The sequence below is a fragment of the Quercus suber genome, unplaced genomic scaffold (assembly GCF_002906115.3).
Source record: "Quercus suber isolate HL8 unplaced genomic scaffold, Cork oak 2.0 scaffold_340, whole genome shotgun sequence".
Classification (NCBI taxonomy): domain Eukaryota; kingdom Viridiplantae; phylum Streptophyta; class Magnoliopsida; order Fagales; family Fagaceae; genus Quercus; species Quercus suber.
The window spans coordinates 186,826-247,773 of NW_027069792.1; the positions used below are offsets into that span (position 1 = coordinate 186,826).

At 33.4% G+C, this 60,948-nt stretch overlaps 2 protein-coding genes and 2 long non-coding RNA genes across 6 annotated transcripts; 2 read left to right on the forward strand and 2 right to left on the reverse strand.

Annotated features, from left to right (window-relative positions):
• Positions 1-22,406: 22,406 nt before the first annotated feature.
• On the reverse strand, positions 22,407-35,987 carry LOC111986900 (probable arabinosyltransferase ARAD1). Of its 3 annotated transcripts, none has more exons than XM_065759744.1 (2): positions 35,042-35,987; positions 22,407-23,089 (listed from the first exon to the last, which is right to left on the reverse strand). In XM_065759744.1, exons 1-2 carry the CDS (start codon positions 35,870-35,872, stop codon positions 22,898-22,900), a joined length of 1,023 nt encoding a protein of 340 aa, XP_065615816.1. In that variant the 5' UTR covers positions 35,873-35,987; the 3' UTR covers positions 22,407-22,897. The 3 variants fall into 3 exon arrangements, with proteins under 3 accessions (XP_065615816.1, XP_065615817.1, XP_023874361.2); XM_065759745.1 differs by having other exon boundaries at positions 23,012-23,103; XM_024018593.2 differs by lacking the exon at positions 22,407-23,089 and adding an exon at positions 32,440-34,289.
• A 4,525-nt stretch (positions 35,988-40,512) lies between these two features.
• LOC136061668 (uncharacterized) lies at positions 40,513-46,161 on the forward strand. The gene is made up of 4 exons (XR_010623509.1): positions 40,513-40,848; positions 41,604-41,680; positions 45,192-45,372; positions 45,543-46,161. It is a non-coding gene; the product is annotated as an uncharacterized LOC136061668 (long non-coding RNA).
• LOC136061669 (uncharacterized) lies at positions 44,850-45,635 on the reverse strand. The gene is made up of 2 exons (XR_010623510.1): positions 45,477-45,635; positions 44,850-45,383 (listed from the first exon to the last, which is right to left on the reverse strand). It is a non-coding gene; the product is annotated as an uncharacterized LOC136061669 (long non-coding RNA).
• Positions 46,162-53,707: 7,546 nt separating the features above from the next.
• On the forward strand, positions 53,708-60,173 carry LOC111986899 (probable arabinosyltransferase ARAD1). The gene is made up of 3 exons (XM_024018591.2): positions 53,708-54,915; positions 56,171-56,536; positions 59,626-60,173. Exons 1-3 carry the CDS (start codon positions 53,947-53,949, stop codon positions 59,812-59,814), a joined length of 1,524 nt encoding a protein of 507 aa, XP_023874359.2. The 5' UTR covers positions 53,708-53,946; the 3' UTR covers positions 59,815-60,173.
• Positions 60,174-60,948: the final 775 nt, after the last annotated feature.

Consider the following 60,948-nt stretch of genomic DNA (forward strand, 5'->3'; position numbering starts at 1 on the left):
GCAATTGTGTAAAAGTGTGTTACTAACATTATTAATCTCCTTCCACGGCTAAAACAAAGTTAGAATTTAAATCCAACCCCTCTCTCCCTCTCTCTCGTACGCTTTTCTTTCATAGCCAAGCCTTGTGAGATTTGATTTTTGTATAACCGTTGTGGGTCCAATGTGGGATAGGGATTCATGGATTTATCGAGGTGTCTATTCAGTTTTTGTAATATTTAATAAAGAAATGATATTTTACTTAAAAAATTGACATATTACTGTTCCATTTGCCACTTAAGTATCGATAATAAGGATTGGGATCTAGTGCAATTGCACCATGCAATTCACCCCAATCCCTCACAAAATTTTTTTACTTCTTTTACTCTTTTAATTTTACTTTGTTTAAATTATTCATATTTTATATTTAATTATCGAGATTTAAAGTTGCTTTTTGTAACTTTAAATCTCAACCACAAAGATGGAACCACCCTTGGACTAGGGGAGACAATGGGCCCCTCCTAATTTTTTTTTTTTTGAAAAAAATATTATTATATATGTGTACTAATTTTAATAATTTTGTTCTTTAAAATTACATTTTGTTTCCCTTTAATAATATCATTAATTCTTTTAAGAATAATGTTATACTGACAAACTTTTTTATAATATTTTTACAAATTGTTTAGGAAGCAAATTCTTATTAGTTTGCATATAGGCACACCACTCACATCATTTGTTTTACTTACCAATAACCACTTATCACATCAGTAATTTATAATAAATAAAAAATTGCAACTCTAGCATTTTCCTCATTTTAGTGACCATAAAAAAATTTATAAATCTAAAACAAAATATACAAGTAAAAAAAAAAATGGCTCAACAACAAAAATTATCAGTAAAACTAAAAACAAAATTAAGCTCAATTAATTAATTTTATCCAAAATAAATAACCTTGTCTTTTAAAAAATTCTAAACAAAAATAATTTTGTTTTTACCCACACACACATAACAAAAATAATAAAAAAATAAATAAAAATCTCAGCAGCTAAGTAGCAGAATCAGATGTTGAACCGCCGCACACAGCTAAGAGTAAAACCTCTCCCTAACTCAAAGTTTTAATTCCGTCCCTACATCCATACCAATTACATCAGTATTACACCTTATCTCAATCCGACTACAAAAGTTTGTAATTTTGTGAACGGCCCCACATAACTTACAACAATGTCAACATGTTATCTTCTTTTTACACCGACTTTGTTAGCAAAAATCAAGCACCGCCTTTCCCCCTCTCTCTCCCCCCACCCAAAAAAATAAAAAAAAATCTCTTTCTCTCTCACCGAAATTCTCTTGGAAATATTTCCTATTTTCCTCTAGACAGTTTCCTGCACAAGTAAAATTTCGGCCACAATTTCACTAATGGTCTAGAAGATGTCTTGGGCAAGAACGGTGAAGAAATATAAAAGTCGGTGGGTTGGTATAAATAGGTAGAAGGTAGGTGCCCATTTGTTTGGTGCGAAGCAATAGTGTAAATTCCTATGTGTCTAGAGAGTAAGGACTTAGGTGTGCGGTGTTGTTTGTGTCTATTAGGCTTTCCATAAGACAAAAGTGTTGTACTTTCAAATTGTCTTGTGTAATAATAAAAGCATTTTTGTACTCTTATCATGTTTTCTGTTCAACAATTTTGTATTAGAGGTTTCCTTTTGTAGTTGTACTCTGGTTATATAATCTATATCCATCCATATCCATATATTACTAAAAACTGAAGCATAACATTTAATATTACTATGCTCAGGTTGAGCCACATTAGCAACCATATCATTACCATTTTTTTTCCTGAATTTGTCCTACAATTTAAAAATGGTTTTTCTAAATTTAAAATCCTAATAGAAAGAAAATAATTCCCAACCCTATCTCTTTCATAGTTACAATTTCAGACGGCAATCCTTCGTGTTCCACGGCTATAATTTCAAACAGCAACCCTTTGTGTTCCACGGTTAGAATCTCAAACTACAACCCCTCAATTTCCTAATGCTAGACTTTGGCTTTCTAACTGCTTCATCTTTTCCTCTCCTCACACTATATTAATACTGAAAATCTCTATCTATATATAATATAAAACACCACTCCTTATTGTTTGCAATTCAGTATTGTTGCTAATAGTCCAGTATCACTTTTCTTCTAATGCATGCATAAGTTTAGTTTCCATGTAAACATATTTTAGATTGTGTTTGGTGGGGAATGATGAAAAATTAGTTGTTTGCAAGGATCGTGGAGCTAATGTTTGCATCAATTACTACATGGAGGATTTTGTTAAAAGGCCGAAGGAAGAAACTGGTGGAAAAGGTATTTTATCTAATACTAAAACCTCACTTTTCTTCAACTACAGATTAGTGAAACTAAAAAATATGATTATTATTTTGTTGAGTGGACATTTTCATAACGAGGTCTTTGTTATTGTCAAGGAAGTTAATAAATTATTTCCTTTTTCAAGGCATATAAGCTGCACTTTTGGGAGTATCTAGGGCACCATGGAAAAGAAAGAACACTGCTGAGGGCCTAAAAACAACTTTTTGTTACTCTTTGGGACCATGTTTAACTTTGCCTTGAGGTGAAAAATAAGACTACATCATACAAAAATACAATCCCTCTGTAGAATGTACAGCAATATAGAGATACAACCGTATACAGTAATGAAGATTTCCATCCATGAGAAGTGGAAGCATACAAGCATAAACAAATTATTTTTGTATTTATTTGTATGTGAGTTTTTGTTGTTGTATTATTGCAATTTTAATGTGGAAATTGTTATATTAACCTATGAAATAACCATCAAGTTGCTATTAACCTTGATTTATTTGTTCATATATACTCTAGAGATAACATATATAATATTATATCATGTTAATATGAAATTAATTGACATTTTTTTGATTTATTAGTACATAATAAAGAAAACAAATATGTATAATATATTAAAATAAAATTGCCAAACTTTCCCGTGCATAGCACGTATCCATGACTTGATCTATGGGTTGATAATGAATTTGACTGAGACTGTGTGGGTGGAAAGAATGATGATATAGAAGGAGAAGAGAAGCGTTTGCTTAGAGCAGATAGGGAGCTTGACAGAGAGTTGCCTGGTGGAAAGAATGATGGTATGGAATAAAGAGACAAGTGTGGAACTGGAAGTGTTTCATTAATTAATGAAGTACTAAGCGTTTCATTAGAATTGTCTGGTGGAAAGATTGAAAAGATAGAATTTGGATTAGAAGAACGTGAAATTTGTACTAAATCTGTGTCTGGTGTAATGAATTCCATCTAATACACCAAAAGGCAAGAGGGAAGATTAATGTGACTCAAAAACTGGGAGAGAGAGAACTACGGATGGATTGTACAAGGATAGCATCATTTAAACAAAAAGAGAAGCAGTAGAATTCATTGGATTCGGAACCTTCCTCGCATCTACTACTCGAATGATGCTGCCAATTGAGGCATCCTTTGCAATATAGCCTCACAATAATACTAATACCACTCACTTTTATACACAGTTTACCACGAATATTATTTAACGTAGTAAACTATATATGATTGATTGTCTATTACTATCATATAGAGATTTTGTTTTTTATCAACCACTCACAATCTATCACATAGGACAGTTGTGTAAAAGTGTACTACTAACATTATTAATCTCCTTCCACCACTAAAACAAAGTTAGAATTTAAATCCAACCCCTCTCTCCCTCTCTCTCGTATGCTTTTCTTTCATAGCCAGGCCTTGTGGGATTTGATTTTTGTATAACTGTTGTGGGTCCAATGTGGGATAGGGATTCATGGATTTATCGAGGTGTCTATTCAGTTTTTGTAATATTTAATAAAGAAATGATATTTTACTTAAAAAATTGACATATTATTGTTCCATTTGCCACTTAAGTATCGATAATAAGAATTGGGATCTAGTGCAATTGCACCATGCAATTCACCCCAATCCCTCACTAAATTTTTTTACTTCTTTTACTTTTTTAACTTTACTTTGTTTAAATTATTCATATTTTATATTTAATTATCAAGATTTAAAGTTGCTTTTTGTAACTTTAAATCTCAACCACAAAGATGGAACCACCCTTGGACTAGGGGAGACAATGGGCCCCTCCTAAATTTTTTTTTTTTTTTGAAAAAAATATTATTATATATGTGTACTAATTTTAACAATTTTGTTCTTTAAAATTACATTTTGTTTCCCTTTAATAATATCATTAATTCTTTTAAGAGTAATGTTATACTCACAAGCTTTTTTATAACATTTTTACAAAATGTTTAGGAAACAAATTCTTATTAGTTTGCATATGGGCACACCACTCACATCATTTTTTTACTTACCAATAACCACTTATCACATCAGTAATTTATAATAAATAAAAAATTGCAACTCTAGCATTTTCCTCATTTTAGTGACCATAAAAAAATTTATAAATCAAAAACAAAATATACAAGTAAAAAAAAAAATGGCTCAACAACAAAAATTATCAGTAAAACTAAAAAAAAATTAAGCTCAATTAATTAATTTTATCCAAAATAAATAACCCTATCCTTTAAAAAATTCTAAACAAAAATAATTTTGTTTTTACCCACACACACATAAAAAAAATAATAATAAAAAATAAAAAATGAATAAAAATCTCAGCAGCTAAGTAGTAGAATCAAATGTGAATCGCCGCACACAGCCAAGAGTAAAACCTCCCTTTAACTCAAAGTTTTAATTCTGTCCCTACATCCATACTAATTACATCAGTATTACACCTTATCTCAATCCGACTACAAAAGTTTGTAATTTTGTGAACGGCCCCACATAACTTACAACAATGTCAACATGTTATCTTCTTTTTACACCGACTTTGTTAGCAAAAATCAAGCACCGCCTTTCCCCCTCTCTCTCCCCCCACCCAAAAAAATAAAAAATCTCTTTCTCTCTCACCGAAATTCTCTTGGAAATATTTCCTATTTTCCTCTAGACAGTTTCCTGCACAAGTAAAATTTCGGCCACAATTTCACTAATGGTCTAGAAGATGTCTTGGGCAAGAACGGTGAAGAAATATAAAAGTCGGTGGGTTGCTATAAATAGGTAGAAGGTAGGTGCCCATTTGTTTGATGCGAAGCAACAGTGTAAGGACTTAGGTGTGCGGTGTTGTTTGTGTCTATTAGGCTTTCCATAAGACAAAAGTGTTGTACTTTCAAATTGTCTTGTGTAATAATAAAAGCATTTTTGTACTCTTATCATGTTTTCTGTTCAACAATTTTGTATTAAAGGTTTTCTTTTGTAGTTGTATTCTGGTTATATAATTTATATCCATCCATATCCATATCCATATATTACTAAAAACTGAAGCATAACATTTAATATTGCTATGCTCAGGTTGAGCCACATCAGCAGCCATATTATTACCATTTTTTTTCCTGAATTTGTCCTACAATTTAAAAATGGTTTTTCTAAATTTAAAATCCTAATAGAAAGAAAATAATTCCCAACCCTATCTCTTTCACAATTACAATTTCAGACGGCAATCCTTCGTGTTCCACGGCTATAATTTCAAACAGCAACCCTTTGTGTTCTACGGTTACAATCTCAAACTGCAACCCCTCAGTTTCCTAATGCCAGAATTTGGCTTTCTAACTGCTTTATCTTTTCCTCTCCTCACACTATATTAATACTGAAAATCTCTATCTATATATAATATAAAACACCACTCCTTATTGTTTGCAATTAAGTATTGTTGCTAATAGTCCAGTATCACTTTTCTTCTAATGCATGCATAAGTTTAGTTTCCATGTAAACATATTTTAGATTGTGTTTGGTGGGGAATGATGAAAAATTAGTTGTTTGCAAGGATTGTGGAGCTAATGTTTGCATCAATTACTAGATGGAGGATTTTGTTAAAAGGCTGAAGGAAGAAACTAGAGGAAAAGGTATTTTATCTAATACTAAAACCTCACTTTCCTTCAACTACGGATTAGTGAAACTAAAGAATATGATTATTATTTTGTTAAGTGGACATTTTCATAAGGAGGTCTTTGTTATTGTCAAGGAAGTTAATAAATTATTTCCTTTTTCAAGGCATATAAGCTACACTTTTGGGAGTATCTAGGGCACCATGGAAAAGAAAGAACACTGTTAAGGGCTTAAAAACAACTTTTTGTTACTCTTTGGGGCCATGTTTAACTTTGCATTGAGGTGAAAAATGAGACTACATCATACAAAAATACAATCCCTCTGTAGAATGTACAGCAATATAGAGATACAACTGCATACAGTAATGAAGATTTCCATCCATGAGAAGTGGAAGCATACAAGCATAAACAAATTATTTTTTTATTTATTTGTATGTGAGTTTTTGTTGTTATATTATTGCAATTTTAATGTGGAAATTGTTATATGAACCTATGAAATAACCATCAAGTTGCTATTAACCTTGATTTATTTGTTCATATATACTCTAGAGATAACATATATAATATTATATCATGTTAATATGAAATTAATTGACATTTTTTTGATTTATTAGTACATAATAAAGAAAACAAATATGTATAATATATTAAAATAAAATTGCCAAACTTTCCCGTGCATAGCACGGGTTAATGACCAATATATTATAAATTCGGTTTAAAACACTAATATTATTATTTTCATGTGTCTTATAATAAGTATTACCATTTACTCAAAAAAAATATAGGGATGTTTATCCCACATTGGTTATGTGTGCCTAGTGTCCACTATTTACAACCTCAGTTTACAACTATAACTACAAATGTTAGGCCCTTTTATAGTTGTAACCTTTATAGTTGTAACAATTGTAGTTGTACTCTGGTTATGTAATGTATTATAAATCCTATTTAAAATACTAATAATATTATTTTCATGTGTGTTCTAATAAGTATTACTGTTTCCTCAAAAAAGAGTGGAGTTAATTATATATTTAGGGCTTTTCTTAGTTTTAGCGAAGCTAGCCATTTAAAGAAAGCTTCTTCTTTTTTCTTTTTCTTTTTTGAGAAGAAATGAAAGCTCAACTTGGTCACATTAATTCTTGCTAAGAGGTGAGAGCATCATATATTATCTATATAGAAATATTAGAATTGGTTCTCTCTTTCTTTTATTTTTTTATGAGAATTGGTTCTCTCGCACTATGAGATGCCACAACTATTAATAAGTTTTGGGTTTCTACAAAAGAAAAAAGAATAAGCTTTGGTCAATCACCATATATTATCTATAAAGAACTTATTGTATATCATTTATATACACATCACCAATTTTTTATTTTAAATATGTATATCAATAATATATATATGGACATAAGATTATAAATGCTATGTTGTCTATGAGATGTACATTAATAAGTGTAAGAGAGCAATAAATTATATGTATCATCTCTTTGCTACACTTTTCAAGGAATGCAAAATTAAACTCTCATAAGGATTGAGCCTTAACAAGCAAGTAGACAAGTCACTCGGGCAGCTGGGGTAGATGTGTGTTAAGGCTCATTTTGGAGAAGCCTAATAGTAAGGAGAAGCCTAATAATAGAGGCAGAAAGGAGTTAGTGGATTGAGAGAAAAAACCATTAAGCCCAAATGGCAGGAAAATAGATCATAGGCCCATAAGTAAATAAATGGACCTTGAGGAAAGAAAATGGGTTTAAAGGAGCCCAGAGAAAGAAGTAATTAATCCATAGGCATTATGTGATGTAGAAAAATAAGAGTGGGCAACAGCAAGTCCGAAGTAATGAAGTAAGAAAGTAAAGGATTAATGGAAAGCTCATGAGCCCCAAAGATGAAGGATACATTAATTGGGCCGAGAAAGCCCAAAAGAGTTAGTAAAAGTCCACAGGAATGCGGAATTAGAAAATGGGCCGAGGATGCCTAAAGAAAGCAAATGAGCCGAGGATGCCCAAGGAGAAAGAAATGGGTCAAAGAAGCCCACAAGCAATGTAATGGGTCAAGAAAGCCCAAAATAACATGAGTATAAATCCAATGACCTACTGGGTCATTGTAACCTATTGAAAGAAGAATATGCAGCAGGCCTAAAAGAGACCCAGCAAGCACGAATCAAATAACACCACAGCAAAAATAGCAGAATAGCATGGCAGGAATGGTAGCATGATTACAGAAAGAGAAAATAGTGGGCTAAAGAGAGGAAAACTCACAATCAAGCAACAGTCCACGCCATAAAAGGTCAAGGATGAGCAGCAGAATGCACAGATGGATCTCCAAGCCATGGTAAATGCATAAGCAGCGGACAAGTTTTGGATATACACGGAAGTGGAGCATGCGCAAGGCCCAGGCACCATTAACCTGTACCTAGCCAATACAAGAGTGGTAAGTCATGGGTCAGATGTAAGAGAGGGTATGGTTTGGTAGTGGGGAGAAGGGAAAGTCTATTCTAGGGTTCCCACTCAGATTCTTTTGGGGGAGATGTCCTGTTGGGATGACACACTACCCAAAAGAAGGAAGGATAAGTTGGAACTATTAGGTGCATATCATGAGGGATAGCAAGAGAAAATACTAACACTATAGTGGATAAGAATGCCACAGTGAACAAGCAAACAAAATAGCCTTCTTTGTCTGGTAATGGGGAATGACACAGCCAACACAAGTAAGTGGTAGTGGCTGGACAGTTGACAAACTAGTGGGTGGTCAGGAAGGACACCCAAATCCAGACAAAAGTAGTTAAAGGCTAAAATGGGAAAAACCATTCATGGCAAGCAGTATATAAAGGGCCCCTGCCATGCACAGTATCATCATCGCAATAATAGCAATCACTGGGAGAGAATCACAACACCACCTTCACCATAACACTACACGAGTAAGAGCTAAGAAAGAAAGAATAAGAGTGGGGAAAGAATCAAAATAACAAAACGGAGAGAAAAGAGAAAGAAGAGAAATAAAGAGTGTAGAATGACAGGCATGCACCAATAGGCTAATCCTTTTTCTCCCTCTAAAAGCCTACCCTCTGTTGAGGATAAAGAATTTATTTGGACATAAGTCATTCAAGACTATTCCCTCAAAGTGGATAATTTCTATAGTAAGATTCTCCTACGAGGTTATCCACATTAAGGAAGTGGTTTTCTCCTTGGTATTAGTCCTATAGAACAGTTGAAGTAAACTAACATTTTCCTTTTGATTTCACTATTTATCGAAATTATTTCCTTTCTTGCCTTTGCAATTTCACTTAAAACGTGTTTCTTATATCATTCTTTTCCTACTTTACTTAAGGATTCCGTATTTATTTTGTCTAAGGGAAAGCGTATTGCCTTTATTGTCATACTGTATATGTCTGCCATAACTCTTGTATAATAGTTTCGCCTACTATGGGCATGTGACCAAAGTTTCGGCAAACGAGACATAGTTTGTGCACAAGCCGAACCAAGGTGAGTTGCAATTGGACCGGTCCCAACTCTCTTATCCACAACACTTGGGCCTCAGTACAGCAGGAGGCAGTCCAGCCCAAAATCACAAAAGGCCCACCACAATATGCATGCATTATGGTTTTCTCAACAAAATAAATAAATATATATATATTGCACTCACTTTTTTTTTTTACATTTCACCTCAATTCGGTTTCTACATGTACGTGCAAGTTAAGATTTTTGGAGATTATCTTGTAAAGATCTCTAAAACCTTAACAACGCATTTAGTCATCATCTTTGTCACAAATGGTTTCTTTTGTGTTTGAAAGAAAATGAAGAACATGAGAGTAAAGTTGTGAGAGAAATATACACAAGTTTTTTAACGTGGAAACCCTCTATGTTGGGAAAGGGAGAAAACTACAGGCACAAGCCAATCAAATATTACACTATTTTCTGAAAATCATTGCAATGGAGGTATAGTGTTACAATGGAGAAAAGGAGAAGTAAAACAATGAAGATAGGAGAGAAAGAAGAGGTGGCAAAAGAGCTTCCACCATAGTGTCATAAAATATCTCTTGTGTCTATCTTGTCTTGTGTCTATCTTCTTCTGTATTGAGTTCCTTTTCCTTCTTTAATAATGATGGATATGGATATGTGTCACTTTCCTAATGGGTAAGGTGTCACCTTCCCATTGGAGAAGAACAAAGTAGAGTCTTGACAAAATTGGACCACATGTATTTGGTGCTTCTTTGACAAGTGCTCTTGTGCTTGTACTACACGTAATAATGCTTCCTCAACAAGCTGGCATTCTACTATAATATTCCCAAAACCTGTAGCATGCAACTGTAATAGTCCATAATTAATCTTACTATCATTATAAAGCAAATCCAATATGCTCAACTTTTGGGGTTGGTGACAATACACTACCATTCTCCAAAATAATAATAATAATAATAATAAATTTGCATAGACCAAATAGATAGAAGTGGACTAAAATAGACCAAATTAATCGAATTGGATCAAGTGGACTAAATAGACCAAGTGGACCAAAATGAACCAAAGTGGATTAACACTTTCATTCACTGTAGAGAGGATTTCTTATTTGTGTGAGGGGAAAAATTAACATGAATGAAAATGTCAAGGGGCAAATTGCTTTGTAGGCATTATTATATGGGGTATTTTGGGGAGAAGGGGGGGTTTTGACCTGTGGGTTCAAGTGGAATGATTCATTTAATAGAGTGTTATCCAATTGACACATCTCTTGGGAAATTTTTTCGAAGGGTTAATTAAACTTGTTGCGCATAAACTATTTTACAAAGTTTTTACACACACTCTAATAAGCAACTAAAATCGTAACCTCAAGTTGCTCTAGTCAATAAGATTTGAATAAGTGAGCGTTTGGATCACTGGGCGTTTTGCGTTTCCTGCTTTTTTTTTAACCAGCACCTATTGCACTGTTCATGAACAGTGCAAATAGGCAAATGAATAGTGTTTTGGTGTGAACAGTAATCTGAAAATTATTTTTTTATTGTTTTCTGTTTTCAATTTTCAGCAAAATAAGCGGTATCCAAACGTATCCTAAGTGTACAATCAATAAGATTTGAATAAAGTGTATAGGAAAGCAAATCAAGGTGAGTCATAGTATGTGCAAATCTTAAATATGATTGGTAATTTTAAGTTAGTTATCGCATATAAAAGCAAGCTAAACCATTCAAGTTAGTTGCTTGGAATTTACTAAACCTTCATGTTCTTTAAGTCATAATTAATTTACTGATCAAGTGATAAAATTTGTATAAGCTAGAATATTTATTTCCCCAGAAATTACATTCTACTATGCTATGACTTCTTACGGAAAAATAGAGATGCTAAACTATTTAAGTACATAAAAGCATATCGAGGTGAGTCAAATATTAGATAACAGTGGTAATTTCAAGTTATTCCCCGCATATAGATGCATGTTAAATTAAACCATTCAAATTAGTTGCTTGGTAAATCTTGAGAACAGTTTTAAAGTCAACATTCGGTTTAGTAAATTCCAACCTTCTTCTTCTTAAGTCTACAGGTAAAATACTAATTTACAGACCAAACGATAAAATCTGTATAAACTATATTTTATATTTCCCCAGAAATTGCATTCTACTCTGCTATGACTTTTAATGGAGGAATAGAGATGCTAAAAACTAATTAAGTACCCTTTGTCCTAAAGAAAACTTTGGAAAATTATGCAAATAGAACTTAGCAGCTTCAACTCTCTCTGGTATTCCAGAATCCTTTCTGTGGTGACATTTTTCAGCATTTAAATATGATTGGTAATTTTAAGTTAGTTATCGCATATAAAAGCATGCTAAACCATTCAAGTTAGTTGCTTGCAAGTTAGTTGCTTGGAATTTACTAAACCTTCATGTTCTTTAAGTCATAATTAATTTACTGATCAAGTGATAAAATTTGTATAAGCTAGAATATTTATTTCCCCAGAAATTACATTCTACTATGCTATGACTTCTTACGGAAAAATAGAGATGCTAAACTATTTAAGTACAGAAAAGCATATCGAGGTGAGTCAAATATTAGATAACAGTGGCAATTTCAAGTTATTCCCCGCATATAGAAGCATGTTAAATTAAACTATTCAAATTAGTTGCTTGGTAAATCTTGAGAACAGTTTTAAAGTCAACATTCGGTTTAGTAAATTCCAACCTTCTTCTTCTTAAGTCTACAGGTAAAATACTAATTTACAGACCAAACGATAAAATCTGTATAAACTATATTTTATATTTCCCCAGAAATTGCATCCTACTCTGCTATGACTTTTAATGGAGGAATAGAGATGCTAAAAACTAATTAAGTACCCTTTGTCCCAAAGAAAACTTTGGAAAATTATGCAAATAGAACTTAGCAGCTTCAACTCTCTCTGGTATTCCAGAATCCTTTCTGTGGTGACATTTTTCAGCATCGTAAGTTGTAACTAAAAATCCCTGCTTTTACAGCAGAGGTGGAATCTTCAAATACCAATCTTTCTATAGTCAATGACATTTTCAAAAGCTAATCAAAAAGTCAGCGTGAATCTGGTGTGGAACCAACAGGATCTGGTAGAAAGTCAGTCATTGACAGCCAACAAACTGAAGAAAGAATACCTGGAAATAGCATTAATTTTGGAAACTACCTGGACCTCAGGTCTTTCGGTTTTGATGTTGTTCCACCCATGGACCTTAGGTAGCTAGGCTGTTGCTATTTTGTGGGCCTTAATGGGCCAATATCCACAATTTGGTTTATAGATTTTTCTATCCATGTTGACAGGCCTTGAGATTATCTCCTTCTTTCAGTCATCCCCTTGGGCTGGTTCAGCCCAAACATGTGGAATGCGCTTGTTAGCTTTGTGTACCTAATTTAAATTTGCTCCGAGTGCTTACTTTTAAATCTTGTTTCAAAAACTATTTTTATCAAAATATTCCGTAGCCTAGTTGGTAAAAAACTAGGTCAACAAGTTTCAGGACTTAGGTTTAAGCTTCAAATAACTAGCTGTGGATTGGTGCTCATTAAATCCCATCTCCATCCCAAACTGTCAACCTAACTTAACTAACCAAGAAAATGAGGTCCTGCCCAGGAGCGATTAGAGTACTACTATTGTTAAACTCAAGTAAAAAAGCTACACTAGTCGCCCCTATCCATTTTTCTATTACCAAAAAAAAAGGTATTTTCACATTTTAGTGTGAAATAGGTATCTAGAAACCGCTAAGGACTCATTTTCAGAATAAAGAAAACTAAACTCACTGGCGTTATTGTAAACAACTCCAAAATAGTGGGCTCACACAAACTGAACTGTCTCAATCAAGGCAGCAAACAATCATAACTGTACAACTTATGTAAATGTCATATTTAATGGGCCTTTATATAAGCTTCCTATTAATGTTACAGAAATCTACGATGTGAATTGAGGATGTTCCACCACAATTCCATAATCTCAATTTAGTACAAATATATATTTCATATCATTAAAGTAAATGAAAACAAAAATAATCAATTTATAATTAAATAACAACCTAATTAAGAGATTATTATAAATGCATAAAGTTAAAATAAGTAATTTGATTTTTTATAATAATTAATGTGAAGTGTTAAGAATATAACAATGTGCCTACAAAGTTGTATCCACACCACCTTGAATGCTCTTTAAAAACATATATATATATATATATATAATTCAACATTTTTTTTATTATTCTTTTAAGCGATTAAAATTTCGATCTATATCCAAAACACTAAGTTTAATGCTGAAAAAAATATATATAAAAACCAAGAGATAGAAGAAGAAGAAGAAGAAGAAAGAAATAATAATAATAATTAATTAAAAAAAAAGTGGAGGCTAGGGTTATAGTGGCATATAAAAGGATATAAGAGGATTTTTTTTAAAGTATGATTATGTACCCACTAAGTAGGGGGAGTTAGTATATTCACAAGCTAATTTAGATTTTAAATAATAATATTATCTATACAACTTTTTTACAACAAATTTCACAATTGTTAAAGTGATTGATTGTGAGTGGTGGACGCAAGTGAAACATATGAATCCATCATTTTTTTTCTCTACCACTTAAAATAGTTCACTTTAACAACAATAAGTCTAAAATTTAAAATATTTTGCACAAAATTTTTCATAATCAATAAGTTGGCAAGTTGTAAAATGATAAACAATTGAGCAATGTGATTGGTTGACCCAAATAAGAATTAATAGCAACTTAATACTCAATAGTTATAAAATATTGTGTATGTAGCATTGTTCCTTTAACAAAGTAAAGAAATTAAAAAAAAAAAAAAAAAGTTGTATTGGTAGCATTATTTATCTTTGAATTGGTTGAGAAATGTCAAACTTTTGAAAGTCATGGAAACCTACAAAATTCAAAAACTTTGAGTCTAGTGCGACCCATTGAACTTATTTTAATTGTAAAATGACATATAAAAGTAATTAATATGCAGTTATATGGATATATGGGCTTTTAATTGACAGAAGAGAGATTTTCTTATTTGTGTGAGGGGCAAATTGCTTTGTAGGAATTAGTGTATGTCGGGTTTTTGGGGAGGTCAAGATTCCCTTTGACCTGTGGGTTTAGGTGGAATGATTCGTTCAAAAGAGTTGGGTAGGATTTGAGTTTTTCTTGCGTTGTTCAATTGACACGTCTCTTAGAAAATACTTTTGAAAGATTAAATTTGTTGCATACAAACTATTTCTCACAGTTTGTACATGCACAAAAAAACAATTAAAATCAAGAATTCAATTGCTTTGGTCAAGAAGATTGAGTCATAGCATGTGCAAATCTTAAATATGATTGGTAATTTTAAGTTAGTTGTTGCATATAAAAGCGTGCTAAACCATTCAAGTTAGTTTCTTAGTAAATCTTGAGAACATTTTTAAATGTGAAAGTCATTATAGTCAATTTCAACCTTCATGTTCTTTACGTTATAATTAATTTACTGATCAAGTGATAAAATTTGTATAAGCTAGAATATTTATCTCCCCAGAAATTGCATTATTTTTTTTTCTTTTTTTCTTTTTTTTTTTTTATACAAGATAGAATTTCTACTCTAATCTAATCTAAGTGTATATATATGTGAACTTCCCTCCTGAAGACTTGAACTACAGACTTTATCCCAACACCCCACAAAAACTTATACTTATGGAGTGATCACCGTATCAAGAGTGTGCAATAGTCCAGAAATTACATTCTACTATGCTATGACTTCTTATGAAGAAATAAAGATCCCAAGGGTCTGTTTGGTTAGCTGGAAAAAAAAAACAAAAAAAAATAGTTTTTTGTTTTTATTTATCAATTTTAAGTGAGTTTCACCACTAAAAAACTGGTTTGGTTTTAGCATTTGTATTCAGTTTTCATTTCCACTATACTAAGAGTTAGATTTTAATACAAAAAATGAATACAACTTTTCAGTGTTTTTGTTTTCTATGAATACGAATATAGTGGCATATTCGTAAATATTATGAAAACACAAAGTTACTTTTTTTTAGTGATGTGATGTGTGTAAGTGAGAAAAGTTACTTTTTTTTTTTTAATAGAAAACATGACCAAACTCGAGTATATTCTATATCCAAATTATGTATTCAAAACAACTTACCAAATATTACCAAATGTGAAAATTAGTGTTTTTTCTATATTCAAATTCAAGATTTGAATATAGAATAAAGAAAATGAAAAGAAGATACACCACTTTTTGAAACCAAACAGGCCCTAAACTATTTAAGTACCCTCATCTTAAAGAAATTTTGTAAAATTTATGCAAATAGAACTTACCAGCTTCAACTCTCATTGGTATTCCAGAATTTTTCTGTGGTGACATTTCTCAACATCAATATATATATATATATAAAAGCAAAGATCTCATGTGAGAGTGCATGAGATTCTGCCACGTAGCACTCTAATATTGCATTAAACTTTTTTACTTTTTTTCATTAAGTTTTTTTACTGTGATCCAATAAATCATAGTAACTTATTTTTAATTTTATATAAATTTAGCATTTTTTTACCTCTTTTTATTAAGTTTTTTTTTTTTTTTTTACTGTTACCCAATAGATCATAGTAACTTATTGCATTTAACATTTTTTTTTACCTTTTTTCATTAAGTTTTTTTTACTATTACCCAATAAATCATAGTAACTTATTTTTACTATTATATAAATTTAGCATTTTTTACCTCTTTTTATTAAGTTTTTTTTACTGTTACCCAATAGATCATAGTAACTTATTTTTACTATTATATTGATATGAACTGTTCTTGACGGTTAGACCAATTAGACCAAAAGTTATTCACTATAAAATAGATTACCTTTTAAAAGTAGATCAAACCTTATGAAAACTTAGGCCTAGTTGTTACCTTACATATTATGACCCAAGTTTGACCATTCCCACGAGTAAATCAAAGCAAAAACCCTTGCCCTCTTACAAACTCTCTTCTTCCTCCCCTATGTATAGATGATATTTCTAGAAAATCTCATTCTCATGAAATATCTCTTCTAGAAATATCTCTTCATTTTTCCCTAATTTCAATTGAATAAGCTTTTGTCTATTAATAATATTCTATGCAATTTATGCAGACAAATTCTTTGTCATCGACCAGTGCAACAAAAATGTATATAAATTTTGAGATCCCTCAAGTTGTTGAAATAATTGACAAGTGCATATTTCTAAAATTTATAATAACAAAAAAGTCTAATAAATAGCATATACTATCTCACAAAATGCTATTAACTTAATATTTTCTTTAAAAAAATTCAATGATAGGAATGGTCAAAAACATGATCCTATATAAGAAATACCAAAAATACATGCAAAACAATTTTCATAGGAGGATTCATCTTTAAATAATATGAAGACAATAGTAAAGATAAAATGCATTGAATGAGATCTTATGAAACAGGTTTGTTAATTATTTCAAATTATACTCATCATTTATGTAAACAAATAATACTACATCATATTATTTACATTAAATAAATAATACATATTAATTATGAAGTTCATTGCAAGATGTGAACTGCTAGGGTATTGCAATAATAAGTAACATTGATACAACAATGGGTTGGTATTATATTTTGTGCGTACTTTGTAAAAGGAATGTCAAATTACAAGCAGGATCATTTTGGTGTGCAAAATGTAAAACAAAAATAAATCTTTCTATCCCAAAGTTAGAGGCACTCACATTAAGTACATACTCTCCAAATATTTATAATATATTTATCTCACTATAACTACTATATATATACAATTGCAAACTATTTCAGATACAATATTCAAATTGAAGTTTTTAAAGCAACTAACAAAACAAAGTTTGTGATATTTGATCGAGATGCCGAGAAAATTCTAAATAAATCTACAAGATCGAGATCTTGCTGAAAAATAAACTAAGGTACAACTTATTTAAATTATTGTAAAAATATTGATATTGGAGAAGGAATCCCATGTGATTAAAAAAAAAAAAAAAGGAAAAAAATGGATTTCTCTACTTCATTTGAATGAATTCAATCTAAAAGATGGTTTTGAAAATTACATAGTTGCTAAGATTTTTTATGCGCCTTCAACTGATAAAATGGTATAAAAAGGTATGGAAGAAAAAAAAAAAAAAAACATAATTCAACATACTATATTAATTCTTTTTCTTGCACTATTCCAAAATTAACAAAAATAAAAAATTTATAAAAAAACTGTCACATCATTAAAATTTAATATAAATGCAAATACCTATGAAAAATCTTAGCGACAAAGTCCAAACTTTGTAAAACCTAATCAAGAATCTCTCAGTGCCAATTCATTAGGAACTAACACAAATAATGCAACAAAAGGAAAAAATGATGAAAGCTTAAAAATTAAACAAATATGAACGGACAAAATTTCAAATGATGAAGATGGAAAAAATGATGATGACAACAAGCGTCACCATACTGCAATAACAAAGCTTTGAAGAAAAAAAAAATCCGTAATGAAGCTTTTTATTACATCACGTAATAAAAATCAATAATATAGAATGAATTAATATGCTTTTATCAACTTTTATTATACAATATTACTCCAAGTTGTTTTCATTATTGCTCATTACTTGAACAAAATAATTATAATGGATATATGTGTGTAATTTATAATTATTACTTTTTATGAAGAACTCATTACTAACAAAGTTTTATAATAAATATGCTATAATATATGTATAATATTTTCCAAAAACAAATTTACATAAAATATTATAACATTATCCATGCATCACACGGAAAACTTACTAATTGTAACTAAAAGTCCCTGCTTCACAGCAGAGGTGGAATCTACTATTATTACAATCTCTCCATAGTCAATGAGTTCTTCAAATAGACAATTCAGTTCTGTAACTAACTACTATTGTTAGGACACACATGCTAAGTATAGCATCAAAAGGTCGCCCAAAACAGGCGTGGAACAATCAGGATTAAAGCAGAACTTTGATGAGTGCAAACCTTGTGAATCTAAACTCTGATAGTTAATGTTTACTGGTGCTCCATGTTTCATTATGACATTTTCTTAATTTTCAGGTACTTGAAAATACAAATCACGGACTTATCCAACCTACAAATGCAGAATCAGCTAGTGAGACCACCAAAGTGTTAGCTTACTTATCAATGATAGATTTATGAGCCATCAGAGTTGCAGAAGTTTCTTGACAAAAGATGTTTGGATGCAAAGCAATATTGTCTTGACTGAGATTTATACTTTGGTGGTCTCACTAGCTGATTCTGCNTCCACAGCACCGCGTTCTTCTGATCGAATTCCATCTTTTCGCTCTTTCCGCAGCCAAGTCTGAGTCTGGTAGTGATATTTCATCATCTAACTCAAACGCCTTTAGACTTTTCTCCTTCCATACCATTCTTCTTTCCACCATACAACTCTCCTCCAAGCTCTGTATCGTCTCAAACCAAACACTACTCTCCTTATTCCATACCATTATTTTTCCACCCACACAGTCTCAGGCAATTCATTATCTAGTGAAAGACCAATTCACGAATTAGCTCATTCCATACCCTCAATCTTCCGGCCAAACTATTCCTATTCGCCTCCAAATGAATCAACCCGGCATCACCATGATCAGAATACATCAAACAAAAGCAAGTTGAGGCACGATGAGCCTAATATAACTCGCTGGCAACCAATTAAATTTCACATCTCTGACAAAGAGGACGAGAGGATATTCCCACAAGAGGTCGAAGCAGCGTTCAAGAAGGCCTGCCGCGAGAGGTGACCTACGCATCTACTGGGAGTTAGACTGGCCATCCTCTCCTTGGTCGCGACTTTTAGTGCTGCAAAAGGGTCTACAATGTGGACGAGGAGATCACAAGTTTAAAGACAAGGCTGTCTCGTTCTTCCAGCTCAGGAGATCATGGCCAGGCAGCATCATACATAAACTTTTCAGCACTTTGAGTTCGAGGCCCTTTGGCTTGTTGGCGACACCCTGCTAAAGTCGAGGCATTCCGGGCTCAACAGGGCCGGAAGGCCGGACTCCAGACCATGTCTTGGATACGCGTAGCGCACGGTGTCATGGAATTCGGCTCAACAAAGGTAATTCACCAGTTCAACAGGAAAAAAGTTCGTGTGTTCCCACAGCGACACGCACAGCATGTGGACCTCACCAATACCATAAGAGTCATGTCTTGGATGCGTGCGCTGCGCTGCGTCAAGGAAGTAAATCAGGTCTGCACTCAGTCAGATTTAATTCCTATCGAAACCATGTAGATGCAGAGATTGCCGAGCTGGTATTAGAACGACCAGATTGTGTGAGAAATATAAGCTGGAATCCAGACCATGTCTTAGATACGCTTAGCACACAGTGCCATGGAATTCGGCTCAACAGAACTAATTGACTGTCTCAACAAGGCCATGGGAGTCATGTCTTGGATACACTCAAGATTTATTGACTAAAGTATACTTTTGCCTCTTAAAGTTTTGGATATGTATTTTTTACCATTTATGTTCCAAAAATTTCATTGGGCTCTTTATGTTTGACTTTGTTAGTTTTTTCATATTGAGACTGCCCATTTCTATTAGTAATCTAACTGTTTATAATATGTTTTTCTGCCTACAAAATTGAAATTCCTTCATTACACTAAAATATAGAGCAATTTTTAGCTATAGTTAATGGTCTTTTGCAGCCAAGAGAATTTTGAAACTTTGAGTGTTGCTTACTTATCAATGATTAGATTTTATGAGCCATCAGAGTTGCAGAAGTTTCTTGACAAAAGATGTTTGGATGCAAAGCAATATTGCTTGACTGAGATTTATGCCATCAAATAACCCAAAAGGAAATGGAAGATTAATCATCAATCAATGAGACTAAAACTGTGAGGGAGGGACCATTGGAGGGGTTTCACAACGATGAGGGTAACGTCATACAAACAAAGAGAGACGGAATGGACTTCACAGGAAAATTCCTCGCAACTATTGATCCGCGGTTTCTTCAGAAGATGGAAGACCTGTTTTTTTTTTTTTTTTTTTACCATTTAAAAACAATAGACCGTTAAGGCTAACGAAAAAACTCCTGTTTGACTGAGTCACTATTCTAGAATCAAATCCTCAAAGTCGTGTCTCAAAAAACACTTTGTAGATGAGACTTTACCGACTTTTGACATTTTCTATCTCAGTTTCTCTTATGGCATGTTTGGATGTTTAAAAAATGAGGGGAGTAGAGTAGAGGGAGGGAGAGTAATGCAATTACCTTATTTGGAAGTTTTTTAAAAAATGAGGGGGAGGGGTTTGGAGGAGTTTGGAGGGGTTTGGACTCCCTCTAACCCCCCAATTTTAATTCCCCCAAATTGAAGAGATTTGGAGGGGGAGTAGAGTACATAAACTATTGACCAAATAAATTACCTAATTTACGCTTATTATATTAACAAAATTACACAAGGGGAAGGGCTAATTACTCCTTTCCCCCTTACTAATTTTAAAAACATCCAAATAAGGTGGAGGTGAATCATTCTCCTCTACTCTCCTCCCCACTACTCCCCTTCCCTCTACTCCCCTCTACTCTCCTCCTGTGTGACGTGGAAATCTTGTCATTTATTTCACTACAATTCAAAAATTTTATCAATTGGCCCTCTACCAGTTTAGAGCCTAAGACCATTACGTAAATGATAAATCCTAATTTCAGGAGGCAAAGCAGATGTGACACTTAAGGCTGTGTTTGTTTCGTGTAAAACATTTTCCGGAAAATACATATTTTCCGGAAATGTTATTTTCCGGAAAAGGAAAATAATTTTAAGTGTTTGGGTGTATTATGAAAATGGTGTGGAAAATATTTTTATGTGTTTGGTTATATTAGGAAAATGCTATTTTCCGGGCAAATTCCGGCAACAACACAACAACGACGACGACAACAACAACAACAGCAAATTCCAAATTCCAGCAACAACAACACCAACAACAACAATCAGTTCATCCAAAAAAAACAATAACAACAATCAAATTAAAAAAAAAAAAACAACAACAACAACAATCAAATTAAAAAAAAAAAAAAAAAAAATTGCCATCAAATAACCCAAAAGGAAATGGAAGATTAATCATCAATCAATGAGACTAAAACTGTGAGGGAGGGACCATTGGAGGGGTTTCACAACGATGAGGGTAACGTCATACAAACAAAGAGAGACGGAATGGACTTCACAGGAAAATTCCTCGCAACTATTGATCCGCGGTTTCTTCAGAAGATGGAAGACCTGTTTTTTTTTTTTTTTTTTTACCATTTAAAAACAATAGACCGTTAAGGCTAACGAAAAAACTCCTGTTTGACTGAGTCACTATTCTAGAATCAAATCCTCAAAGTCGTGTCTCAAAAAACACTTTGTAGATGAGTCTTTACCGACTTTTGACATTTTCTATCTCAGTTTCTCTTATGGCATGTTTGGATGTTTAAAAAAGGAGGGGGAGTAGAGTAGAGGGAGGGAGAGTAATGCAATTACCTTATTTAGAAGTTTTTTAAAAAATGAGGGGGAGGGGTTTGGAGGAGTTTGGAGGGGTTTGGACTCCCTCTAGCCCCCCAATTTTAATTCCCCCAAATTGAAGATATTTGGAGGGAGAGTAGAGTACATAAACTATTGACCAAATAAATTACCTAATTTACGCTTATTATATTAACAAAATTACACAAGGGGAAGGGCTAATTACTCCCTTCCCCCTTACTAATTTTAAAAACATCCAAATAAGGTGGAGGTGAATCATTCTCCTCTACTCTCCTCCCCACTGCTCCCCTTCCCTCTACTCCCCTCTACTCTCCTCCCTCTCTAAACTTCCAAACAAGCCATTAATCTAAGATGTGACGTGGAAATCTTGTCATTTATTTCACTACAATTCAAAAATTTTATCAATTGGCCCTCTACCAGTTTAGAGCCTAAGACCACTACGTAAATGATAAATCCTAATTTCAGGAGGCAAAGCAGATGTGACACTTTTAGTGGAGAATGCAAATTCATTCAAAATAATAGTAATTAAAAACACACACACAAAGAGGGATATGATAAAGACCTTATAAATCATAGGAAAGACTGAATTTTATTTTATTTTTAAACATTGAACGCTCAAGGATTATGACAGCTCAAATAAAAGAATCAACATAAACGTGATCCTTGTAATCTCTATCATGTACATTTCAAGTACATACAACCAAGTTTCCAGATGCTAAATTTGTTTGTGTCAAGATAGAAAAGAAGATACAAAGTGGGGAAAGGGAAAGAGCGAGTGTGTGTGTGGGGGGGGAGAAGGGGGCAAAATAAGTGAGGTATCCAAAGAAAGAAAAGTGTAAGGAAACCCTAAATTCAAAAATCCCGTAAATGGAAGGGATTCCATATTCACATCTACCTTCAGTTCTGGTGAAAAAAGTTATTTTATACAGCTAAAATTCCTTGATCTTCTCCTTGCTGAAGAAAAGCCATGCACTGACTCTAAATATGCAAAAGACTTTGATTCTTTAGGCAGGCCTAAAGTTCCAAAATCATTGTCGAAGGCAGCATCATCGGGTGGTAGCAATGCCACTTTGATTTGAACAGAGACATGCAGAGCAATCTGTCTCAGTCACATGCATTGTGGCAAGCCTTCTGTCACAACTGATCATCAGTTTAATCAAGGGGAGCTTCTGTGATACTTGGCGCCAGACTTTATTCACTGTCCCATTTGGATCTTTGTATTCAAAATATCGCTTCACCTGAATTACAAGAACTAAATTGAGAATAATTAACCTTAGGAAGCTGGTGTTACTAGCACACTTTGATCTCTAACATATTAGGTTCTATGTCATGACACATTATTAAAAGAAGATTTATGGAAAATTTCAATGCATAAAGAATATGCAGCTGCCATGTCACCATCACTATTGTGAATTGTGAACATTATCATCATAATCCTCCTCGACAGTAATTCCATCAATTCTAAAAGGAGATGTTAATAGACATATAGGATACTATGACAGATATATCAACAAAATACCAAGACCTATTAAAATTAGGTGCCCCATTACTTATAATTACGCGCTGAATGTAAGAGCAAGCAAGTTACTATGGTCCAGAAGATTTTAATGTGTACAGAAAAGCATATCAAGGTGAGGTGGAATCTACAAATATTTGTAGAATATTGACTATAGCAAGCAAGTTACTATAGTCAATATTCTACCCAAAAAAAAAAAGACATTTTCAAAAGGCAAATCTATTCTGTCTCTAACTATTACTGGGACACATGCTAACTATAGCATCAAAAAGTCAGCATGATGCTGGCGCGGAACCAACAGGATCTAAGCAGAACTTTGATGAGTGCATCCCTTGTGAAGGTAAACGCTGATTAGTTTGTGATGGTGCTCCATGTTTTATTATGACATCTTCTTCATTTTCAAGTACTTGAAAAAGCAACTCACACACTTCTCCTACCTACAAATGCAGAATCCATGGCTTATATAACTTTGTTTAACCTTTTCTCTGCTACCCCCTCCCCCCTCTTTTGTTCATTTCATTAATTGAATTTAATCTGTTAATTTTATTTTATTTTTGTAAGTAGAATTGCTTTATTGAAATAAAAACACTTTATATTCACAATGATGAACACAGGATCAAAAAAAATTACACAACAAAACTAAGAGAATTGTGAAACTCTAAAATAGAGGTACAAGTAAAACCCCAAAGCCGAGACCACTCAAATAGGTTGCGAATCAAATTTGTTGATTAAAGCAAAGTTCAATAAAAACTCCTGCCTTCTTTGAAATATGAGACTGTCAAAGTATAAATCTCAGTCAAGAAAATATTGCTTTTACATCTGTGGTCAAGAAATTGCTTCAATAAAAACTAACCAAAAAGTATGTATATATTGAACTGTGTAAAATTGACTTTATATGGACAGGTATAGGAGTGAAGTACAAATACAGTTGCTTGGCCCTCTGGGCTTGTAATTTAACATTAACCATTGATAACTAAGCTAACACTCAAGTTTCAAAATTAATGCTCTGGACTGCAGGAACCGTTAACTATGGCTAAAAATGGTAAAGCACTATAGAGCTAGCATGCATGAGAGAGAGTCAAAGAGAGATTGTAAGGATAAGTATGGGAGGATCCACAATATTCAGTAGGGGCTGTGGAGATAGGGGTGGCAGAAATAGGTGGCATTGGATTTTTTTTATTTTTTTAATGAGTGAGCAGAATATTATTAAGCAAGAAAACAGCCATGCAACAAGAAAACAAAATACCAGAGCTGCAACCCAATCAAACAGTAGAACAAACCACCAGCAGCATAGCTACACATCAACTTACAATTACATCCTCTCTTGTTTGGTTAAAAACAGAGAACAATTTCCCAAAGACTACCCAGAGCTCTATTTAATATAAGATTCTTGACTTTATTGCGGCAACCAACTTTCCTCACACCAACCCCTATCACTCCAAGTATGCCTTCTTCTGCCTTTACATTACCATTTTGGATTCCTACATTAAGTTGCAACATATATGGTTGATGTAAGCAAGAAGCCTACATAACTTCACATAAAACCTCTTTCCCTTAGCTCATGAACTCTCCACTGCATAGGGTTAAACATGTAAAATTTTTAATTTAAAAAACTCCTAAATTTTAGCTAAATTTATAACACATTCACATTTCCAATTAGTTACTGGTAGTTTCAATGTTATCCACGCACCCACATTTTAATTTGAATTCAAATAAAAATAGTTGCCACAATTTACATCCCAATACTCACTTATCAGTTTCCCAACTCAAGTTCCCATCCGTTCCTATCCATTTGCCAACATACATCCCAATACTCCCTTACCAGTTGCCCAACTCCAAGTTTAATTTCCATTCGTTCCTATCCATTTTCCAACTTGAAGTGGCATGCCAAGGTTTTCATTTTTTTATTTTTTATTTATTTAATTCAATTACTATTTCCTTCTCCTTCCTCACCTTTTTTTTCTTCAATGTATTTTTTTCTTTTTAAGAATTTTTTTCTTTTTACCATCATTGCATATGTTTTTGGCGTTAAATTTTTTATTTTTTGCATTAATTTGACAATTAGAGAGATTGCAATTGTTTTTTTTTTTAACTGGAATCCACAGGCACATCGATGGATTTGTAAATTACATCCTTAAGTAATTGAGATATCATTGGAACTGATGTCAATAGAATATTTAATATCTGCTCTAAGTTCAAGTAATTGAGATCTCTTTGTTTTTATTTTTATTTTATTTTTTTTTTGGGAGATCTCCATGATGAGAGTACCCTTCCTCATCATGGAAGGGGACTCTCTCACTATACAGAGAGCCTTACTTGAATTGGCATCCCATCCGACTTCTGCGGATGCTGTGATCATGGGCATGCAAGACACAATTGTGGAGTTCCGTCAAATTGGGTTTTGTCATGTCTGTCATCAAGGATATAGACCAGCCCATTTTTTAGCAAAATATACAAAGGGCATCGATGATTATTGTACTTGGATAGATGAGAATCTTTGTTTTATAGAACAAGCTTTGATCTATGATGTAATTTCTCTTCAATAATTTAATGAAAGATTAGTCTTCCTATAAAATATATATATATATATAGGTATATGTTGATAATAAAAATAAATAAATAAACTATTTACCATGGAGAATTAGAAATTAAATATTTGAAATACATCAAGTGGAATTATCTTAGTCCTAAATATGAAATTGAGTTGTATCTTGAGTTAGAGATCAGTCTTTGATAAGGAGAGACTTTATCTTCAATCAAAGGTTGATTTGAGTTTGGAGTTTGCATTGTTATCGTTTAAAAGATTAACACTGATCCACCCCTTACATCTCTATATAAAACCAACTTTTTTTGTAATATGATTGTATTAACAGTTTTTGACAAAAGGATCTTAAGTATTTGGGAAAAAATTGCTAAATGCCCTTTTTGGGTAAACTAAGCAGCATTTTACCCTATTTTTCAAACTAATTAGGGAAATACCTCTCTTTTGAAAATCGATTTTCTCAAAACGAGTTAGACCCTATAGCGGCATTTTTAAGGAGCCTATAGTGACGTTTTCAAGACATATAGTAGCGTTTTGTAACTCGATTTATATGAAATCAAGTTATAGGTAAAAAAAATTTTTAAAATTGCATATAACTCTATTTAATGGAAGTCAAGTTACAAAACGTTACTATAGGTCTTGAAAACGTCATTATAGGTCCTTAAAAACGCTACTATAGGACCTTAGAATTTTTTTTTTTTAATAACTCGATTTTGAGAAAATCAAGTTTCAAAAGATGGGTATTTCCCTAATTACTTTGAAAAATAGGGCAAAACGCTGCTTAGTTTGCCCAAAAAGGGCATTTAGCAATTTTGTCCTAAGTATTTGACCACTTTATATAATGTAAGAAAAGTTTATTAAATTGGGTGATGTACTTAGCATGTGCCCTATATGAGCTTTGGTACAGTTTTCTAAAAAATTTCCTTATTTAAGAATGTTATATATTCTTCTCTTTAATTTTATATATTTCAGGGATGAAATTTAACAATTGGAAGAATCCTACTACTGCGATCTCCTACAATAGAGAAGATTGGGTTGCATTTGATTGGGTTTCACTAATATTTTTAGAGTTACATTCAAAAAGCCATTTAGTTGATTCCTATAATGTTTCAATTAGGGTTAATCGACTCACTCTGTAGAAGTAAGTTTGTTTGCAGTTTTCTAACGTGTCTCAAGCAAATCTGTGTAGAACATAATTATGTTTCTGATTAATTAAATTAACCTTTCAATTTTGGTTTTTCTTTAGGAAACATAGACTGCATGTGGATATGTTTCTGGAGAAGGAAGGACGGTGGATCCTTATTGTTCCCTCTTATGTCTCCTACTCATTTTTTATTTTTTATTTTAGTATACATAGTAAACACTAATTGAATGATAAAAACAAAATTACACCTCATCAAAGATTAGAAAATTCTAATACATACGATTGGTTTAGATGCATATATTGACTAAATAATTTACACATATACTAGCCTTTGAGCACATGGTCACACGCGTGCTCATAGGCTCTTCTATTTTTTTTCCCTCCTAAAAGTTAGTGATTTACATTTATTATAATTTGGAATTGTTACATTTTTCAATCATAAAAATACCTAGAGCATAATGAGAATTATGTGTTTGTGGGTAAATTTTTTTTTTTTTTTTTTTTGTATAAATCTCATCACACCTAGGTATTTTTGTAATTGAAAAATATAACAATTCCAAATTAATTATGATGAATGTAAATTATTAACCTTTAAAATTCAAATACTTCAATTATCTTTATGCGCGTGCTCAAAGGCTCTTCTATTTTTTTGAATAAGGATTAATTTAGAACATTTATTATAATTTAGAATCACTGCATTATCCAATCACCAAAAAAAAAAAAACAAAACAAAACAAAACAAAACAAAAACTAGAGGTGTGATGAGTATTATGTGTGGTGAAATAACTTTTCATCACACCCGTATGCTTTTTTGTAATCAGAAAATGTAGTTATCCCGAATCATAATAAATGCTCTAAATTAACCCTTACACAAAAAGTAGAAAGCCTTTGAGCATACTCATACATGTGCTCAGAGACTAGTATAAATTTAATTGTTTTATAAAAATTTATGTGCAATAAGTTTTTACAATTAATTGAGTATTAAATGAAATATTTTAGGACAAATAATATTTATTTACGAAGATATTCATCTATAATTAGTAGAGTATAAAAAATAAAAATAAAAATAAGACAGAGTTTTCAACCATTTTTTTTTTTTGAGCAAGATTATTTATAGTAATGATGATATTCCTTTAAAGATATTCGGATAATGATAACGTGGCTGGTTTTGAATCTTTTGATAATAAAAGCAAGGAAGTCAATATCGTATGGGAGACTGTACCAGTTTAGTCAGCGGTCTGATATATTTTGGGTACCGATCAATACCGGTGTACCGTTTTAAGAGAGAGAGACATACTTGATTATTTATTTAGAATTATTTATAAATCTATATAAGAATCCTTAAATTTATAATAGCATATTTCTCTAAATTAATTGCTTATTTTTAATATGATTATTTCTTGCTCAAATATCAACCCATTAATATAACTTGACATACTAGATTGTAATAATAATAAAAAGATGATTTTTTTTTTTTTAAACATAAAATTGCTTATCAAATGTGAGTGGCAGCCAGCCTAAAAGTCCAAGCATATTTGAAATTTGAACTCATTAGAGTTCACATGGGGTGTCAGAATTCACACAAAACAATTAAACGAGAGCCACACACACACAACTAAAACAATAGGCACAAGAAGAGAGGTTCATTCTCGGTCAAGACTGAAGAAGAAGAAGAAGCAGCTGGATAAAACAGAAGGAGGAAGGTTGGGGGAATGGCCGACAACATGGGAAAACAACCAATGAGGACAGCATTGTGAGCTTTCTGCTGCTACCTTTTTCCATTTTCTTCAAGTTTTTAGTACTGCTCGATTTCCATTTTTCAGCTGAGATGTCCGATATTCAACGGTACATCCGGTATAGTCCAGTAAGGACCGGTATTTTAAGCGGTACAAATCATGGATGTTTTTGTATTGATTCACCGGCTAGTACGATAAATTCCGACTGTACCGGCCGGTACAGTACGAAATTGACTCCCTTGAATAAAAGTGTAATTTTTTTTATTTCGCTAATGAAAGACAGAGCAGAAGTTTAGGATTAGAAAGTAAAAAATGACGGTTGAGTTGGGTGAGTGATGTTTAGACATGTGTCAAATTTAAGGAAAGTTCAGGGAAAGTGGTTTCCTTTCCTTCCCCGGTTGTCGTTGCTACGTACCCTTTTTAGCCCTTTCCACTTCGCTACTCGCCAAATCTCCGGATCAAGTCTACAAAGCTTAAAAAACTTCACATCTCTTGCTACAACATCTCCACCGTTTCCTTGAACCCACACCGCACCACTCTTACACGATATTTTTTTTTTTTTTTTAATAATTCAATAACAAAGTGTAAGAATTTCTTGAGAGAGTTTGCGTCGAGTGATGTTCTTTATTATCATACCAAGACACCAATTGAATTTTTTGTGTAGGCAAAAATTGAACTCCAGATCTCCTATTCAACCATTAGAGACTTTACCAGTTAAGTTAACTGTAATTCATAGAACAAGGTGTAAAAAGAATACAAAATTTTTGTCACATTTATGCTGTACAAATATGATATACTATGTGTTTTTAATTTTATTTTTCAAAATTTGGTTATTTTATAAGTTAACTAAATATATAACAAGTTGTGATTTATGGAGCATAGAACACAACAAATGTGAAAGAAGATTTGTATTTGTGTAAGAGTATTTGAATCATGGATGTCCCTCTAAATTTTTTATTAGAAATACTCAAATACCAGGAAATTTGTTAGTCCTTTTGGTTTAAGTAAATCTTGATGAAAAATGGGAGTTTTTTTCTTATTTGGTATGATGAAAATGAGGAATGATAAAAATAAAATAAAAAAATAAATGGGGTGGGTGGAATGGGGGTATGCTCATTAGTCAATTCATTTTAAGAAGAAAGAATACCATGTTTTGGTAATACCAACTCAGCATCTATTTTGGTATTTCTTACCTAATAAATGAGTGACACATGTTTCAAAAAACCACATCAGACTACTCTAATAAATGATTAATTTATCTTTCCGATAGTATAGAAAATTGTGATTAATTTATTGGAGTAGTCTAATGTAATTTTTTGAAACAGATGTCATTTATTTATTGGGTAGAAAATACCAAAATAAATGTTGAGTTGGTATTACCGAAACATGGTATAATTTCTCCATTTTAAGGCCGAAAGAGGCACTTAAATGGAGCATTTCCTACAACAGAGAAGATTGGGTTGCATTTGATTGGATTTCACTTATATTTTTAGAGGTACATTCAGAAAGCCGTTTAGTTGATACCTATAATGTTTCAGTTGGGGTTAATCAACTCACTTTGTAGTAGTAAGTTTGTTTGCAGTTTCCTAACGTTTCTCAAGCAAATCTGTGTAGAACATAATTATGTTTCTAATTAATTAAATTAACCTTTCAATTTTGATTTTTCATTAGGAAACTTAGAGTGCATGTGGATATGTTTCTAGAGAAGGAAGGACGACGGATCCTTATTGTTCCCTCTTATGTCTCCTACTGATTTTTTAATTTAATTTAATTTAATTTTTTGTGTATATACAATAAACACTAATTGAATGATAAAGACAAAATTACACCTCATCAAAGATTAGAAACACTTCTAATCATAGTTGTCAGTATCGTACAATACGCAATACGTATCGTACTATACATATCATATCGTTTGAAAAAAGTGTTGTATCGTTTATACGTATCGTAGGTGCATATGAATAGGACGATACAGTTGTATGTATTGTACATATCAGTTGTATTGGACGATACATCAACAATGGGCTTAAATAGGCTTTTTTAACCAAAATTTCAGCCCAAGTTTAGCCCAGAACGTTTTTCCATTTTTTTCTTAAAAGCAACTTGGGCTATTTTGGTGGTTTGGCCCAATACAAAAGCCTTCTTAAATTTTTTTTTTTTTTTAGCCCTAAAAAATTTGATATATTGGGCCTAATGGGCTTGGTGGGCTTTGAGGAGGCCCATGATTGAATGGTGGTGAAGCAGACATAGATGGATAGCACGAAGAAAAGCATGGCTGTGAGTGTCTGATTCAACAGCCAAGTCCTGCGCCTTTTGTTCATCACTAAATAATGGAAGCTAATTAACCTTAAAGATCAGTGACAGTCAGCGATTTTTGGAAATACGAAAAACAAAAACAATGCAACGTTCTTTAAGATTCCAATTATACAGAAACTAGTGTGTATTTTTTTAACAATATAGAGATATATATATATATATATATAGTGCATGGAAATAAGTGATTTTTAATTTTTTTTTTTTTTTAAAAAAACATATATATTTAACTAATACTTAGTATTATTATTATTATTATTATGATGTGGTACCCCCGGCTGGTTTATATGTAGAGCCATCTTTATTGACTCATAAGAGTTATGAGAGCAATTTGTGGTTGTGACCTGCAACTTGTGAGGGTGGTGTCGGTGACTCGGTAGTGAACACGGAGACAATGTGCGCAGAGAGGAAGATAGAGACGTGTCTCTCGAGGAGGGTATTGAGTTATTTGAGAAAGGCGGGTTTATCTTTCACTTTCACCCAATGAAGAAAAAGAAATATGAGGTTCTACGTGGTTTCTTGTTACTATGATTAAGGGGTATGATAAGAGAAGAGAAAGTGACAGAATTTTATGGTTTAAATTATAGAAAAGAAAAAAAAAATCAAAGATGATATAAGAGAAAGTGACTTTTTTATGTATATAAATGGCATGGAGTAAGGACTACCGTTTATTGGAAAGATAATGTTTACGAAATTAGAAGTGTCATTAATAATAATAATAATAATAATAATAATAATAATAAAAGGTAATTCTAACATTAATTCATATGTCTTTAATATTCACTAATCACATTTATTACTGTAGTATTTTAGCATCTTTTAGATTTTGTCTTCTAAGCTCCCCTTATGAGATTTACACTTTGTCTCTCCTCCCCTTTCTCACACGAAATTATATAGTTTTCTGGTGGACCACATCATCTGTCTACTATTCCACTAAAAAACTTCCACTTATTTAAAATTGCTGAGTCAGTAATCAGTTTTTATTTTAAAAAAATTTTCAACTCAACAATTTTAAACAGATATGAGTTTTTTAGTGGAACAGTGGTGGACCACGTCACATTTCCATCATGTGGACCTTATAATTTCTTCTTTCTCACCCCCTTTCCCCAATCTAAGACTTACCAATCGCTCTTATTTGTGGAGAAGTTTACTTATGACTAGAGAAATTATCTAGGAGGGTTCAAAGTGGCTCCCTCTTTTGTTCATTTCATTAATTGAATTTAATCTGTTAATTTTATTTTATTTTTGTAAGTAGAATTGCTTTATTGAAATAAAAACACTTTATATTCACAATGATGAACACAGGATCAAAAAAAAATTACACAACAAAACTAAGAGAATTGTGAAACTCTAAAATAGAGGTACAAGTAAAACCCCAAAGCCGAGACCACTCAAACAGGTTGCGAATCAAATTTGTTGATTAAAGCAAAGTTCAATAAAAACTCCTGCCTTCTTTGAAATATGAGACTGTCAAAGTATAAATCTCAGTCAAGAAAATATTGCTTTTACATCTGTGGTCAAGAAATTGCTTCAATAAAAACTAACCAAAAAGTATGTATATATTGAACTGAGTAAAATTGACTTTATATGGACAGGTATAGGAGTGAAGTACAAATACAGTTGCTTGGCCCTCTGGGCTTGTAATTTAACATTAACCATTGATAACTAAGCTAACACTCAAGTTTCAAAATTAATGCTCTGGACTGCAGGACACCGTTAACTATGGCTAAAAATAGGTAAAGCACTATAGAGCTAGCATGCATGAGAGAGAGTCAAAGAGAGATTGTAAGGATAAGTATGGGAGGATCCACAATATTCAGTAGGGGCTGTGGAGATAGGGATGGCAGAAATAGGTGGCATTGGATTTTTTTTTATTTTTTTAATGAGTGAGCAGAATATTATTAAGCAAGAAAACAGCCATGCAACAAGAAAACACAATACCAGAGCCGCAACCCAATCAAACAGTAGAACAAACCACCACCAGCATAGCTACACATCAACTTACAATTACATCCTCTCTTGTTTGGTCAAAAACAGAGAACAATTTCCCAAAGACTACCCAAAGCTCTATTTAATATAAGATTCTTGACTTTATTGTGGCAACCAACTTTCCTCACACCAACCCTTATCACTCCAAGTATGCCTTCTTCTGCCTTTACATTACCATTTTGGATTCCTACATTAAGTTGCAACATATATGGTTGATGTAAGCAAGAAGCCTACATAACTTCACATAAAACCTCTTTCCCTTAGCTCATGAACTCTCCACTGCATAATTTTATCCCAGTCAGACAAATTTGTATTAATCAGGCACATCCTCAAGACTTGCTGCCAAAGCCTCCTGATAAATGAACACCAAAAGGCCCCCATTGTACTGGTACCCCCATTTGTCCAGACTATCTCAAGTAAAAAGTCTTGTCATTGACAGCCAACCAACTGATGACAGAATGCTTGGAAATAGCATCTGGGACTGGCAACTAAATCATTCTCCACCAACCAACCTCAGGTCTTTTGGTTCAATGCTCATTCCATATTGAACTGCAAGTTTACTAACCAGTCTTAAAAGGTTTCCACTTCATCTTCCTCCGGTAAGTTAACTTGATAGCTATGAATTGGACTGCTAACCAAATTTGTGGTCCTAGCAGGGAGCCAAAGCCAGTGTCCTTCATGCAAGAGACTTGACCCTTTGGTATAAAGAGAGCTAGCAGTATAATATATCACACTAAAAGTACTTACAAAATCAACAACCTCTCAGGATGCCAGTTGTCATGCCATAAAAAGAATGAATTTCCCTTTCATGTAAGATGCTTAAGGTCAGGTCTAGCTACTGTTCTAACTCCTAAAATCTTCCTCTGCCACAAACGTTAATCCTGAGGCGCCAGCACCATTCAAAAGCTTCTTTCCCTCAAATAATCTTGATGAATTCCAAGCTACCTGAATAGATCCTGCCTTTGAAAAACAAATTCCAAATACCTTTCTTAACAGCAGCTTCAGTCCACTCATCCATCCTCTTCAGACTAAGCCACCTTCCTTCTTAGGTGACTAGTAACACAAAAATCTTCATGTCCTCCACAAGTCATGTGCTAAGCAGAATCAAATGTTTCCAGAATGTCCTCTCACTCGTCTTATCAGCGGAAAAATACTACCAATTTGGTTCATCTAAGGTGATGCACTCATGCAAGTCCAACTGAATCATTGAGAAGTAAAATATATTTGTTAATCATTGGATCCGAGAGCTGTAATGGAAGCTATCTCTTTCAGAAGTCTAATAAGTCAATGGAAGGAAAAGAATATGTCAAGGCAAACAATTGAATTCCATAGCTGGGGAAGGCTGTATACTGACTATCCAGCACTGCTCTTGCTTACCAAAGTTTGGAGAATGGTCCTATTCTTAGCTCCAACAACTACAAAAAGCTTCTAGTTTGGCCTAATTTCCTTCAGTATTTTTCGCTTTGAGAGATCATTCTTTGTATTCAGATCATTTATGGGGTCTTCGGAAAATCACATATTTATTTCAATTCATGATGAACAAAAATTCTATTTCCACTGGATTCAGAAGTAGCAAAAAGTTGCTTAACTAGTCTGACTAAGTGACTCCCTAACAAGCTCAATCTTAACAAATACACTTTGATTCATTCTCTCTCTCTCTCTATATGTATATATATGTAATAATTAATCTCTAAATATAGTGACCAAATTATGTTGGTATGCTTGTCTCAAAAAACATAAAAACTATATTGATATGCTTAACTGAGTCCAATAATTTGTCTCAAAAAAAAAAAAAGTGAGTCCAATAAAAATCATATTAAACAACTAATAAATAATCTAATAGCAACTCTTTTTTTTTTTTGGGTTAAAATCTAAAAGCAATTCAATAATTATAATATTTAAAAGAAATAAAAACCCAAGAAGAAAAATTGATTTAATTTAAATAATTACCCCTTTGCGAAACCGATTGCCCATGAAGAACAACAACGTTTTCCGATTCTCAACTCCGACATCTCCATTATAGGCACTAATCCTATGCGAGTCAGGCACTACCACATCCTTAACCAACGAGGAACGGTCGGGTCTTACCCGCCCGAGATCCGAGACCAACAACAAGGCATTCTTGACCCGATTCATGACCCGGTTCAACGCATTCGGATTCTGGCAAACCAACACGTGGTCCCTCCCCTTGTTCCTCCTCCAATACTCTTGCCCCTCCAGCCACGTCACCAGCTCCTCCTGGGTCTCCGAATCCGAGTACTTCTTGACCTGACCCGACCCGTTGGAAAAATGGGTCCTGCTCACAACCCAACTCAATGAAGAGAAAAACGGCACGTAAAACAAGTCAGCTTCGTTAGGATCCATGACCCGAATGACTGGAGACCCGGTTCTTTCATTTTCGGGTCGGGTCAAGTCCAGCAACAAGTGCCACTCCAAGGAGTGTTGGTGACTCGGGTACTTGAGTTTTTGGATCGTTGACTTTGCCACGTCAGCAAAACCATGTGCAGTCCAGAAATGTTCGACGACGCCGTAGGTGAACTTTGTCGGAAGATCATCGTACATGTAAACTTTGACTCGCATGGAGGAAGAAGAAGAAGAAGAAGAAGAAGAAGAAGTGTTGGGTGAAATGGGAGGAAGAAGAATATTGGGCCTAAAGGGCTTGGTGGGCTTTGAGGAGGCCCATGATTGAATGGTGGTGAAGCAGACATAGATGGATAGCACGAAGAAAAGCATGGCTGTGAGTGTCTGATTCAACAGCCAAGTCCTGCGCCTTTTGTTCATCACTAAATAATGGAAGCTAATTAACCTTAAAGATCAGTGACAGTCAGCGATTTTTGGAAATACGAAAAACAAAAACAATGCAACGTTCTTTAAGATTCCAATTATACAGAAACTAGTGTGTATTTTTTTAACAATATAGAGATATATATATAGTGCATGGAAATAAGTGATTTTTAAATTATAAAAAAAACATATATATTTAACTAATACTTAGTATTATTATTATTATTATTATTATTATTATATGGTACCGCCGGCCGGTTTATATGTAGAGCCATCTTTATTGACTCATAAGAGTTATGAGAGCAATTTGTGGTTGTGACCTGCAACTTGTGAGGGTGGTGTCGGTGACTCGGTAGTGAACATGGAGACAATGTGCGCAGAGAGAAAGACAGAGACGTGTGTCTCGAGGAGGGTATTGAGTTATTTGAGAAAGGCGGGTTTATCTTTCACTTTCACCCAATGAAGAAAAAGAAATATGAGGTTCTACGTGGTTTCTTGTTACTATGATTAAGGGGTTTGATAAGAGAAGAGAAAGTGACAGAATTTTATGGTTTAAATTATAGAAAAGAAAAAAAAAAATCAAAGATGATATAAGAGAAAGTGACTTTTTTATGTATATAAATGGTATGGAGTAAGGACTACCGTTTATTGGAAAGATAATGTTTACAAAATTAGAAGTGTCATTAATAATAATAATAAAAAAAGGTAATTCTAACATTAATTCATATGTCTTTAATATTCACTAATCACATTTATTACTGTAGTATTTTAGCATCTTTTAGATTTTGTCTTCTAAGCTCCCCTTATGAGATTTACACTTTGTCTCTCCTCCCCTTTCTCACGAGAAATTATACAGTTTTCTGGTGGACCACGTCATCTGTCTACCATTCCACTAAAAAACTTCCACTTGTTTAAAATTGTTGAGTCAGTAATCAGTTTCTATTTTAAAAAAAATTTCAACTCAACAATTTTGAACAGATGTGAGTTTTTTAGTGGAACAGTGGTGGACCACGTCACATTTGCACCATGTGGACCTTATAATTTCTTCTTTCTCACCCCCTTTCCCCAATCTAAGACTTACCACTCTTATGTGTGGAGAAGTTTACTTATGACTAGAGAAATTATCTAGGAGGGTTCAAAGTGGCAAATTGGTAATGGGAGACACATTGAAGTGGCATCGCATAAATGGTTACCTCATGCTCCTATCTTTTTAGGACCTCTACCAAGTCCAATATATGTGAGGGACCTCATTGACGAGGATACCAAGCAATGGGATCGTGGGAAAATACAAGCATTATTTGCTCCATCAACGCGAAAAGAAATATTGGTTGTACGAGGACGAACCCAAGTGGGGGCCTAAGGGGGCCCAGGCACCCCCCAGGCCCAAATTTTTTTTTTTTAGTATGTAAAATTTTCAAAAAAAGGGCTTGGCCCCCTTGGTTTTTAGCTCAGGCCCCCCCTCACCTCAACCCAGCCAACCATCCCAGGAGGCAAGAGCCCAAGAAACCCTTAAAAAAATAAATATAAATAAATAAATAAATAATAGCAGTCAATCAAAGACTCCAAATCCAAATGGCAAAGCCAAAAACGAAGGAAAAAAAGAAAAAAGAAAAGAAAAAAGAAAGGGAGAGGCGAGACAGAGAAAGTGAGAGGTGAGCTATTCACACCCACACCATGACGCCGCTACTCAGCCCAACGCAGCGAGCTGTCCACGCCCACACCCACGCCCACGCCCACGCCGAGACTAAGAGAGCTATCCTATTGCATACCCAAACCGGAAAAAACCACACCAACGCTACCATGCGAGACACCGAGACCCATCTTGCCGCCACCGCCGATTGCTCAATCTGCCTAGCCCAGCCCAGCTTCGTTGCTCCACTGCTCCGGCCTTCATAACAGTTCACAGGTATTTAGTCTATCCTTTCCTTCAAAACCTAATATAATATTTGTGAATCTCAAAATTTAAAAATATATGCTTGTGGACTTGTGGTGTTTATGTTTAACTAATGAGTGATGAACTGATTTGGTGATTCTGTGGTTGTGAATTGAATTTGTGCCTAACTGCATGTGGTGTGTTGTTCTTTTTTTTTTCTTTTTTTTTCTTTTTTTTATTTTTGAGAGAGAGAGAGAGAGAGAGAGAGAGTAGAGTCTGTAAAGATTAGAGAATATATTAGTGTAGTGTTTGACAGATAAAAAAAAAAAAAAAAAGAAGGTAAAGTTAAGAAAAGTTTTTGTTAGTAGTGCAGAATAAATTTATAGTGTCTGTAGTGGGATTGGGTCAGTGTCTGAAATATGGAGACAAGACAAAGGCAAAGACCAAAGACAAAAGAAAAAAACAAATCATATAATATAGAAAATTGTCACACAGATTTAAGAAAATAACAGTGATTCACTTGCACCTCTTGTTAACTCATAATGCTAAATTAGATAAATTTATAAATTGAAAAGAAGTGAGAAATAGTGTAGAACCTTGAGAGGCATTAAAATCTTTTAGAAGTAGTGATCTTTGTTTGTTGGTAAAGAATTTTTATCTACAAGATTTCACAGATTATGACAAAAAAGTGTTGGAAAAGGAGGTTTATCATTTTGAGCATAATATAGTCCAAGATCCAGAGTTCAAAAAATTGAAAATTTTATCTGAGTTGTTTCAATGGTTCGTGTCTTTTGTTTTTGTTGGTAGATGATTGTATTTTAATATATTAAGAAACAATTATTTTTGGGTATTTGTCTTGGTTGATAGTTTATTAATACTATATGGATGCATTTTTGGAAAAAATAAAAATAAAAACTTTGCTTATCTCCGCCTCCCTCCCCCCCCCTACTTGAAATCCTGGGTCCATCCCTAGTTGTACCTTTGAATAATCTAACCTCCAAGGATGAGTTGGTATGGAAGGAAAATGATGCCCAAATTTTTACAATCAAGATAGCTTATAAAGTCGCCCTTGGTCTTAAAAATCAAACTCATGTTGAGCATTCACAGGCTCGGCTTGATGGCAGATTATGGAGGAAGGTGTAGAAACTAAATGTGCCTCCAAAAGTCTAGACTCTGCTGTGGAGGGCCTGCTCAAATATTCTACCCACAGGAGTTAATTTGTAGCAACGCAAGGTGCAAGTCGACCCAAGGTGTGAACTTTGTTGTCAACACCCCGAAACCTCATGTCATGTGTTATGGGAATGCCCTTTCGCGAGGAATGTTTGGTCCATGGCTAGTCAACAGATCCAGAATTGCTCAAATGGCGCATCAGATTTTTTTGGACTATTTCGAAGTATGGTACACAATTGAGACATCAAGAACTCAAGACCTGGGCTGTTGTCATGTGGGCTATTTGGAATGCATGAAACAAATTCTATTTCTAAAAATCTCAACTACAGCCTAGGATCATCTTTGATGGACCTACTGGTCTCTTGATAGAGTACTAACGTCCCACAGTAGCGCAGACAAAATCTTAAGGCACATCTGTTTTTTTCTATTTCTACAAGTTACTTCTTGTGTAAGTGGGCATCATGTTTTCCAAAGTCTTTTTACTCAGGATCCACTTTGGTATACTTTGATTTCTTCCAACTTGCAACAACTCTTTGAACATCTTAATATATATTCTATCTTCGTTCAAAAAAAAAAAAAAATCCCCCCCCCCCCCTCCCCCCAGCTTGAAATCCTGGGTCCATCCCTAGTTGTACCTTTGAATAATCTAACCTCCAAGGATGAGATGGTATGGAAGGAAAATGAAGCCCAAATTTTTACAATCAAGACAGCTTATAAAGTCGCCCTTGGTCTTAAAAATCAAACTCATGCTGAGCATTCATAGACTCGGCTTGATGGCAGATTATGGAGGAAGGTGTAGAAACTAAATGTGCCTCCAAAAGTCTAGACTCTGCTGTGGAGGGCCTGCTCAAATATTCTACCCACAGGAGTTAATTTGCATCAACGCAAGGTGCAAGTTGACCCAAGGTGTGAACTCTGTTGTCAACACCCTAAAACCCCATGTCATGTGTTATGGGAATGCCCTTTCACGAGGAATGTTTGGTCCATGGCTAGTCAACAGATCCAGAATTGCTCAAATGGCGTATCAGATTTTTTTGGACTATTTCGAAGTATGGTACACAATTGAGCCATCAAGAACTCAAGACCTAGGCTGTTGTCATGTGGGCTATTTGGAATGCATGAAACAAATTCTATTTCTAAAAATCTCAACTACAGCCTAGGATCATCTTTGATGGACCTACTGGTCTCTTGATAGAGTACTAACGTCCCACAGCAGCGCAAACAACTTCTTAAGGCACATCTGTTTTTTTCTATTTCTACAAGTTACTTCTTGTGTAAGTGGGCATCATGTTTTCCAAAGTCTTTTTACTCAGGATCCACTTTGGTATACTTTGATTTCTTCCAACTTGTAACAACTCTTTGAACATCTTAATATATATTCTATCTTCGTTCAAAAAAAAAAAAGACTTACTAATCGCCATTCCCACATCACGGTCTACCACTACTAGATGATCTCTCTCTCTCTCTCTTGCTCTCGCAAACACATTTAGGTTGGCTGCTACTAATGGCCTGTTTGGATATTAAAAAAGGAAGGGGAGTAGAGTAGAATGAGGGAGAGCAATCCAATTACCTTGTTTAGAAGTTTTTTAAGGAAAGAAGGGTAGGGGATTGGAGGGATTTCAACTCCCTCTAACCTCTCATTTTTAATTCCCCCAAATTTGAGAGATTTGGAAGAAGAGTAGAGTAAATAAATTATTGTCCAAGTAAATTTCCTAATTTACCCATTCTAAATTAACAAAATTACACACAGATTATATAAAATAAATTAACGTTATTATTCACGTTATTTATCTCCAATCTCAAATTTTTCTCAGCCTTGAAGACTCCTCTACCTCTCTCTCACACGATTTCTTCCACACTCCACACTATCTCTCTCTCACACAACTTCTTCACAATCAATCATCTCTCACACCTAGGTTTTCTTTCAGAGGTAAGCTCTGTTTTTCTTTTTGTTTCATGGGTTTCTGTTTTTCTTTTTGTTTCATGGGTTTCTTTTGAGTTGGATCAAATAATTATGTTCTTAAAATTGTGATTTTATTGGGTGATTTCTTATTAATTGTGATTTTATGGGGTAATAACATGTTATTTGTAGGTGAGTTTCGGATCTGATTGCTTTTTTTTTTTTTTTTAATTTTTAAAGTTTCAAAGTATTGCATGTAACGTGTTTGATAAAGTGCTTGAGTGAATCTAGATTGTGAACTTGCATAAATTTGTATATTGTAGCTATATATGGATTTGTGTTTCTTGTTTATTTTTATTGGGTAATATCTTGTTTTTTGTGAATGGGCTTCTGATTTTGGTAATTTCTTGTTTTTTTGTGAATGGGTTTTTGATTTGGCTCCTCCTAAGCCCCAACCAAAATGGTATTCTCTCAGCTTTGTGATATTCAAGTTTGAACTGGAAAATGGATCTGATTTATGTTTTTGGCATTTGGGTTTTGAGAAAATTGTTAGCTTTTAGCTTGAAATCGTATTTGCTTTCATTTTTCCCTGTTGTTTGGTTGCTGAAAAAATAATAAAGGAGAATTTTTTTTTTTTTTTTTTGGTTTGTTTGTTGTTTATATGATGTTATTATGCTTACCTATATGTTGGTTTGGCTTGAATCTGATGAATTTTTCCTATTTGGATATTAATGTACAAGAAGATGGACTGCTTTGATTGATTCCTTTTGATTTTCTGCATGCAGGGTGTTGCTGATCGTGTTTGTCTTGGTCTCATTCCAACCAGTGAGGGTAGTTAGGTCACTGCTGTAAGGGCATTAAGGTAACTACCAATACTCTATATATGGTTCCATTCAATCACTTGTTTTTTTGTTTTGTTTTGTGGTCCAAAATGTCTTCAGCTTCCAGGAAATGTTTAAGACTGCATTACTTCCAATTTTTGTTATTTACCTTTCAAAATGTTTAAAATTTATAAGTATCCTTTCATTGCATTGTTTCCTGTTTTATATTCTTATATAATAGATTACACAAAACACACTGAATTGTAATAGCTTAGTGTATTTATGCATATCATGGATTGTAATAGTGTTGTTGTCATGGGATAATTTTATTAGATGGATAGACGAGAATAAAAGGAGATGTGTATTGCAAATTTGGGAATGGAGACGTGGATTATGGGATTGGGAATGGAGACGTCGAATGGCAATTGCTTATGTAATTTGTCTTGTTGCCTATTGGTTAATACTTCGAAGGAGGCCTCAAAGGAGACAAGTAACTTACTTAATTAGTAGTTTGAGTTTAGAAAGACGAAGCGTTCACGATGAACTAATGAGAGAGATAATTGAAAATAAAAAGTGTCATGATATTATACGCATAGGGCCTGGAGCTTTTTTAGATTTGCGTGACATGCTAAGTAAAGAACGTGGCCTCCAACCAACACAATGAGCAATGATTGAAAAACAAGTTGCCAAATTTCTTTACATATTATCACATGGTGTAAAGCATCAGGAAATATCTTCTTCTTTTTTTTCCATCGCTCTGGTGAGACTATAAACCGTCATTTCCATCAAGTATTAAGATTTGTGGTACAACTAGAAGAGAAGTTTCTGAAACAACCCGATAGATCTCAAACTTTAGTAGAAATACTCAATAGTTCTAGGTTCTTCCCATATTTTAAGGTAAAAAAAACAAAAAAACAAAAAAACAAAAAACAAAAAACAAAAAAAAAACAAAAAAACAAAACATTAGAATACTCTAATAGCTTAATTGTGGTATATATAAAGATTTTAATATATAGAAGTAAGTACTCAACAATTTTAGTTTTTCCCATGTCAGGATTGCATTGGGACACTTGATGGAACGCACATTTGGGCAAAAGTTCCTTTTAAAGATGCACCAAGATATCGTGGTAGAAAGGACTACCCAACACAAAATGTGCTAGTGGCATGTACATTTGATTTAAAATTTACATATGAATATTGCCTAAACACACCTGCATAGACACCATCATACAAAGAACAACCAAACCCAGGTTTTCACCCACACAAAACATTAGATCCAGATGAACCTGGCAAAGGCAGTTTATTGGAAATCTTAGATTACCATTATACTCAAATGCTAATTGCCTCACTTTATCTTCTCTCCCACTTCCTTAAGATGTCCATTCTACTGTTAATACACCTCATCCAAACCATTACTTTGTCTCCAATCATTCCGTTACAAGGGTCATGAAGTCCACCCCCAAAAAACATACATACTATGCTAACTCATTCAATAATATTTTTCTACCATGATGCATGGACATTCAAACAAGAGGCAGAAATTAAGAAATATATATGGAGATTCATTAACAATTTAATATAACATAAATTATGTGCTCTTCTATAATTATTTGGGATAAGAATAAAAGGAGATGTAAAAATTCCAGAACAAGTGAGTAAGCCAAAGTAAACATATATAGGAATATAGGATAATCAATAATTAGGAAAATAGATAGGAAAAGCGATTCAGATTAGATGGATGCTCATGTTTTAGAAGGAGAACAAATAGTTGATGGACTGCTAAACATGTTTCTGTAAAAGCAATGTTGCCCCTGGAAAATGATCTATGAACTTTGGCTTTCCTCAGAGATATGTATCTTGTAGATTCACAATTTTATATTAGAAAGTAGAGGTAATAATTTACAAATTGCATTTAGATACAATAGCAAGATGGCAGCTACCATAAATTAAATTATGACTTCCCCTAGGTGAAAAAAGGGCAAAGAATAATGTGAAAATAATCTAACTTCAACAAGGTGCCTTTGAGAGAAGACATAAGGAACCCACAAGGGTGTCCAAGTCATAAAGAAATATATCATATGCAAGAGAATACATGAGATATGAAGAGGTTGATTTGTGGTTTTATAGGATTCAATACCTTTATAGGATTTAAAAATGTATTATAAGCATCTAAGGTTTTAAAGATTCTTTGTCTCCATAAGATTTTATCAATTCAAGCAGAAGCACCAGCAAAAGTGGCCACCTTGAATGTACATTACCAGAAAAGTTCATCACAGCAGTGTTAAGCTTAACATAAGATTAGAACAGAAGGAACCTCATATACGCAGCAGCCTGTAAAATGTACCACAAGAAACAATATGAACTCCTAAAGTATAAGTGACAAACCTGGATTAGACTTTCCCAAACTTCTGATTCAGCACTCCACATTTTGGTGATTGGACTCCAGGCAAAACCACTCAATCCATTCTTAAACACATCATAGCAGTCTGACCAATTATACTTGATGGTTTTAATGCGATTTTTCACCTTTTGCTTGTCTATTGGTTTTTCAAAATTTTCTTGCAATTCCTTCACAATATTGTCATAGGCATGTGTGGTGAAGACCGAACCATTTCAATTACCTAGATGATGTTGATGCAAGAGTGCATCAATAAGCGCATCATCCATAACAGCTGTCCAATATTCTCTATCTTTCTTAACCACATCATCAATTGTCCTTTTTTTTGACATATTTGAACCTATAAAAAAAATAATAAAATGCCATATTTACACATTATCCATGGTTGAAATAATAAAAGCCCATTTAACAACACAACTAAGCAGAGAAAACTAAGCAGGCAAACGTAAGCAAGTAGAAAGCAAAAGGTTGCCAACACAACTTAAAGGACAAAGACATAATGTAAAACAATAGAAAAAGAAAGATTACCTACAAATTGCCACTGTCACAGTGAATGACGTTTATTAAAATTATACTAAAAAAATGGAACATGTTGTGAAAGTGCTACTCTAACACAATATAGAGGAATATTTCATTTTGCATACTAAAGAGGAAAGTTTCACACAAACCTCACAAGAAGAAACACATTCTCAATTCACAATCAAAACTCATTCAATAGTTTATCCCAAGCAAATTAAATGTATCATATACAAAATGATAAGTCCATAAAAAGAAAACTAAATAATAAAACAATTCTAATGAGAATCAGCCCGTTAAAACAAAGACATAGTTCTAAATCCACTAGAAGCATTTGTCTACAATTATTAAATTTAGAATAACATCAAGTTGGGTTGGATGTATAATCCCTCCACATATCAGTTGCTATTGAGTTTCTTAAAATCTCTCCTTGGACAGCATCATCATTATTTCTCTCTTTGCACACCAAGCTATTCATGGGGTTCAGGATTGTTTAAAATTTCTTCATCCACCTCATGAAGAATTCTATCATCCGGATTTGCACCAATCAAGTAATTGTACAAAATGCAACATGCTAAAATTATTTTTTTTTTGGGTTGGAACGACGTAAGACGACTCATTTGAGCTTGCTATTATAGGAAATCTTTTCTTCAAGACTCCAAATGCTCTTTCAATCCCATTGCATAAGGATGCATGTCGAAGGTTGAATAACTCTTTAGGATTTTGTGGTGGATTTCTTGAATACTCTTTTAAGTGATAACGAACTCCTCTATAATGTGCAAGAAGTGTGCTCCTCAACATGAATCCAGCATCAACAAGGTAATATTTACCTATAGGAATGACATGCATTATTATGTTGTTATACACTAATGGCTATATATATATATATATATATTTTTTTTTTTTTTTTCTAACAAAATTACCTTGGGGGACTTTTAGCTTATCGCGTCTACTTAATGCATTTTTTAAAATTCTTGAGTCTGACGCAGTTCCAAACTACAACAAATTGGTTGAGCTTTATGGAAAAGATAGAGCAACTAGGGAACAATCTGAAACTGCATCAGAGATGAGGTAACGGTGGGCTACTTCAACCGGAGAGAGGTCTATGGAGAACATTGAAGATATTGATCATTTAGTTGCTCAAAATGAAGTTACTTTGGAGAGCCATGATAATATGGGTGATAATAATGTGGGTGAAGCCTCCTCAAAAGCCAAAAAGAGAAAAACATCAAAAAATGAGGACATGGAACAAATTATGGGAGCAATTCAGGATGTTGCTTTAGTAATGAGAGAAGGAAATTCAGCACTTAGAGAAGGAAATTTAATTTTTGAGAGAAGCTTGGCACGTCTTCCCATTCCTGAGCAAGACGTGTTCCATCTCTTGGATGAGATAGGAATTGATTCTAGATTGCGAATGAGGGCTTATCTCTATCTTATTAAGAATCTAGATATGTTGAGAGATTTTATTGGCTATCCAGTGGAGGAGCGCAAGGAGCTACTGTTCACAATGATGTCTGGTCCTTAAATTTCTCTAACAGTTAGGCAAGTAAATGTTCCAAGACAATTTCAGCTTCTAAAAACCTTTTCAATTGATCATTGAACTGTAAACTCTTGGGATTAATTTTTCTTTTGTTCACAATGATGTCTGGTCCTTAAATTTCTCTAACAGTTAGGCAAGTAAATGTTCCAAGACAATTTCAGCTTCTAAAAACCTTTTCAATTGATCATTGAACTGTAAACTCTTGGGATTAATTTTTCTTTGCCACCAGCTTATTTTTAGTTTTTCTTTCTGAAACAAGTCTATTAGCAATTACAAATATGGTCATAGCTCATTGTAACATTGTCCTTTTTTCAGTGGCTTGAAAACTTTGTCTGCTTACATTTATTTTTATGCTTTTCACTTCTTAGTTGTCTGGCATGATACAATGTCTACGAGGCCTTTGATTCAAAAATTGGCTGTACTACCAATGCTACTGTAGCCTATGGGTCATACTATGCTCCTCCCATGTGGCTTTGTTGAAATTGAACTTTACATGAAATTGAGCTTGGCTACGACGAGAGAGAGGATGGGAGTGAGAGGTTGTGACCAAGAGCTCTTACACTAGCTCCATGGGGTTCAAACTTCGAAGAAAGTTACAAGTTACAACACAGAGAGTTAGAGAGATGTTGAGACTTAAAAAGAAAGTGCGTTGTCAATTAAATTCACGTACTAAGAAAAATAAAATAAAAATATTAAAAATAATAATAATAAATGAAAGAAACACTCAAAATTCAATATTTTGTTGATTTTTTCAGTAAACAAACAAATCAAACATTTTTTTCTTATTTTAATTATTATAAATTAATGATGGTTTTTTTTTAGTATAATAAAAAAGTAGAAAAAATATTTAATCATAGACCAATGTTGATTATTTAATTCACATAAAAAAATTATCAAAAAATATATATATATTGCATGCTATAGTCATAATTATTTAATCTAACAAATTAATCATAGACCAATGTTGCAAGTCCATTTTCAAATAGGGGTAAATTTGTCTATTTTAATCATTCCCTCTCCTCTCCATCCTAATTTTTAAAACATCCAAATAAGGGGAGGGCCTAATTACTCCATTCCCCCTTATTAATTTTAAAAACATCCAAACAAGGTGGAGGGGAACCATTCCCCTCTACTCTCCTCCCCTCTACTCCCCTCTACTCTCTTCCCTCTCTAAACTTCCAAGCAGGCCATAAAGGTGGGGTTTTAATGTTTTATTGTTGGTTGTCGTCATGAGTGTAGTGGCTTAGATCTTAGATGAAACAGCCATCAAGTTGACAAAATCATCTTAGTGAGATACGATTGTGACCACACTAGCTGATGAACAACCAAAGTTGAAGGACTTTCTCCAACCAATTATATTTTTTAAAGTCACTCATGTTTATATGATCACACAATCAATAAATCATTTAAACTAGTAAACAAGACTATTAATTAGTTCATGTAATTAAAAGTACACATTTATGCTCGTTTTAGTTACTAGGTAATGGGTTGGTTTTTCTCCAAACTAGTTATTTGTGGATACTCACCAATTTCGAAAAGAATTCATATTTTCATAATGTGGCATTTTAATACTAAACCATCTAAATGACTCATCATTTGACTATCTTATAGGTGATTTGACCAAAAGTACAAATAATAACTCATTTGAGTCATTTTGTAGTGAGTTGGAGAAAAAATTTCTCCAATTTAATACAATTTCTAGTATGTAATATTTGTAAATATGATGTATAGGAAATCTAAATTCCTAAGAATGTAATAATGTCATTTTTTGTCCTAAAACAATATTGCATAATATAAACTTATATTATTATTTGTATATATTAAATTACCCTTTTTATTGTCAAGAGAAATTAAATAATGGGATAAAGTAACAATAATATCACACAAATTCAAATCACAAACTATATAATAAAAGTTGGATTTTATATATTATGACTGAGCAAAGTGAATGTCATATAATTTATTTTGTATTTTTTTCTCATCATTATGTCATTTAGATAGTTATTTTGTTCCTTTTATTTTACATAGTTAAAATAACATTGTTTACTATAAGTGAAATTCTATTATCAAACTTATAATAAATTTTAAATACTGCTCTATATAAAACTCAATTACCAAAATTTTCAATACTATATATATATAAAAGAAGTTTCATTAAATATGTAGGTGTAATAGGCCCAGTAGCATATATATATATATATATATATGTTGGGCCAAGGGCCCAATCCGAGGACAGCCAGTAATCCGAGGACGCTGTCATGGGAGTCTGTGTTAGTGAATGAAGAGATGAGGTTTGGTCATAAGAGCCCAAGAAGGTGGTCCAAGAAGGAATGCTCTGTAGCTAACTCTCTGAGCGCATTAATGAGGAACTAATACCTGAACAGTAATTTTCAGCCTTACAACTACTCCCAAAGACTTCATGAAAGTGCTGATGGAACAAAGATCAACACCAGCGATCTAATTTACACGTGGAGGATGGAGATAAAAGAAATAAGATAGTATAAAATAAAAAGAAGATCCTGAGGGAAAGGGATCGGGAATTAAGAGAAAAACATTGTAGGAATAAGAACTGGATTTGTAACCAAATTCAATAGAGATATATACAAGAATTGATCTCTTCGGATTGTGCTGAGGATGATTTTCTTTGGATAAAACCAGTCTATCTTTACTTTCTTATCATATGGTTCCATTATAATTATTACCCAACTCACTAGAGCCTAGTTTTCTAACCCACTCTCTACAAATTCATTGTATTAGGCTCTTTAGACTTAAATCCTTTTACCTTTTAGGCTTAGGAACCCAAATTGTGACCTTACAATATATTTTTTATTCCTATTTAATTTATTAATACTTTTATTTTGATAAAACTTCAATCTTACATGATATGTTTTTTAATTAAACTTCCATGTTATACCCAACCTGTTCGAGGCCTAGCTAACCACCCAAATGTGAGATGCAAACGGGTTTGTCTAATTCATCAATTAGCAACTTGTGGGAGAGATCTCCTCTTAAAGGATGGTGGAGTATAATTTTTTTTTTTTTTTTTAATGGGAGGTGGAGTAGAAATTTGACCCTTAACACAAGCCCAATCATCATGTAGGCATATCTACACATAAGTTTTTGAAAGTCTACATTTTTTCACATCTTAATTATATTATAAATTTTTAATATGGCATTTGTCTATAAAATTGAACACTTTGACCTTTTATACGCATCTTTCTTATATTGTGATGTAAGGTTTTGAAATTTCACGTTTTCCACATCAACATTATGACACATATTAATTTTGTTTTTGTTACATTCTCATTGTAACATTGTCCTTTTTTCAGTGGCTTGAAAACTTTGTCTGCTTACATTTATTTTTATGCTTTTCACTTCTTAGTTGTCTGGCATGATACAATGTCTACGAGGCCTTTGATTCAAAAATTGGCTGTACTACCAATGCTACTGTAGCCTGTGGGTCATACTATGCTCCTCCCATGTGGCTTTGTTGAAATTGAACTCTACATGAAATTGAGCTTGGCTACGATGAGAGAGAGGATGGGAGGGAGAGGTTGTGACCAAGAGCTCTTACACTAGCTCCATGGGGTTCAAACTTTGAAGAAAGTTACAAGTTACAACACAGAGAGTTAGAGAGATGTTGAGACTTAAAAAGAAAGTGTGTTGTCAATTAAATTCACGTACTAAGAAAAATAAAATAAAAATATTAAAAATAATAATAATAATAAATGAAAGAAACACTCAAAATTCAATATTTTGTTGATTTTTTCAATAAAAAAACAAATCAAACATTTTTTTCTTATTTTAATTATTATCAATTAAGGATGGTTTTTTTTAGTATAATAAAAAAGTAGAAAAAATATTTAATCATAGACCAATGTTGATTATTTAATTCACATAAAAAAAAATTATCAAAAAAAATATATTGCATGCTATAGTCATAATTATTTAATCTAACAAATTAATCATAGACCAATGTTGCAAGTCCATTTTCAAATAGGGGTAAATTTGTCTATTTTAATCATTCCCTCTCCTCTCCATCCTAATTTTTAAAACATCCATATAAGGGGAGGACCTAATTACTCCATTCCCCCTTACTAATTTTAAAAACATCCAAACAAGGTGGAGGGGAACCATTCCCCTCTACTCTCCTCCCCTCTACTCCCCTCTACTCTCTTCCCTCTCTAAACTTCCAAGCAGGCCATAAAGGTGGGGTTTTAATGTTTTATTGTTGGTTGTCGTCATGAGTGTAGTGGCTTAGATCTTAGATGAAACAGCCATTAAGTTGACAAAATCATCTTAGTGAGATACGATTGTGACCACACTAGCTGATGAACAACCAAAGTTGTAGGACTTTTCTCCAACCAATTATATTTTGTAAAGTCACTCATGTTTATATGATCACACAATCAATAAATCATTTAAACTAGTAAACAAGACTATTAATTAGTTCATGTAATTAAAAGTACACATTTATGCTCATTTTAGTTACTAGATAATGGGTTGGTTTTTCTCCAAACTAGTTATTTGTGGATACTCACCAATTTCGAAAAGAATTCATATTTTCATAATGTGGCATTTTAATTACTAAACCATCTAAACGACTCATCATTTGACTATCTTATAGGTGATTTGACCAAAAGTACAGATAATAACTCATTTGAGTCATTTTGTAGTGAGTTGGAGAAAAAATTTCTCCAATTTAATACAATTTCTAGTATGTAATATTTGTAAATATGATGTATATGAAATCTAAATTCCTAAGAATGTAAGAATGTCATTTTTTGTCCTAAAACAATATTGCATAATATAAACTTATATTATTATTTGTATATATTAAATTACCCTTTTTATTGTCAAAAGAAATTAAATAAGGGTATAAAGTAACAATAATATCACACAAATTCAAATCACAAACTATATAATAAAAGTTGGATTTTATATATTATGACTGAGCAAAGTGAATGTCATATAATTTATTTTGTATTTTTTTCTCATCATTATGTCATTTAGATAGTTATTTTGTTCCTTTTATTTTACATAGTTAAAATAACATTGTTTACTATAAGTGAAATTATATATATATATATAAGAAGTTTCATTAAATATGTAGGTGTGATAGGCCCAGTAGTATATATATATATATATATATATATGTTGGGCCAGGGGCCCAATCCGAGGACAGCCAGTAATCCAAGGACGAGTAAACGCTGTCATAGGAGTCTGTGTTAGTGAATGAAGAGATGAGGTTTGGTCATAAGAGCCCAAGAAGGTGGTCCGAGGAGGAATGCATTCTCAACTGAGCAAAGCAAAGGTCCGAAGGTGTGGTCTGCCATCTAGGGCAATGTTCTAGGAGATTCTATTGATAAGGATACGCATCATAAAAGCACAAGACAAAGGAAAGATATGAAATATCTAAGCGAAAGCTGCTACCACCATATTGAATGTTCTGTAGCTAACTCTCTGAGCGCATTAATTAATGAGGAAGTAATACCTGAACAGTAATTTTCGGCCTTACAACTACTCCCAAAGACTTCATGAAAGTGCTAATGGAACAAAGATCAACACCAGCGATCTAATTTACACATGGAGGATGGAGATAAAAGAAAGAAGATAGTATAAAATAGAAAGAAGACCATGAGGGAAAGGGATCGGGAATTAAGAGAAAAACATTGTAGGAATAAGAACTGGATTTGTAACCAAATTCAATAGAGATATATATAAGAATTGATCTCTTCGGATTGTGCCGAGGACGATTTTCTTTGGATAAAACCAGTCTATCTTTACTTTCTTATCATATGGATCCATTATAATTATTACCCAACTCACTAGAGCCTAGTTTTCTAACCCACTCTCTACAAATTCATTGTATTAGGCTCTTTGGACTTAAATCCTTTTACCTTTTAGGCTTAGGAACTCAAATTGTGACCTTACAATATATTTTTTATTCCTATTTAATTTATTAATACTTTTATTTTTATAAAACTTCAATCTTACATGATATGTTTTTTAATTAAACTTCCATGTTATACCCAACCTGTTCGAGGCCTAGCTAACCACCCAAATGTGAGATGCAAACGGGTTTGTCTAATTCATCAATTAGCAACTTGTGGGAGAGTTCTCCTCTTAAAGGATGGTGGAGTATAATTTTTTTTTTTTTTTAATGGGAGGTGGAGTAGAAATTTGACCCTTAACACAAGCCCAATCATCATGTAGGCATATCTACACATAAGTTTTTGAAAGTCTACATTTTTTCACATCTTAATTATATTATAAATTTTTAATATGGCATTTGTCTATAAAATTGAACACTTTGACCTTTTATACGCATCTTTCTTATATTGTGATGTAAGGTTTTGAAATTTCACGTTTTCCACATCAACATTATGACACATATTAATTTTGTTTTTGTTACATATCAATTAAAAATTAATTATAACTCATTGTTTTAATAGAATAAAAGCAACCCAACACAAAATAAACACTAACAAAGTTATATTTGGTCTTTTCAAAACAAATATTATTTAAATTAAGTGGCATATTTTCTTTAAATCCTTCAATTTGATATTACTTTTTGATATATTTAAATATATAATTTATAAATATTCTTTGGTAAACTTTTTCATGCACCACATAAATATCAATTAGTTCTGATTCCAAAAATATTAAAAGAATCACTCCAACCACAACCATACATTATTTATTAGGCTAAAAGGAAAAAAAAAAAAAGATTAACTTTATGACACAAGATCTCACTATAAATAACTATATCAATACATATAAAAAAAAAATTCAAATTTATATATAACATGCTTTAACATTTCTTTCATCATATATTTCTATTTTTTTAAGTGTACAAAATTTTTCTCTAATTCAATTATAGAAAAGTACTTTTAACTCATGAGTCATGACATGAAGACTTAAATAATTATTTATATATAGTTTTAGTCACAGTTGTCATTGTTTATGTGAACTACTGTGTAATAAATTTATTTGAAGATGTCAAAAAGAATTGATTTGAAGAAAAACCATGTCATCTTTAAATAAATTTTTGATATTTATGTCTTTAACTCATAATAATAATAATAATAATAATAATAATAATATGATAAAAACATCAAAGGGAATCAATATTATAAATAACCATAATATTTTCTTATAACATATTCACATCTTTAATTTTTTTTTTAAAGAAATTAACATATTCACTTCTCATTGTTAGTATGATTGATGAGTTTTTTGTTTTTTTGTTTTTAATTAGTATTGATTGATGAGTTGAAATTGTCCACTGGCTTGTTCAGTTATTCCTTATCTCCTCCTAAAAAATGAAAAGTTTATCTTTTATGAAAAAGGTTTATGAGGCAACAATTATCCCAATAAAGAGAGATTGAGACTGTACCTAAAAAATCAATAAACCAAAATTCCTTTCCTCTCTAAAACATAAACAAAAATTTCCTTATCTTGACTGAGTCTTTTATAAATTTTTTTAATACCATCACCATCCCCATAAATTTGTATTGAAAATTGAAATCCCCATCTCTCTATCAACTCCAATCAACAATCAATACTGAAAGTAAAACTCAGTAAACAAATCAAAAACTCATTTTCCATACACCATTCTCATCATTATTTCCTCATCAACACCACCACTATTTCTATTTTTTGATTGGATCCCACCACCATTTCTTACATTACAAAATAAGCAATTTTGTCCTCACAAGCAATAAAATCTTTTTTGTTTACCACTTTTCCTCTCTAAAACACTATTATACAACAACACAACACTCTCTCTCTCTCTCTCTCTCTCTCACAAGATAAAAAGTCTTTCCAAAAAGGAAAATAAAGTTCACACAATGAGCGAAGTACGATCCAAATCCAAAAGATCTTCCAAACCCACTTCTTCTTCAAATTTAAATTCTTTTCGGTCCCAAACTCAAACCCTAATTTCCACCATGGCGCGAAAATCTTCGCTGCTCAAACAAACCCTAGCTACCATTCTCGTCCTTGTCTTCGTTTACGCTTTACTCAACACTTTCCTCAGTCCCGCCAATTCTTCTTCTTCTTCTTCTTCTTCATCGTCGCCGAAGTCGATCTCGAAGCTCGAAACTACTTTCCCTTTCCCGTCTGCGAATTCCGCTTCCATCGAAGACGGATTTTCTTTGGAAAACGCGAACAACTTTCCCGGAAAATCGGCACTCAAAGTCTATCTCTACGAGCTCCCGAGAAGGTTCACTCACGGCGTGATCGAACAACACTCCATAGCTCGCGGACGCCGCCCCGTCGATGACGTGGCGCTTCTCCGGTACCCGGGCCACCAGCACATGGCGGAGTGGTACTTGTACGAAGATCTGACCCGACCCGATTCCGACCGGGCCGGTTCTCCGGTGATCAGGGTCTCGGATCCGGACGAGGCGGATTTATTCCACGTGCCGTTCTTTTCGTCTCTGAGTTTGATTGTGAACACGGCCCGACCCGCCGGGTCGAGCGCGGGTCCGGCTCAGGCTCGGGTCATGTACAGTGACGAAGAGAACCAGGAGGCATTGGTGGATTGGTTGGAGGAGCAGGAGTATTGGAAGAGGAACAATGGGAGGGACCATGTGATTGTGGCTCAGGATCCGAATGCACTGTATAGAGTGACTGATAAGATCAAGAATAGTGTGCTTTTGGTCTCGGATTTTGGACGGTTGAGATCGGACCAGGCGTCGTTAATCAAGGATGTGATCGTGCCATATTCGCATAGGATCAATACTTTCACTGGCGATGTTGGGGTTGGGAATCGGAAGACGCTATTGTTCTTCATGGGGGCTCGGTATCGGAAAGAGGTATATGCAATAATGCAATTTAGTAAAGTTTATTGCTTTTTGAAATGGTTGATTTTGTTGCAATGAATTAGTATTAGACATTTGATTGATATTTTGATGGGTCATTGTTGGAATATTTGCTAGTGTTAAGACTATGTGAAAGTGGGCAGTGTTTTTGTATTCTGGTGAAGAAGAAAATAAGGAAATACTCTGAAATTGATCTCTATATCTTTATGTTCGGATGGGTTAGTTGATATAGGATTGCCGGTTAGACACAGCTCTCGCATTTATCTTTTGCTTGGTTAGCTCAAGATCTAGTAAGAATGGTTTCATCTATATGGGAGAAGTACATACAATTCTCAAAGATGTCTTGTTTGCTTTGTTCATATCTAGATTTGATTACAGAAATGAGCTTTAGCTAGGCATCTTTCTCAGGGAGACTCTAGAGACTTGAATCTCTAGCTTGGCGCTAGAATCACCGATAGAGTAGACGGTAGTCTAAGACTCTAAGTTGGTTTCCTTTATCCTATCCCTTTTGCATTTGTCTCCTTTTCAACATAAAAGGGAAAAAAAAAACTTACCCCTGCCATGTTTATCTTCTTTTGATTGCATCTGTAAGGTGCTAAGAGAATAGTTAAGAGTGAGCCCATGAATGGTAGTTGATTTCCATCGGAGTTACAATATCCACTAGAATGGTAGAATTGTCTCACACTCAGAGTGAGGATGATGTTTAGTCTCAGGTTATTAAAAATTTAAAATGGAAAAGATTGATAATTGACCTTATTTTTACAAGGAAAGAAAAGAAAAAACAGATAATTGATATTCAACACATACACTTTCTACGTTGCTCTGAAGGCCGATTCCAGGGAATGCTGCCTGCTTCTTTCATGTTTAAGATTACTGTATTAGAACAACTCAAATTTATTATTTCTTGTCCTAAATCTTTGTTCGACACAGGAAAATCGTTTTCAACGTGATTTATAGTCTCCTAGGTAATGAGGGCCATCTTATTTTTTGTCAACAGAATCTTTTCCATTAGTTTAATACAGGCCATGAATCTGCAGCACCACTTGACCATCACAGGAACTTGTCAAGCTGGATAATTGGCTTGAATATAACCATATCTTTATTTATGGGATATGTGAAAAACTGATAGTAGCATGCATATGCTTCATCACTAGAAGAATATTTTCACGAGTGAGAATTATTTTTTAATAAACTTAATACTCGATCTAAATTTTTCTTTTTTCTCTTGGTGGCTCTTTTGTGTGTGTAGGGAGGAAAAATTCGTGATTTGCTTTTCCAATTACTTGAAAATGAAGAGGATGTCATAGTAAGACATGGAACACAATCCAGAGAGAATAGACGGGCTGCTTCCCAAGGGATGCATACATCTAAGTTTTGTTTAAATCCTGCTGGTGATACTCCATCAGCCTGCCGACTCTTTGATTCTATAGTTAGCTTGTGTATCCCAGTGATAATCAGTGATAGTATTGAATTGCCGTTTGAAGATGTTATAGACTATAGAAAGATTGCAATATTTGTAGATTCCACCTCTGCTCTTAAACCGGGATTCGTGGTTTCAATGCTGAGAGGAATAACCACTCTGAGGATTATGGAATATCAGAGAGAGCTAAAAGAGGTTAGTACTATCTTCATATTCTTCTTGTGTACAGTATTGCTTCATTTTTGTATTTTGGATATTTTCTTTTATTTATTCCATGTTGTCATCCTCTCTATTTTGATTTCAACCTGAGCCTTTGTATTATATTTAATTATTCTTGTAAATATGTTATATGTGTGTTTAACTGTTTGTGTATGCACATGAGTGCAGCTGTGCAAGAAACAATAGAATAAAGCAGTTTTACATTGTAGTCAACAGGAACTTCACCCTAATACTGAGTACTGAGACTTGAAATTTCTACATTTCAGGACTGGTTTCATTGCTGTAAATCATTTTTCTCTTTTTACGTGTTCAGTTTGATTGGAGCTAAAATTGTTGTAGCATATTGGTGTAATAGGATTTGCACATGTTCATGTATGCATCTTGGTAGCTTCTTTATCTATTTATGCATCCTATTTTGGCTGCTTAAGTTGTTATTTATTCCGTTGTGGGAGTTATTAATTTGTATATAAAATTCTGTCTACTTATAGGCTTATTTTGCTCATGGAAGAACATCTTCACTAGAGCTACCAATATTTTTTTTTTTGGATAGGTAATCAGAAAAATATTATTAATGAGAAAAAACAAGAAAAGTACAAGTTGTTCGTGATGATGAACAAGAAGAAAAAAAAGAACAAACAGCACTGCAAAACAAGAAATCAGGAAACTAAGCTAAGGGAAAACATAAACTCAGAGAGAGAAGAACAATCAGTAAAACCCCAACAAAAAGACCACTTCAAAAGACTACGTTGGCATAAAACCTTTAACTCATCCAACGTCTTCTCATTATCCTCAAAGGAACGACGATTTCGTTCCAACCACACAATCCACATTAAGCACCTTGGAATTATATTAATCATAAGATAGACATGAATCCTTTATAATTATAGTTTGTAAATAGTTGGTCCTAATGAAATTGGCTACACAGGATTCTTGTGGCACTTATTGTTCTTATAGTAGTATTTTTTTTTTTTTTCCTCTCTTTTTTTGGGGGGGGGGAGGGATTTGAACCCTAGGCGTCTTCTTTGGAAATGCCAGAAGGTGCTACAAGGCCCTTGGCTAGTCATGTTACACTCATCATTTTAACTTTATTCTGTATGCATACAAGTACATTACACCCTGAACATTCTATTATGATCCTTGTGGTTCATTTGGGAGGAGAGGAATAGGATGATTTTCCATTGAGGGTAGGCATATACGGAAGAAATTAGCTTTTCTTTAGTTCCTTTGGGTGCGTTGGTTATCCATGGTTTAAGAAAGAAAAGTGAGAAGTGTGCTGTTTAGAGACTTTGTGAATAGAAACATGAACAGTGATAGTGTGCAAGGCCAATGTGAGAAAAAGAGAGTATAGGTACTCATGCCTACAATAACATGAAATGCCCGTGATCCTACTATCAAAGTCACTTTTTGTTTTAAGTACCTCAGTATGGATAATAACATACTCTCTTCTTCTACTAGTATTTGGACTTTAAATTGACCAGTAAACTGAAGATCTATATAAAACACAATCAAAGACTAGCTTGGATTGAGAGAAAATAAACCCAGAAAACATAGAAACTGCTGAAAAGTTCTACGCCTGACTCAATTCATCAAATACCTTAAATTTACAGTTGTTAAAAATTTCAGATCTATCCTTTATTGCTAAACTAACCATAATTTATGAAATTAAAACATAAATTGAAGATTGATTTTTACCCTAGGATGATTTTCACTACACCTTTAAAAGCATATACCTAGGTTATGAGCATAAACTACTTAGCCTATCAGGGGTGAATGCCCCTGGATTACCCAGCAACTAGTTTGCATGGGTGGGGTTAGCTGCCCATAGATTTTACTGGGTATAGGTGAGTCCAAAGGGCTCTTCTTTAGAAAGGTTCCCTATATATACATATAAATCATATACCCCCACTTCAATTGCACTTTGCATGTTGCACCATACATGATAAGTTCTAAGTTGTCAAATTGTCATAACTGAAAACCACTCTAAAGGACTTGACCCTTATTCTATCATTTCTATGGCTGCAACAATTATCCTTTTTATAATTTTTTACATGGATGTTGTAGCTTTTCTCCATCTCCTTTATCTTCTTTTCGGACTTCAGATGAACCATGAAAGGCTTCCTTATTATAGGGAGGTGGTCATGCTGATATTCCACCATGTATATTTGTGCTGTGACTCTCATTTTACCCCATTTTGGACTTTCTTATTTAAATAATTATGAAAAGATCCTTAGTTTAGTCAGTGTTCATGCTCATATTCTCCTTGTCTATTTGTACTGTCACTTGCATTCTCTGTTACCTGGGCTGTACCCCACTTTTTGGTGTGTTTGCCATACCTTGTCTGGATAAGACCCTAGTCTTCACTATCTTTGATGCTTTCTACAACTCGGGGAAAAAAAATACCATATGAAAAACACATGAAAAGTGGAAAGTGTTGGAAAGAAACCAGTGTATGATGGGAATGTCTGGGAAGATCTTTTATAGTGGAAAGATAGGCATAGAGCTCACATGTAAGTACTGAAAATGCACTTGTAATGTCATCCGTTAGTTTAATTCTGCCAATGGTGAGGTTATTTTCTGCTTATGGCACCTTGGACAAGGTACTCAAGAAATTTAATTGTAAAGATAAGGGAATGGTGAGTGAGAACACAAGATTGTGGCCTTCGATGAACAAGAATGTTTATGAAGGCCATCACGGCTGTACAGTCTGAATATGATCATTGTTCTAATAGTGGTCACAGCCATTAGTGGTTGTAGTTACATGGGAGTCCTTTTGAATGAGACCACACTTAGAACTGACTGCAACACTAGGGTTGTCAAAATTGTTCTGTTGCCACCATAGCGATGGTATGAATTGAGTTTACAGCTAATGCACTTCATATCTTGAAATTGTGTTTCCTGCATTCATGCTTTCAAATGACAGCTACATCTTTTTTAATTTTTTTTAATTTGGGCTTGTTCGCTGGTTTTCTTGTGTTAAACAGTATGTCATCTGTTGAGTGATCAACATTCTCAGTTAACATCAGATTGCCAAGTTTAATATTCTTAATGTAAAATATGTGATTCAGGTGAAGCATTACTTCCAATATGAAGAACCAAATGGTGCAGTGAATGAAATCTGGCGCCAAGTCTCACAGAAGCTGCCCTTAATTAAATTGATGATCAATCGGGACAAACGTCTTGTTAAGAGGGAATTAACTGAGCCAGACTGTTCTTGCCTCTGTACGAACCAGACAGGGATACTCACCAGCTTATGAAGCCACTTTAGTCGATGATTTTGGAGCATATACGTAGAAAACTGGCACGGTTGTCCTCCAATATCACCATGGAGGATTCTTTTGTTTCAAGGAAGGATTTGGTGGTAATTACTTCATATATTTAGCTCTTATACCAAATGCTGATAGTACCACAATTTCCTTTCTAGGCCTTTTTTTTTTCCCCACTCTATAGGGTACTAGAGTTTGCCGTTTGTTAAGGTTTTGTTACACATTTTCTTGTTGTAGATTTGGTGATTGAAGAACAGATTCAGCACTAGTAAATTATATCAATACTCATAATGTAATTCATTTGTACATGGTAGAGAATAAAAAGATCTCTATATTCATCGATTCTTTTATTCCTTATGTATTAAGATTTTATCTCTCAATGACTACGCAAGTATATAGTGCCTCTGTTTTTAAAGTCATTCTCATCTATCTTGAGTCTTCATGTATTATTTGCAAACAGGACTCGATTTGTTCATACCATTTTCAAAGAATAAAATAAAATAAATAATCCTACTCAGTTCAACAAAACCAAAAGATTCCTACTTATTTTTACCACAATTTTAGGACAACTTTTGTTACAATTTGTTGAAGCGGTTAACTATGAGCAGTGACACTAGACAATCACTTCTAAATAGGCCTATTACTTTTTTCCCCACCCACAATCGATATGTTAAAGAAAGTTATGAAGTGTCATTTGTTAATAGTTCAGATAAGAATTGATTTTTTTTTTTTTTTTTAGATAAATATTCTGTTAAGAAATTAAGTTGGACATTTTTATATAAACCTTGAGTTGAGGGGGAAAGTCATGTATGCAACATTTGAAAGTTTCATTTTGATAAACCTTGGAGACTTAAGTGAAATTAATCCTAATATATTTGTCCATCATATGAACTAGTTTTGTTAGAAAATTAATCTTTCTAATGTTCTCGAATAATATCAAATGTAAACAAATGCAATACATACTTTAAACTCAGTCTCGTCAAAGATGGTGAAAGTCTATATTGGACCTGAAATGGGTTTAGAGATCTCTCTGGTTTCTATCAATTGGTATTTTTTTCAAAATTAATTTTACTCTTTCGAACATCATCACTAGTCCGTGAAATTTGTTCATCCGCTGAAAGAGCA

What these genes read in the sequence shown, in the direction of transcription:
- LOC111986900 (XM_065759744.1), bottom strand. Translation starts at nt 35,872, where the DNA reads ATGAACAAAAGGCGCAGGACTTGGCTGTTGAATCAGACACTCACAGCC. An exon ending in GCAATCGGTTTCGCAAAGGG is followed by an intron (nt 23,090 to 35,041) that starts GTAATTATTTAA and finishes CTTGTAATTCAG; the next exon opens with GTGAAGCGATATTTTGAATA.
- LOC111986899 (XM_024018591.2), top strand. Translation starts at nt 53,947, where the DNA reads ATGAGCGAAGTACGATCCAAATCCAAAAGATCTTCCAAACCCACTTCT. An exon ending in GGGCTCGGTATCGGAAAGAG is followed by an intron (nt 54,916 to 56,170) that starts GTATATGCAATA and finishes TTGTGTGTGTAG; the next exon opens with GGAGGAAAAATTCGTGATTT. An exon ending in ATCAGAGAGAGCTAAAAGAG is followed by an intron (nt 56,537 to 59,625) that starts GTTAGTACTATC and finishes TATGTGATTCAG; the next exon opens with GTGAAGCATTACTTCCAATA.